This window comes from Oncorhynchus nerka, linkage group LG18 (genome assembly GCF_034236695.1).
Source record: "Oncorhynchus nerka isolate Pitt River linkage group LG18, Oner_Uvic_2.0, whole genome shotgun sequence".
NCBI lineage: Eukaryota > Metazoa > Chordata > Actinopteri > Salmoniformes > Salmonidae > Oncorhynchus > Oncorhynchus nerka.
The window spans coordinates 72,076,032-72,148,120 of record NC_088413.1 but is presented as its reverse complement, the minus strand read 5'-3'; positions in this window follow the sequence as shown (position 1 = coordinate 72,148,120).

The window sequence follows — 72,089 nt, the reverse complement described above, 5'->3', positions numbered from 1 at the left end:
TCGCTGCTACCGGAGTTTGACACGTGACGACACTTTGCATTGAATTGTTGGTCACATCAACCCCACAGGTGATCAAAGTTCTTCACTCGCTCCCTCGAGTGGAGCGAGGGCCGAGGGGGCAACTTTTGTGAATTGGACCTCCACTTAAGATGGCAATCAAACTGCTTTCGATTTCGATGGGGATTCCCCAGAGGGAAAGTGGCTAGCGTGAGTGCTGAAGGGGTAAAATTAACGTGTTTGGACTGCAGCCTATGTCATGGGAAGAGCAGGTTTCCTTAATGTTTTATACACTCAGTGTAGATTTCAAGTAAACTGTAGGCTATTACATTATTGATCATCATCACAATTGTGGAACATGCTCCAAAATCCGTTGTGGTTCGATGATAACTTTACAGAAATGTTGCCAAGGCAGAGATGAGTGGCCGAAAACGAAATGCGCACGGACAGCAGTGTACACATCAATTCAGGTTACATGACTTGTGTAGGCCCTAATAAATGACCATCACTGAATGTAATTCATAACCCTTTCTGGTGTTTTGTATGTGATGTCTATTTGCACTTATTAAATGGTACCATAAGGATGCCGGAATTATTTTAGAGTGGAGTAGCGTAATGGTTGGAATAGTAACTGAAGTCTGGACACTGACTGTAGGCCTCACATGTAACCTATTATAATACTAGCCCTATCCTGCAGTCAAATGACTAGTGGCCTCATGGGTGGAATGTTATTAACATTTTTAATAATGAATAAACACATTTTTAAAAACTGCTGAAAATCTGGTGTTTTATGTCAAACAGTTTTGTTATATTTCAGTCTTCTGTGATGTATATAATGTGTTGCAAACTCAAAATGTAATACATTTCAACTCTTTATCTGACATTGGTACAGGTATCTTCTTTTTTTTAAGCCCATAACCATGTACGTGAAGTGTATACTTTGATTTCAAAGTAGATGTGTTTAAGACTACCAAGAAACACTCTGTGTGACCCTGATTTAGCCCACTGCAGTAAAAGGTTCACTCTTGCAGAATTAAGTGTTCCTCTCATTAAAATGAGAGCACAAATGTACATTTTTTGCTCTGGGACAGGAGTAGAGAAATATAATTTATTTCTTTGAGCATCTTGAGAGAATGCAAATGTGCACTTAAGGACCTGTTGTGTATCCTACATGTGCCATTTCTTTCAATGACATAAAAGCTGACAGTATTATTATCTTCAACCAAATAAAATAAGCATTCAAGACTAAATGAAATACTATCAGAAACTTTTTGTAATTTTTTTTTATTTTTAAGTTTCCTTAAAACTGATCAAACTGATGTAATTTGGAAATCTCTCTGGTCCCTCAACTTCCTCACTCCGTGAGAGAAGTAGAAATGAAAGTGAAAACTTCACCGGAGTCAACTAAATTGTTGTGGATACATTGATAATTTCATGGATTTATGACACCATTCTGGTGAGCATGTCACGGACCCCTCTGGAACTTTCATTGCACACACCTGGCCCCTATTCCCCCTGATTGTATTTGTATATATGTGTCCTTTGTTCACCGTGGTCTTGTCGATGATTGTTCCCATGTCCGTTGGTGGTGTGAGTACCTTTGCGTTGGTGCAGCTGTTATGCTGTGTGCTATATATATTGTGTATTACGGGTATCGTCCCGTGTCGGTCAACGAGGTTTACCCTGGCACTTTTGTTTGGGCACAGCCCAGTGTTTTTGTATACATGTTTGTTTTGGGTGTATTATAAAACCCTACTGTGTATTCCTGCGCCTGTCTCCAAAATCCTTTATACCAGCATGACAGAGCAAGGCTCAGGTAGCCTACTGTATATGCAGCCAGGTTATCCGTTATACAAGTCAATATTTGATGTCCATCCATGTCTGAGGAAGTCGGGAACTGATGTTGAAATCGTCCACTAGGGGCAACAGTGAGCACTGTTACCTTCAAGTAGGTTTCGGTTTCAAGATCGAATCCGGCAATAGAAAGTTGTTTTTGAGATTTTTGTTTCAAGCCTATCCCAGATCTTAACCCTAACCTTAAATTAAGAGTTAATGCCTAAACTTAACCATTAAGCACTTCAAAATGTGATGTTTCGAAATTTGACATTTGAGGAACATGGACATCTAATTCTGACGTGAGACTGTGAGAGGTTGTGTTCATGCCACATTAAGCAAATCAGTTAACCTCCAACAACAACTGCTTCCCGGGCACTGATGACGTGGATGTGGATTAAGGCAGCCTCCCACAGCTCTCTGATTCAGAGGGGTTGGGTTATGCAGAAGACACATTTATGTTCAATGCGTTCAGTTGTGCAACTGACTAGGTATCCCCCTTTCCCCTTTTAACAGTTCAACGACAAATCCTTTACTATTAGACCCACAGTGATCCTATTAAAGTCATAGGGATTCTATATGTAAAAAAAATGTTTGAAGCCTATGCACATAATAGGAGGTACCAGGAAGAAATTACCCCCCCCCCCCCTGTCAGAGGTCAGGTGCATGTGTCAGAGGTCAGGTGCATGTGCAGAAAAAGGGGGGAAAGGAGGTCTGGAATAGCACAATTCAGGTGTGTTACACTGATGCATTCCTCCATGGTAACAGCAGGTTATTTGACCTTTATTTTAACAGGGAGTCCCTTTGAGGCCAATGTCTCTTTCGCAAGGGAGCCCTGCATGCACACAATTTACTAAATACAATAGAATACAAATATACAAAATTACAAACACACTGAACTATCGTAGGCTGCTACATCATAGACCCTTCACTCACTTTGGACATATTGTGGGTTATCCTGTTCTGACAATATAGATACTGTATTTTTATGTGTTGGTTTCCAGGGAATTCTTCTGTGCACAAAGAAGAATGTTTAACCCTTACACACCAACATTATTAAATAAAGACCAGTACATTATGTTTGACTTCGCAGAAGAGATATTGATTCTGATTCACCACACGTTGCTGGGCAATAAATATCTCATACACTTGAGGCCTGTAGATATGAATTATTGATCCGGTAGCTGTGTGTGTGCGGTATAGGCTAACAAAACTGTGAATAATATATTAGATAAGAATATAGACAGCAAAGTTTGACCTTGTATCTAAACAGTTTCATGCAACTACATGAACATTCAGAGTTTAGGGTTGTGGATCAATGGTCTATAATTGGGAGGGCTGCAAAACACAGATTTTGGGGATTAGATCAACTTTCCTAAGTCAATTAAAATTCTATTACATGACTTTGAAGGTAGAGCGTGTAAGCCTGAAAATGGTCCATAGACCGAGTCTTGAAATGTTGAGAGAGCTAGGGGGGTGGAGAATAGGATTTTGGAGATTATAAACTGTTGTTATACTCTGTGGGATAGGCCCTACATAGCATTCTAATATCTTGACATTCTGTGGGGGAGCTACCTATTCAACAGCTGGGCTGCAGCTATTGAGCCACCACTGAAAGTTTGTCCCATCAATTCTGCTGGAAGACTTGGAGGACTGAGAAAGCTTCATGTGTTGATTATGACTGCAGTAGTGGGAGGTGCAGATGGTGCAGTGACAATGCTGTAATCCCAACCTCTGGGCACAAACCACCAGACAGATCGGAGAGTTTGGGGGAAATAATCTCTGCTTCTGTGTCCGTAAGCGGATATGGGGAGACAGAACACAAGAGACAAGAAGACAATTTGTCTGTCTGTCTGGGACACTATATGTCTAGTTTTTCACTTCATCAATCTGTCTGTAGCTATCTATCTGTCTCTTCCTAGTATATGTCCACTATATTGCTATCGTCATCCCTCGGACCACTTTCCTCTGCTACACCTTCAGAACCTTGTCCTTATCCAGAACTTGGCTCAAACATTCACGTACAGAGGAACCAGTCGACTTAATCAAACCAGTCTGTCTACTCTATTGTTTGGAACCTGACACTGACCATTCAAACACATTCTCTCCCTGCTATTGTACAATATGCTGCTCACTACCTGGGGAAATTGGGATGAGTCCAGAGAAATCTAGGCCACCTGAGTTCCTTCCATAGAGAATGGAGACGATATACTGTATGCTGATGTGGGCTGTATCTCAGTCACAACTGCCCCAGGTGGAAGAGGGGGCCATGGGGTGTTCCATCTGATGCCATCTGGGCCTACAAAAGAAAGGCTCTCCAGCCCACCATGATATGTGATTATTTATGTTCTTTTTATATGAGAAATTATTCAGCGTAGTAATCTGTCTCAGTGTATCATGGAAGTTGGAATCGAATGAGTTATAACTCTGAAGTAGGTCTATTTTTACCATTGTGTAGACTAGAGGATGTGAGAGTAGGAGTGGGCTGCGATTGCCAGTGTGTTTAGATATTTTATCCTCTTCAGACTAACAGTGGAAGCTCCAATAATTCATCTGACTACAGTAACAATTAGGATAATAGGGCAGCAGATAGCTTAGTGGTTAAGAGCGTTGGGACGGTAACCAAAAGGTTGCTGGTTTAGAATCCTCGAACCAACTAGGTGAAACATCTGCCGACGTGCCCTTGAGCAAGGCACTTAACCCTAATTACTCCTGTAAATTGCTCTGGTTAAGAGCATCTGCTAAATGGCTAAAATTTAAAATCTGTCTACAGTAACACTCAGGATTAGATCTGACTACAGTAACACTCAGGATTAGATCTGTTTACAGTAACACTCAGGATTAGATCTGACTACAGTAACACTCAGGATTAGATCTGACTACAGTAACACTCAGGATTAGATCTGACTACAGTAACACTCAGGATTAGATCTGACTACAGTGACACTCAGGATAATATCTGACTACAGTAACACTCAGGATTAGATCTGATAACAGTAACACTCAGGATTAGATCTGACTACAGTAACACTCAGGATTAGATCTGACTACAGTAACACTCAGGATACGGTCTGACTACAGTAACACTCAGGATTAGATCTGACTACAGTAACACTCAGGATTAGATCTGACTACAGTAACACTCAGGATGAGGTCTGACTACAGTAACACTCAGGATTAGATCTGACTACAGTAACACTCAGGATGAGGTCTGACTACAGTAACACTCAGGATTAGATCTGACTACAGTAACACTCAGGATAAGGTTTGACTACAGTAACACTCACAATGAGCTCTGACTACAGTAACACTCAGGATTAGATCTGACTACAGTAACACTCAGGATAAGGTTTGACTACAGTAACACTCAGGATTAGATCTGACTACAGTAACACTCAGGATTAGATCTGACTACAGTAACACTCAGGATAAGGTTTGACTACAGTAACACTCACAATGAGCTCTGACTATAGTAACACTCAGGATAATATCTGACTACAGTAACAATCAGGATAACTGAGAGTCTGTTTCTCCTGTGTTTATCACCCCAGCTCTGGTTATCACGCACTAATATAACTGTACATTTTATTAACACTGGGAGAACAGGAGACAGACAGACTGAGACCCAGTCTTCCCTTGTCTGTCACTGCGAGACGTTCAGACAGCAGCAGAGGGAGCCTCACAGAATGTATTTTGAAGTAGGTTTGTGTTTGTTCGATATATGGCGTTGAAACTATTGGAACTCACGTTGAGTGCCTTTAGCTACCTATCCGATATTGCAAGATGCCTGATGCCTCCGCAGTGACAGGCAGTGATTGTCGAATCACGAGTTGGAGGAGTTTTCATAAAAGTGACGGGATGTCTCCCAGGAAGTGACTTTAAGAAATGCATGAATCTATCAATGCACAGCAGGCATTCTAGAGTCACCATTAACCACTATTGGTTTTGTAGAATTGCTGCAACATATGGCAACTATGGCTGCTTATGTTTTCCTTGTCATTTCCCCCCTGTGATTGATAAATTGTCCTGAGCCATAGATTACTGAGAGATATGGATACGGAGATAGGAAGAATTGGAAGGGATGGCAGGGGATTCAAAAGGATGAGGGGATTCAAAAGGATGAGGGGATTCAAAAAAAGGAGAGATGGAAACAGAGAAAGCGAGACTAAAACCAGAAAAGAGATGAAGGGAGAAAGCATTAAATCTGTGACTGAGAAATTGTGTGTTTGTCATGGCAATGAAATCCTGGATTAAGACCCAATGGGATTAGCAATTTTGTCTCCATTTTCAGGGGTTGTTTGATTCAGGCGTGTTTAAAGATTACAATTATTTTAGCCCCATGGTCATAATAATTTTTATGATGTTTTTTTTACCATCACTGTATTGAGACAGAGAGCTTGGCTAATTTATCCTCACATCAGGTATATTAAGCAAAGATTCTACATAGGCCCACTTCTGGGGTGATGAGTGGCTTATTTATCTCCATATCTGCTTCTCATTTCATCACTTTCAGCTAGTTCCAATGGAATTACTTCCAGGTCTTGCATCTGACCAAGTCATACCCAAATTCTTCCATGCATCACAGACTCAAGTAAATATGAATTATATTCAACATACATTCACATGCAAAGTGTAGGCCTATTATTCATATGTATGCCTGTACTGTGAAATGAAGATGACATTTGGTGAATTTGTTCTCCACAGCAGAGTGCTTGTCTAAGACAGGTTATCTATTCTACAGCCACTATAGAGAGGAGCCTTGGGTCAGAGTAACAGACCACGGTGAAAAGGTTTCTGCTGTTACTGAGCAGTAACATTTCACATCTCATGAGACAATGTGAAGACACCCATGGTGTGCAAGTACATGTGGGCACATGTGTGTATGGGTGGAAGAGAGCAGGGGGGTGATGATCTGCCTCTCCTCCCCTCAAATTCACAATCCCCCTCATCTCATGCACTTGACAATATCTCTTTAATCTGACAATATCAAACAATTTATGTCACTTTGCTACTGCCTGGTGGCGCAGCTGTCCTGTCCTACAAACAGGAAGGAAGCACATCTCAGCTGGACAGTGTCTTTCTGTCACACTGAAAACAGCTCTCCAGCAGACCTTAACATGCCATGATAGCTCCAGAGAAATATGGAAGAAAGGTTTTGTCATTCAAGTCTCCAAATGAGGGTCTGGGGAACTATCTCTATTTCTCTCCACATGTTCTGTTAGTAGGAAGAGGCAGGCGTCTTGGCCCGATATGTGCCCTGTAAATCATTGACACTCTGTTCCCACACTAATTATCAAAGAAAGATTGGATACTTTTCCCAATGATGGGGCTCATCCTAAGATGTTCCCTCATGCATGAGGAATATATCCAACGCTTTCAATATAGACGTCTCCTAATTTCACCACTATATAAAAACATATGTTTTATTGTCACATACATCAGATAGGTGCAGTGAAATCTGCTGTTCTACAGGGTCAGCCATAGTAGTACGACACCCCTGGAGCAAATTAGGGTTAAGTGCCTTGCTCAAGTACACATCAACAGATTGTTTCACCGTGTCGGCTCAGGTATTCAAACCAGCAACCTTTTGGTTACTGGCCCAACACCCCTACTGCTTGGCTACCTGCTGCCCTATACTATCAAGGGGTAATTATATTGGTTATTTTATCACAATGGTCCAATGGTATGAACTCAAGATGGTAAATCGCTTTGGATAAAGGCATCTGCTAAAATGGCACATTGCTATTATTAGTTGTATTATAGTTATGAATGCACTGAGATGCCATTAATGCTTTCACACACTTCAGTCACCAAAGAACATGGAACGGAGGATGGTGTGGGAGAGAGATATATATGAGATTAAAGAAGACCAGACAAGAAAGAGAGGTGGGGGGGGAACATGCCACGCTCCCTGGAAAATATTTAATGAGAGTAATTGGATGTCTGCTCTTCACTCTCGATGATTTGAGGGGGCAATTCCATGTTAACAGAGTGATGCTGAGACTCAAGATGTTTTACTTTAAAATGTATGTCAAACAAAAAACAATAATTGCAAAGTTAAACAAACAATACAACTATATGATCAAGGAATATTTTTTGTAATTTCCAAAGAAAAAAAAAAGAAAAAACTTTTACTTGAAGAACAAAGGAGATGCAAAGTTTGGTAAAAGAAGAATGGTAAGAACAGCACATAACTTTATTCTGTTACCAAACTTTGCATTTCCACTGTTCTTCAAGTAAATGTGTTTTTGTAAAATTTTCTGTGGAATTTGTTAAAAGTAGTCCTTGTGCTGTAGATAAAGTTGTATGCTTTGTTTAACTTTGCAATCATTGGTTTTGTTTGACATACATTTGACCTGTTGCCATGGAATTGCCCTTGACTAGCTCTCTACATCAGCGATGTAACTCGGTTACAAAATGCTCCTCCACCACACTAAGACCTGGTATGAAACACTAATGAAGTCCAAACAAATGGACTAATGGAGTCCGAACAAATCACCATTCACTATCAATCCCCTTATGACATGAAGGCACTAAAGCAATCCCCTCCTTACAGACTGTGGCCATTGTCCTTTTCCTGGCCCCTGGAGGTCACAGTCAACATTGCTCATGGACCCAGCCCATGGCAGCAGTTTGTGTACAAAGACCTCTTGACGCCAGCCAGACCAACATTAGATCAGATCTGAAGTTGTGAACCGTAATTGGTGTTGAACTGCCAACCCCTAACCTTATAAACCTAATTCTGCTTATATCTTGTCGGATTTGCTATTGTATATCCCCAAGACACATTTAACGAAACTGTCCAGTTTAGATAATACTTCGTCCTTGGGTGAGCCGAGTAAATACAACAGCCCTTGGCCAAGTTCCACCACACGCGCAACCTGCGCAACCGACCACATACTCTCGCGCAAACGGCTACACCATGCCCACCGGACCTACACGACCCACATTTGGTTGAGAAATGTTTCTATGGTAAATTCACTGCACCTCCACATGACTGAATTGAACGCACCTATTTAACTTAATGTGTTTTGCGTTGTTTGCTCTTTGAGACAGAATTGGAACACTGCATCTGCATGGCCCTGACTACTAACTGATGTGGTTTTACAAAACTGTCACAACTTCATGCAAATTCATGCTTAGTATTTAATTTCTTGAAAAGCTCTATCGTGTAAATTCAAGTAGCTGACCAAATCTTATTTTAGGTATTCAGAACCAGTGTATATTGAATGACCAGCGCGCAATGGCAACGGGGACCGCAACGGAGACCGCACGGCTGCACAATATAGCCTAAAAGGGAAAATGCATTCACAACTGTATATAGTCTACTTACCATGGTTTTCAATTTTGCCACAAGGATAATTTCCTATTTTCGCCCTCATATGAGCAGTGAATGGTAATCTAACAAATAAGTCTCCAGATCCCTACAAAATTACACGCGAAATGTCCATTGCGCACGTCCAATTCGAAAATTGAAAGATGTTGTTGTGCTGAAAGATAACAGCAGGCATCTAAATGTTGTGGTGTTTCCAAAGGTGTCCATACTGCGTTTCACAAGACTTTAGAGTGGTCCCAATGTTTTGTAGTTCATGTATAGTTACAAGACTTTAGAGTGGTCCCAATGTTTGTAGTTCATGTATAGCGAAGCATCCTCTTTTTCGAACTGAAAACCATTGACAGATATTTCGATATCTTTCCCCTTCAAACCTCAGAAAAAGTAGTATACGAATACTTTCCAATAAAAACACTTCTCGGCTTGAATAACTCCCCAAACAAACCGACTGAAGCTACACTTTCCAAATTGAGAAATATAGCACCAGTCTCTTCGTCCCGTACTGTTTATTTACCAATACGAGCTACAGTACATGCCACAGAGTCTACAGCATGAGTTGTCGATGCTCCCATTCGGAAGAGGGATTACCAACCCCTGTGCTGATGCGCTGTGGATTGATGTATTGCTCTCGCGTAAATGAGTAAAACCTCAACGAGTTTCATGATAAAGCGTATCCATGCAGCCTTGAAGAAAATGATGCATCAAAGATGAAATGCGTCCATAACCTACTCTGCATAATCTGTGCGTGTGCGTTCACTCACAGGTTTGTTCATACTTCTACTTTTGAGTGGCCGAACTCTACACAAACTCGCGCGGCTGTCTTTTGCGCCACTGCTGATGATTATATTTAGTTGTATATCGATGCTGATGTCGGTAGGTCTTTCGGTACTATACCATTACTGGAGGGTATGCTGATAGGGTTGTCAAACTGGATTACCATGGTTATAATACATTATTAACCTATGTTACCAATAAATATGTTAAATCTCTCAATTGTATCACGTACTATTTGACATTGTAGGCTACTGCAGCCTAAACAGTAACCATGTGGGTGTCAAACCTGACAGGGATGATTGATGACCTGAAACAGCGAATAGGGCATACTTCACCTCTGGTTGCTGTTGACTTTCATCTTCAGATTATGTATTTGTTTTATTCCTTGTTGAGCTGCACTAAGCTTCTTCCATAGCATCCTATGTTCTCACTAGGGTAGGTCCCTAACTCAGTGCACAGTTCAGGTGTCAGTGATGTTGTCCTGTGATAGAACAGTTTCCATGCAGACTTCAGCATAACAAATATAAATATAGCTTTTTATGTCCCAAGTGGTTGAGCTTTAAAACAGCTTTTTCAAACTTGTCTAAATGATCTGTTCTAAGAAAGGAGAGGTGAGATAGTTCATTATTTATACCCTGATGAAGACAGCTTGGCTGTCGAAACGTTGGTATTACATTTTTGCATCTGAGCTCCTAGAGTGTGAGGCTCTCTTTTATTTTCAAGTTTCTACTCCGCTAGCCAGCACCTCATCTTAATAGGTGTGCGTTTCTTTTTCTTCGAGGTAGTTCATTAAACACTTGGATCAGAATTGTGTTTTTCCCACCCGGCTTTACTTTATCTCTAATTGAACCAGTATGAGGTCTGAATGAAAAGCTAATTAATCACCTCTTAATGTCATATAAATGTTAACAAGGGGATCAATTGCATCATTTTGCACCCCTCATCCACAAACTGGGATTCTGTTTAAAGTGGAAATAAAAAATTGAGAGTCTTCGCTTTCAGTCAGTCCACTTCCTTCGCTCCCGAGGGAGACTGGGAGCGGGAGGGAACTAATACTCGCTTTCAGTCAGTCCACCTCCTTCGCTCCCGAGGGAGACGGGGAGCGGGAGGGAACTAATACTCGCTTTCAGTCAGTCCACTTCCTTCGCTCCCGAGGGAGACGGGGAACGGGAGGGAACTAATACTCGCTTTCAGTCAGTCCACCTCCTTCTCTCCCGAGGGAGACGGGGAGCGGGAGGGAACTAATACTCGCTTTCAGTCAGTCCACTTCCTTCGCTCCCGAGGGAGACGGGGAACGGGAGGGAACTAATACTCGCTTTCAGTCAGTCCACTTCCTTCGCTCCCGAGGGAGACGGGGAACGGGAGGGAACTAATACTCGCTTTCAGTCAGTCCACTTCCTTCGCTCCCGAGGGAGACGGGGAGCGGGAGGGAACTAATACTCGCTTTCAGTCAGTCCACCTCCTTCGCTCCCGAGGGAGACGGGGAGCGGGAGGGAACTAATACTCGCTTTCAGTCAGTCCACTTCCTTCGCTCCCGAGGGAGACGGGGAGCGGGAGGGAACTAATACTCGCTTTCAGTCAGTCCACTTCCTTCTCTCCCGAGGGAGACGGGGAGCGGGAGGGAACTAATACTCGCTTTCAGTCAGTCCACTTCCTTCTCTCCCGAGGGAGACGGGGAGCGGGAGGGAACTAATACTCGCTTTCAGTCAGTCCACTTCCTTCGCTCCCGAGGGAGACTGGGAACGGGAGGGAACTAATACTCGCTTTCAGTCAGTCCACTTCCTTCGCTCCCGAGGGAGACGGGGAACGGGAGGGAACTAATACTCGCTTTCAGTCAGTCCACTTCCTTCGCTCCCGAGGGAGACGGGGAGCGGGAGGGAACTAATACTCGCTTTCAGTCAGTCCACTTCCTTCGCTCCCGAGGGAGACGGGGAACGGGAGGGAACTAATACTCGCTTTCAGTCAGTCCACTTCCTTCGCTCCCGAGGGAGACGGGGAGCGGGAGGGAACTAATACTCGCTTTCAGTCAGTCCACTTCCTTCGCTCCCGAGGGAGACGGGGAGCGGGAGGGAACTAATACTCGCTTTCAGTCAGTCCACTTCCTTCGCTCCCGAGGGAGACGGGGAGCGGGAGGGAACTAATACTCGCTTTCAGTCAGTCCACTTCCTTCGCTCCCGAGGGAGACGGGGAGCGGGAGGGAACTAATACTCGCTTTCAGTCAGTCCACCTCCTTCGCTCCCGAGGGAGACGGGGAACGGGAGGGAACTAATACTCGCTTTCAGTCAGTCCACCTCCTTCTCTCCCGAGGGAGACGGGGAGCGGGAGGGAACTAATACTCGCTTTCAGTCAGTCCACTTCCTTCGCTCCCGAGGGAGACGGGGAACGGGAGGGAACTAATACTCGCTTTCAGTCAGTCCACCTCCTTCGCTCCCGAGGGAGACGGGGAGCGGGAGGGAACTAATACTCGCTTTCAGTCAGTCCACCTCCTTCGCTCCCGAGGGAGACGGGGAACGGGAGGGAACTAATACTCGCTTTCAGTCAGTCCACCTCCTTCTCTCCCGAGGGAGACGGGGAGCGGGAGGGAACTAATACTCGCTTTCAGTCAGTCCACTTCCTTCGCTCCCGAGGGAGACGGGGAACGGGAGGGAACTAATACTCGCTTTCAGTCAGTCCACCTCCTTCGCTCCCGAGGGAGACGGGGAACGGGAGGGAACTAATACTCGCTTTCAGTCAGTCCACCTCCTTCTCTCCCGAGGGAGACGGAGAGCGGGAGGGAACTAATACTCGCTTTCAGTCATTCCACCTCCTTCGCTCCCGAGGGAGACGGGGAACGGGAGGGAACTAATACTCGCTTTCAGTCAGTCCACTTCCTTCGCTCCCGAGGGAGACGGGGAACGGGAGGGAACTAATACTCGCTTTCAGTCATTCCACTTCCTTCGCTTCCGAGGGAGACAGGGAACATGAGGGAACTAATACTCGCTTTCAGTCAGTCCACTTCCTTCGCTCCCGAGGGAGACGGGGAGCGGGAGGGAACTAATACTCGCTTTCAGTCAGTCCACTTCCTTCGCTCCCGAGGGAGACGGGGAGCGGGAGGGAACTAATACTCGCTTTCAGTCAGTCCACCTCCTTCTCTCCCGAGGGAGACGGGGAACGGGAGGGAACTAATACTCGCTTTCAGTCATTCCACTTCCTTCGCTCCCGAGGGAGACGGGGAGCGGGAGGGAACTAATACTCGCTTTCAGTCATTCCACTTCCTTCGCTCCCGAGGGAGACAGGGAACATGAGGGAACTAACACCTCAGAACTTAGCAGACTGGCTTTAGGGAACAATCCAGTCTTTAGAAAGGAGGCAGGAGAAATCAGAGCGTGCTGTGTATTGTCTTGTGTTTATGGGCCATGCTGTGTATTGTGTTGTGTTTATGGGCCATGCTGTGTATTGTGTTGTGTTTATGGGCTATGCTGTGTATTGTGTTGTGTTTATGGGCCATGCTGTGTATTGTGTTGTGTATATGGGCCATGCTGTGTATTGTCTTGTGTTTATGGGCTATCCTGTGTATTGAGTTGTGTTTATGGGCCATGCTGTGTATTGTCTTGTGTTTATGGGCTATCCTGTGTATTGTGTTGTGTTTATGGGCCATGCTGTGTATTGTCTTGTGTTTATGGGCTATCCTGTGTATTGTGTTGTGTTTATGGGGCATGCTGTGTATTGTCTTGTGTTTATGGGCCATGCTGTGTATTGTCTTGTGTTTATGGGCTATCCTGTGTATTGTGTTGTGTTTATGGGGCATGCTGTGTATTGTCTTGTGTTTATGGGGCATGCTGTGTATTGTGTTGTGTTTATGGGCCATGCTGTGTATTGTCTTGTGTTTATGGGCCATGCTGTGTATTGTCTTGTGTTTATGGGCTATCCTGTGTATTGTGTTGTGTTTATGGGGCATGCTGTGTATTGTCTTGTGTTAATGGTCTGTGCTCCCCTAATGACCTTTACTAGGTGTCTCTCTCTCCCTAGAACCAATGCGCTGAACGTTTCCGTCCTCAACACGACATTTCCTAAATCTTAATTAAGGTGCTAGTTATATACTTAATTACGCCTGACACATCTTTTAGACTGGAGTCTAGAAACTGTGTGTGTGTGTGTGTGTGTGCCCGTGCGGTGTGCGTGTGATGTGTGAATACTTAATGGCTTCCGAAGGGCCATTTTTATTGGAGCATGAATGTTTTGTTCCATCTGGAGGAAGAATGGAGGTGGAGTCAAGCAATCTCATGCATTTTTTCCTCTGTACTAATTGTTCTGTGCACAATGGAAAGAGGACTTGGAGTGAGACAGCAGCAGATGAACCAGCTGGATAGGAAGGGTCACAGCAGCTTGGGGCTGCCTGCAGTTCTCACTCGCTGAACAGTTGCGAGCTGTAGGCGGGCATTGAATAGAATTGGGCTAGAATTTGGATTAGAGATGAATAAATAAAAAACAGTTACACATCCTCCCTCCGGCCCAACAGTGAAGTCAATGGTGTTCTGAACAGCAATGATAAAGCAGTTATCAGCATGCCTGTGTACAGACATCCCCCGTGCTGTGTACTGCTGAGAAACAAAGACGAGACCATTGAACGGATACCTTTTTTAGTGTTGATGTTTCGTATGGACACCTTTTTTTTAAAGGTTTCCTGAAGGGGTTTTTTCTTCTCTATTTCTGTACAAATGTAAGTCTTTTCAGGTAGAGTTGTAGTATTAGTAGACCAAGTATTTCACTGCACAACTTTTCTTTGAGCATTAAAAGTTTATTTGAGTAACTTTTCTTTGAGCAATCTTTGAGCCTGCAGAATCCACTGTGATTTCGAAGCGCAACAGTCAAGGTATGTACCTTAAGTAGTTCATGCCAACAATTGGAGACATTCAAATCACATGAAGGTTTTAGGCAGGCGACAAAAGTGGAGATTCCACCAGCTAAAATCAGCTGTTAAGGGTTATCATTTTAAAACACATGGATATAATATTTGAAAGGGGAGGGAAGGCCCTACTCTGTCAGACCTAAAGATCATTGTTTGAGAAATCGCAAAAGGAAGGCACCACCCTAATAAGCTATAAATCACTGTTTGTGTCATGTAGTGTCAAAAGATTACACAGATGTCTCTCGAAGCAGACAATTTCACCTTGCAATTTTGTTGACTTTCACTCGAATGCACAACAGAAGGGTCATACACTACATGACCAAAAGTATATGGACACCTGCTCGTCGAACATCTTATTCCAAAATCATGGGTATTAATATGGAGTTGGTCCCCCATTTGCTGTAATAACAGCCTCCACTCTTCTGGGAAGGCTTTCCACTAGATGTTAGAACCTTGCTGGTGGGACTTCCATTCAGACACAAGAGCATTAGTGAAGTCGGGCACTAATACTGGGCAATTAGACCTGACTCGCAGTCGGTGTTCCAATTCATCCCAAAGGTGTTCGATGGGGTTGAGGTCAGGGCTCTGTGCAGGCCAGTCACGTTCTTCCACACCGATCTCGATAAACCATTTCTGTATGGAACTCACTTTGTGAATGGGGGCATTGTCATGCTGAAATAGGAAAGCGCCTCCCCCAAACTGTTGCCACAAAGTTGGAAGCACAGAATCATGTAGAACGTCATTGTATGCTGTAGCATTGATTTCCCTTCACTGGAACTAAGGGGCCTAGCCAGAACCATGAAAACAGCCCCAGACCATTATTCATCCTCCACCAAACTTTAAAGTTGGCACTATGCATTCAGGCAGGTAGCATTCTCCTGGCATCCGCCAAACCCAGATTCGTCCATAGGACTGCCAGATGGTGATCGTGATTCATCACTCCAGAGAATGCGTTTCCACTGCTCGAGAGTCCAATGGCGCCGAGCTTTACTCCACTCCAATCGACGCTTGGCATTGCACATGGTGATCTTAGGGTTGTGTGCGGCTGCTTGGCCATGGGAACCCATTTCATGACGTTCCCAATCAAGGGAAAATATGAGCAGGACATTATATCACAGGCAAACACAACATTACAGTTGGAACTTAAGTTGGCCAAAGAAAAACAAAATATAGTTCCACAATTGCATCCAACCTGAATAGTGAGTTGCACAGTAGCCTGCTGCATTTGGCCATTTGTGTGGTATGAAAAAATATTCTGCTAACGTCTTCTATCATGTAAATTACAAAGAATTGCATGAAATCCATTTATAAAAAGCTTTTAAAAAATCCAGATCCTGTAACCAATAAAATCCCCATGTGTGGAAATCCTAAAAACCTGTCTGCTCAACAGTATGCCACTTTGCAAATGCAATTATTGATGCAGCACCCCCAACTCCAAACATCTCCTGGTGGCTATGCTCTTGCTGCAGTGCATATAGGTTCTGAGTGCCAATGACAGGAATCTTACAGCAGGGCATACAGGTGCTGAGTGCCCACGACATCAGGGGACAGAAGCAATCTATTTATTTCTCTGTGGAGTTTCTCTACTTCAAATGTAGAGTAATGACCACTTCCTTAACTCCCCACACGGTCAGTTATGGCTGACAGCAGGAGATGGGGCCGCCCTACCGTACCACCTTGCCAGTCCAAATAAAATATTGAAATATTGATCACTTATTTGACCGAGAGAAAGACACATCAACCTCAGTTAAAGCAGCTGAGCGAGCTAAACAGCTGTTCTCTGTCTCTGTATGTTTTGACCATGTATCAGATGCTGTCTGGACCAAAAGAGTATGGCATGTCATAGTATTTCTGTCCAGACAGCTTCAAATACATGGGCTACATATAGTTAGACCGAGGGGCGCTGTTTAGCTCGCTCTGATGCTTTCTCCAGTGAAATAGTTTCAGCAGAGAGGAAGAGGCCGAAGCAAGAGGGCTCACTTTCACCAAAATCTGTCTAGAATAAGTCCAATGCGTAAGCCCAATGCGCTTGCCTTCCCGCTTTTGGGACAAAGTTCCATTGTTAGGACGGAGACATGAGCATTTCATTATTATATACAAATCTCTGGTTTCAGGATTGGAAAGGAATGTTGGCAGGTGCACAGTGCACTGTTACGATGCTGGATTGCCCTGAAGTAGAGTAATGTTTTGACAAAATTATATAATTACACCTGTCTAAATAAAATCATTCAAAATACTTCACCTGCGAGGATGACTCAGCCACAGAGGATCATTAGGCTCTTTTGAATAAATAGCTGTGTGTAGGCCTATGCCTATTTGGGAAGCCTTCAATTTGGGAAGTGCAAGTGAAGATAGGTCTAGTTGATTGAGTTGTGGCAATCAGTGAAAGTGTCTCAAAGTATGTGAAGATAATGTCTCTTGGGTATAATTTAAAATGTTGCATCAAGAAGAACGGGAGTTTTTATGTGGCAAAGATATGGTGTGTCTCTCTCCTGAATGCATTTGTAGGAAAGAGCCCATTTGGCAATGTCTGATTTCTGATTGTCTTCACTCATCACAAACACCACTAATAAGCTGAGCTTCTCAGTCAATCTTTTCTTCACCTCACACAAGTCAACAAAGCCACCACTGGATCACAGTGTATCAATGTGTCCAGAGGCTGGTGCTCTCGCCATAGATACATTTTAACTTTCAGATTTTTAGCATTTTACTTCAGATTTGTATGATTTCTATGTATGATGTCACGGATCACCCCAATACCGGAGGTTGATGTCACCGGCCTTCTAGGCTTCACTGAACTGGATTCATTATCATCATATTGATCATCCTGTGGAGGGCAGAGGGCGGTGAGTATCTACTCCAACTACGCCAAGGAGCTAGGACCACCTCGGAGTTCGCCCTGGAGTTCAAGATCATTGCAGCTTCCACCGGATGGAACGAGTTGGCTCTCAGCGGACTGCGGGAGGAGGTACAGCTGGAGTTAACCTGCCGTGATGACAACCTGTCACCCGACCAGCTCATCAGCATGGCAAACTGGTTGGACAACCTCCTGTGGTCCTGAAGTAAACCTGCGTGGAATCCGGAGCCCATGGCTACACCTACTCCATGGCCAGAGCCGATGGAGGTAGGCTTGGCACGTTTGCCTGAGGCAGAGCATAGGAGAAGGAGGAATCTGGGCCTCTGCTTCTATTGTTGGGAAAGGGGTCATTTCTACCCGACCTGCTCTCTATCCCCTAGGAGGCGAGGATGTGACAAGCCAGGGAAATCCCCTGCACCAACCCAGGTAAGAGGCAAGGTCTCCTCTCCTTGTCTGTCAAATCAAGCAGTGTGTTTTCCCGTTAAATTCCCTGTGTACCCCCGCCCTTCAATCCCGTTAGATCTGATTGATTCCGGAGCTGCCAGGAATTTCAGAGGGCCACTGCATTACGCATCCCTTTGGTTCCCCTACAGTCACCCATTTCAGTTCAAGCCTTGGATAATCGTCCAATAGGGACAGGGTTCGTACATCACATTGCTGTTCCTGTTTCTTTGCTGACCCAGGACACTCATTCAGAACAGATCACCTTCTTGATTATAGACACCCACACACACCCCGTTGTTTTAGGTCTCCCTTGGTTGAGTTTGCTGGTCCGAAAGGAGACTGCTGGGTTGGTCACAGGAGTGTCAGGGGAGGTGTATCGCAGTGTCTGTCAACACCACTACGGTGGAAAGTCGGGACTGTGGTCCTCAAGTGGATTCACCAGAGGAGCACCAGGATCTGCACCGGGTTTTCTCTAAGACCCAGGCTACACGCCTGCCTCCTCATCGCCCCTGGGACTGTGCCATTGACCTGTTGTCTGACGCAGTCCTCCCGGGAGGACACATCTATCCCCTCCCCTATGCGGAGACCGAGGCCATGGAGACCTAGGTACAGGAGAGCCTCCAGCAGGGTTTTATCCGCCCCTCGAAGTCTCCAGCCTCCTCAAGCTTCTAATTTGTTAAGAGGAAAGATGGGGGACTGCACCCCTGCATTGATTATTGAACACTGAACAATGCTGAACAAGTTCATCTATCCTTTACCCCTTATCCCAACCATCATCGAACAAATGCATGGGGTGCAGTACTTCACGAGGCGGGACTTGAGGAGCGCCTACAATCTGGTGTGCATTCGTGCAGGCGTTGAATGGAAGACAGCTTTTTCCACGACCACGGGTCATTACGAGTATCTCGTAATGTATGTATGCTAGTATGTTATATATGTGTCCTCTGTTCCCCATTGTCCTTGTCGGTTATAGTTCCCATGTCCGTTGGTCGTGTCAGTACCTATGAGGTTTTTCAGCTTCAGTGCTGCGTGTTTTTGTGCATTACGGGTCTCGTCCCGCGTTGTTCTATGAGGTTTATCCTTGCTCTTTTGTTTGGGTACCATCCCAGTGGTTTGTATAAGTGTTATGGATATATTAAAAACCCCTATTATGTATGTATTCCTGCACCTTTCTCCAAATCCTTTATACCAGCATGACACATGACAATGATTTTGAGAAGCGAAAAACCTTTTTATTGAAATTAAACTGTTCCACAAAAATAATAACTGGCATGCAGATGGGTAGAAATGGAGGATAAACTTGAAACTCCACAAACTTGTTCACGTGCGCACATAGGAGGTCCCGGGACAAACGTGCCTGCCTATGGAAATCAAACGTGCCTGCCTATGGAAATCAAACGTGCCTGCCTATGGAAATCAAACGTGCCTGCCTATGGAAATCAAACATGCCTGCCTATGGAAATCAAACATGCCTGCCTATGGAAATCAAACGTGCCTGCCTATGGAAATCAAACATGCCTGCCTATGGAAATCAACGTGCCTGCCCATGGAAATCAACGTGCCTGCCTATGGAAATCAAACGTGCCTGCCTATGGAAATCAACGTGCCTGCCTATGGAAATCAACGTGCCTGCCTATGGAAATCAAACGTGCCTGCCTATGGAAATCAACGTGCCTGCCTATGGAAATCAAACGTGCCTGCCTATGGAAATCAAACATGCCTGCCTATGGAAATCAACGTGCCTGCCTATGGAAATCAAACGTGCCTGCCTATGGAAATCAAACATGCCTGCCTATGGAAATCAAACGTGCCTGCCTATGGAAATCAACGTGCCTGCCTATGGAAATCAACGTGCCTGCCTATGGAAATCAACGTGCCTGCCTATGGAAATCAACGTGCCTGCCTATGGAAATCAACGTGCCTGCCTATGGAAATCAAACGTGCCTGCCTATGGAAATCAACGTGCCTGCCCATGGAAATCAACGTGCCTGCCTATGGAAATCAACGTGCCTGCCCATGGAAATCAACGTGCTTGCCTATGGAAATCAAACGTGCCTGCCTATGGAAATCAACGTGCCTGCCTATGGAAATCAACGTGCCTGCCTATGGAAATCAAACGTGCCTGCCTATGGAAATCAACGTGCCTGCCTATGGAAATCAACGTGCCTGCCTATGGAAATCAACGTGCCTGCCTATGGAAATCAACGTGCCTGCCTATGGAAATCAAACGTGCCTGCCTATGGAAATCAACGTGCCTGCCTATGGAAATCAACGTGCCTGCCCATGGAAATCAACGTGCAAGCCTATGGAAATCAATGTGCCTGCCTATGGAAATGTTCTGGCGCCGGCCCTGGATAGAATGTAGCTTTTGCAAAGAAAATTGCTGGTGATGTGTTTAAATGTGGCAGCCCTGTAGACAAGGAGGGAAACCAATAAGTTTAAAGTCAATAAATGTTAGATGCTTGCTAGCACAGCTTTTCACACTGAGTAAGACAGTGAGAACATGTTTGAAGTTATTACTTTGACCAACAGTAAATACTGCCTGCTGCTAGATCTTGGACTTGGATAATTAGAGAGGAATTCAGAGAGTTTAATGAGCCAATGAAGACATTTGTAGTCAAATGAACTTTCCCACAACCCTATCAAGCTCTTGATGAAAATGTAAAATGTTTTTGTCTCAATTAAATGTGATAGTGGTTCAACTGTGTCCCTCCCCTAACCCTGAGGAGCAACATGGGGTTATGAACCATTTGTTTCTGTGCAATGAAGTATTTTGTTGATGTAGGCCCAATCGAGGGCGTATTTGAATGCTTTACAACATAGGGGCTGTGATTGGGACGGGTAATGTCACATCCATAAAGTGCTTTAGGAAAAGTTTTTGTAAAACATGCACCTTACATTGGATAATTAATCTGTCTCTGCAATTTGAACTGTTAGTCTACAGCAGGCTCTAAACTGTAGCCACTAGCCACATACAGTGAGATTCATGATGGTGGCTCATGGCTAGATGGCGATGCATAAAGATGGCTGTGTAAGCACATGAAGCAGGCATGAATGGGAAAACAGATAATAAACTCCTAAAGTATTGGGACAGTGAGTGACATATTTTTTGGTTGTTTTGGATCTGTACTCCAGCACTTTGGATTTGATTTAAAGTACATACTGTCGGCTTTAGTTTGAGGGTATTTTCATCCAGATCAAGTGAACCGTTTTGAAGTTACAACACTTTTTGTACATAGTCCATCCATTTTAGGGGACCAAACGTATTGGGGCAAACTCACTGATGTGTATTAAAGTAGTCAAAAGTGTAGTATTTGGTCCCATATTCCTAGCACGCTATGATTACATCAAGCTTGTGACTCTACAAACTTGTTGGATGCATTTGCTGTTTGTTTTGGTTGTGTTTCAGATTATTTTGTGCCCAATAGAAATTAAGGGTAGATAATGCATGGTGTCATTTTGGAGACACTTTTATTGTAAATAAGAATATAATATGTTTCTAAACACTTCTACATTAATGTGGATGCTACCATGATTACGGATAGTCCTGAATGAATCATAAATAATGATGAGTGAGAAGGTTACAGAGGCATTAATATCATACTCCCTCCAAATATGCTAACCTCCCCTGTTATTGTAATGGTAAGAGGTCAACATGTCACAAAACAATATGTGGTCCAGAGGAGGCTGGTGGGGCAAACTATAGGAGGACAAGCTCATTGGAATGGCTTGAAGCCCGTCCTCCTATAGCTCCTCACACCAGCCTCCTCTGATGTGGTTCTAGTAAAGCACTTCCTGATGTCACATACATGAAGCATCAATGTGCATGTTTCTGTTCCTAGTCCCGGGCATGGCTGCACACATTTGCCTGAGAAGGGTATTCCTCCACACATCCAAGTGGTTGAGCGTGTTTGGTGTCCACTCTTATGCACTAACAATACCTGAAGAAATCTATCAAACTTTGTCACCTCGGTGATATGTTTGCGTATGTAAAGCCTTGGTAGACCATTTGAAAAGAGCTAAATGTCGAATGATTTCCCTTTAGTTTGTTCCACACTTTCACATCCCCTCAGGGAATCCACTTCTGCCTCATCTGTAATTGCTCACGGCAATTGCGTACTGTGGCTGTAAGCATAGCTGATTATACTCTCAGTTGATCCTGCTCTGGCAGGAAAAGGTCTCTCAGGCTGAGGACACTACCCACCCTAGTCTGTGGGAGCATGAAATATGATTAGCACTTTCTGAATGTGATTATGTCGCATTATATTAGCAATGGTAGCGGGACTTCTGGTAAATGGTGTCTGAGCCTGTTGCAGACAATGATGGTAACCCCAGTTAATGACAACAGTCTGTTTTAGTCAGGTGTGAAAAAGGTTGTTGTCATTTCATAATTTTGTTAATTGTTTTAGAGTCCTTTCTTTTTTTTTCAGGGGACTGGGGGAGATTTTGTGTTATTGGCAGGGCATTTATAAGAGAGGAATAAGAGTGAAATTGAGTGGTGGAAAGGGGGATGAAGCCGTTGCCTCTATGGGCATATGTGGTCCAGGGGTGGCAGCATGACCACTAGACCAGCCCCTGGTACTTAGGGTCATTTCTTATGTGGTTGCTGTGTTTCTGGATTTTGTAGGTCCATGCGATATACAGGTGAAGCTGTTCTTATATTGATGGTTTTTGCTTAGATCGATGGAGGCTTTTTTCCCGGCCTGTGCTTGATTATCGAACAGCATCTTCACACACTTTTATGCCTAATTGACCAAATCCTGTTGCATACGACTTAGTTGCACATATTGCCTGGTTTGGAGCTGCTGAGAGTTGGGCTTCCCCCAAGAAAACACTTTCCTCTCCAGCAGTTATAAAAGAACTAGCAAATTCCATTGGGAGATTTTCCATGTCACTCTGAATCTGCCCCTGGGTGATGCTTCCACTTCATACACCTGTCTGATGCTGTAGAATCACTATGTCCGTTCACTCATCTCTCTCTCTCTTTCTCTCGCCCTCCGCCCCTCTCTCTCACTCTCTCAGCAGAGCGGAGGGAAGTATCTCCTCACAGCCTTTTCTGTCTAATGCACGAAAGTGATGGCATCAGCTCACCTCAGTAATATAATGGCCAATTGTCTGCAGCAGGAGATGAGGAACTTGGCACGTCACCCGAGGGTTGTCAGTTAAAATCCTGGCGAGAAACAAACGCTCTCACACACTAGCTTTGTAAGCTAGCGTAAGCTAGTCTACTTAGGTCTCCCCATTAACGTTCTAGTTACAGAGTATTATAGGCCTGAGCTGAAAAGCGATGTAAGGGATTTTTGAGGGAACCTGTGTGGGATTTGTTAATCGTGCGAACGCTGCAGTTGTTTACGTCAAGTTGTTTTGGCGCCAATATGAAGCTCTGCCAAGGAACTCTGTTGTGGTTAAATAAACAACATCCTGAATTAAAAATCAACCAATTTGTTTTATTAGTCAGTAAAGACAGGACTTGTTTATATCTCAGCTCAGAATTCACTACATTTGAACTGCCTTGCACCTAGCAGAGAGCCATAACAACATTAGTACACTACTTAGAATGAAGCAATGTATTGGGCAGGTATTCTTATGTGGACAGTGTAACTTAGCCAGGTTAAGTCCCAAAAACCAAGATCTGGTCAACAACAAGGGGCTAGCCACCTGTACATTTGAAATCATAATCCCTTTCCTTGATGACAGGCATTATGTTGTCATGGGAACATTACCCTTTTGATCTTTGCCTTGCTTCCTCGTGTTGCTACACCAGCTGAGGCTTTGTCAGCGGCTGTTCATTATGTGAGCATCACGGCCGAGGGCTGTGTTGGTGTTAATGGATGTTTAGTTGCCGCTCCCGTCCCACCTGCCTCGTCTAACTTCACAGCTTGAGCATCACTCAGTGGAGGATCGTTTTGGAACATTCACTATCTTTCTCATTTCAGTCACTCAGCTACTCCACTGAAATATGCAGTAGGACATTTGCCTCAATGTGAAAATCAGCCTGTGCTTCTAAGATGTTTATTTGTCTGCTTGGGCGACATATTTTTCCATTACGGTCTATTGACAGCTCTTTGGTACATTTTAATCATATGGCTGGCGCTCTGTTCTCTTTAAACATAGAGCATGGTGTGTGGGGAATATTCACACTGAAACCTGTAAGCCATGATAGCTTTGACCCACAATTTCCTACCATTCTTTCCATTAGTGTATATAAGAGCGTTCTCACCTGTTCGTAGTCTGTCAAGAGCTTTTTTCATTACACACTGTTCACAGTCACATAACACTTGTGCTCAAAAACACTCTGTACTCTCTCTCTCTCTCTCTCTCTCTCTCTCTCTCTCTCTCTCTCTCTCTCTCTCTCTCTCTCAATTCAATTCAAAGGACATGGGAAACATATGTTTACATTGCCAATGCAGTTGTTTTTCTTGTGTTACTTTTTGATTATTATTTATTTATTCACTTTATTTTTGTTGTTGTAAATATTTGATTAACTCTATTTCCTGAACTGCATTGTTGGTTAAGGGCTTGTAAGTAAGCATTTCATAGTAAGGTATGTACAGTGGTTTGTGAAAGTATTTACGTCCCTTGGTATTTTTCCTATTTTGTTGCCCTACAACCTGGAATTAAAATCGATTTTGGGGAGGGGTTGTATCATTTGATTTACACAACATGCCTACCACTTTGAAGATGCAAAATATTTTTCATTGTGAAACAAACAAGCAATTCGACAAAAAAACTATTCACACTGTCACACCCTGACCATAGTTTGCTTTGTATGTTCTATGTTTTGTTTGGTCAGGGTGTGATCTGAGTGGGCATTTTATGTTGGATGTCTTGTTTGTCTGTTTCTGTGTTTGGGCCTGATATGGTTCTCAATCAGAGGCAGGTGTTAGTCATTGTCTCTGATTGGGAACCATATTTAGGTAGCCTGTTTTGTGTTGGGTTTTGTGGGTGGTTGTCTCCTGTGTCAGTATTTGTACCACACAGGACTGTTTCGGGTTTTCACATTTCTTGTTTTTGTAGTTTATTCATGTATAGTTTCTTTATTAAAGAACCATGAATTATAATCACGCTGCATTTTGGTCCGCCTCTCCTTCAACAGAAGAATCCCGTTACACACCCCCCAAGGTCAATACTTTGTAGGACCACCTTTTTAAGCAATTACAGCTGCAAGTCTCTTGGGGTATGTCTCTATAACCTTGACACATCTAGCCACTGGGATTTTTGCCCATTTTAAGGAAAAACTGCTCCAGCTCCTTCAGAAATCTTTAAATCATACCACAGATTATCAATTGGACTGATGTCTGGGCTTTGACTAAGCCATTCCAAGACATTTAAATGTTTCCCCTAAAACCACTGGAGTGTTGCTTTAGCAGTATGCTTAGGGTCATTGTCCTGCTGGAAGGTGAACCTCTGTCCCAGTCACAGATCTCTGGAAGACTGAAACAGGTTTCCCTCAAGAATTCACCCTGTATTTACGTAGCTCCATCCATCATTCCTTCTATTCTGACCAGTTTCCCAGTCCCTGCTGATGAAAAACATCCCCACATCTTGATGCTGCCAACACCATGCTTTACTGTGGGGATGGTATTCTCGCGGTGATGAGAGGTGTTGGGTTCGCGCCAGACACAGCATTTTCCTTGATGGCCAAATAGCTAAATTTCTGTCTCATCTAACCAGAGTACCTTCTTCCATGTGTTTGGGGAGTCTCCCACATGCCTTTTGGCGACCACCACACATGTTTGCTTATTTTTTTTCTAGAAGCAATGGCTTTTTTCTGGCCACACTTCCGTAAAGCCCAGCTCTGTGGAGTGTACAGCTGAATGTGATCCTATGGACAGATAATCCAATCTCCGCTGTGGAGCTTTGAAGCTCCTTCAGGGTTATCTTTGGTCTCTTTGTTGCCTCTCTGATTAATGTCCTCCTTGCCTGGTCCGTGAGTTTTTGTGGGCAGCCCTCTCTTGGCAGGTTTGTTGTGGTGCCATATTCTTAAAAAAAAAATAATAATGGATTTAATGGTGCTCCGTGGGATGTTCAAAGTTTCTGAGATTTTTCTATATCCCAACCCTGATCTGTACTTCACAACTTTGTCCTTGACCTGTTTGGAGAGCTCTTTGGTCTTCATGGTGCCGCTTGCTTGGTGGTGCCCCTTGCTTGGTGGTGTTGCAGACTCTGGGTTCTTTCAGAAGAGGTGTATATATACTGAGATCATGTGACAGATCATGTGACACTTAGATTGCACACAGGTGAACTTTATTTAACTAATTATGTGACTTCTGAAGGTAATTGGCACCAGATTTTATTTAGGGGCTTAATAGCAAAGGGGATGAATGTTTTTAAATTTTTTATATTTCACTTCACCAATTTGGACTATTTTCCATTACATGAAATCCAAATAAAAGTCTATTTAAATTACAGGTTGTAATGCAACAAAATAAGGAAAACGACAAGGGGGATGAATACTTTTGCAAGGTACTGTACCTGTTGTATTCGGCGCATGTGACAAATACAATTTGAATTGATTTGAAATAGATAATAACAAATGTGAAATAAACCATTTAAAAATGAACAGTAAACATTACACTCACAAAAGTTCCAAACAAATAAAGTAATTTGTTTATATATGTACATATACATCTCTCTCTCTCTCTCTGTCTCTGTATATATACATCTCTCTCTCTCTCTCTGTCTCTCTCTCTCTCTCTCTCTCTCTCTCTCTCTCTCTCTCTGTCTCTCTCTCTCTCTCTCTGTCTCTCTCTGTCTCTCTCTGTCTCTCTCTGTCTCTCTCTGTCTCTCTCTGTCTCTGTCTCTCTGTCTCTCTGTCTCTCTCTCTCTCTCTCTCTCTCTGTCTCTCTCTCTCTCTCTCTGTCTCTCTCTGTCTCTCTCTGTCTCTCTCTCTCTCTGTCTCTCTCTCTCTCTCTCTATCATGAGAAGAATCTACCTTTGATTTGTTGTGTTTGTCAATTAGGGTGTGCAGGGTCTGTCATATGGTAATTTGGTAAAAAGCTAATTTGACATTTTCTCAGTACATTGTTTTCACTGAAGAAATATATGAGTCTGCCCTTAATGATAATGCAGAGGAATTTCCCAAGGTTGCTGTTGACGATTATCCCATGGTAGTTATTGGGGTCAAATTTGTCTCCACTTTTGTGGATTGGGGTTATCAGTCCTTGGTTCCAAATATTGGGGAATATGCCAGAGCTGATGATGATGTTAAAGAGTTTTTTGTATAGCCAATTGGAATTTGTGATCTGTATATTTTACCATTTAATTTAAGATATCATCAATCCTACAGTCTTTTTTTGTCCTGTAGTTCAGTCAATGTAATTGGAGAATCCAGTGTCTTCTGTTAGTCTTTAATAGTTGATTCTAAGATTTGTATTTGATCATGGATATGTTTTTGCTGTTTGTTTCTTGTTATCGAGCCAAAAAGATTGGAGAAGTGGTTTATCCACACATCATTTTGGATAGATAACTCTTCGTGTTGTTGTTTGTTTAGAGTTTTCCAAATTTCCCAGAAGTGGTTAGGTTATCTCTCTCTGTCTCTCTCTGTCTCGATCTCTCAATTAAATTCAATTCAAAGGGCTTTATTGGCACGGGAAACATATGTTTACATTGCCAATGCAAGTGAAATGTATTATTTCACTTTTGTTAATTATCTATCAAAATTAACAGTAAATATTACACTCAAAGTTTCAAAGGAATAGACACTTTTCAAATGTCATATTATGACTATGTACTATGTACTGCTGTGATGGCGCACTGTGTTACATATGGGAGTTTATCAAAATGTGTGGGTCTGTGTAATCTGGGAAAATATGTGTCTCTAATATGGTCATACATTTGGCAGTAGGTTAGGAAGTGCAGCTCACTTTCCACCTACTTTTGTGGGCAGTGTGCACATAGTTTGTTTTCTCTTGAAAGCCAGGTCTGCCTACAGCGGCCTTTCTCAATAGCAAGGCCATGCTCACTGTGTCTGAACATAGTCAAAGATTTCCTTACATTTGGGTCAGTCACAATGGTCAGGTATTCTGCCACTGTGTATTCTTAGTTTAGGGCCAAATATCATTCCAGTTTGCTCAGTTTTTTTGGTAAATTATTTCCAACGTGTCAAGTAAATATCTTTTAGGTTTTTCATGATTTGGTTGGGTCTAATTGAGATGCTGTTCCTGTCCTGAGGCTCTGTGGGGTCTGTTTATGTTTGTGAACAGAGCCCCAGGACTAGCTCAGGGGACTCTTCTCTAGGTCTCTCTCTCTCTCTCTCTCTCTCTCTCACACACACACACACACACACACACACACACACACACACACACACACACACACACACACACACACACACACACACACACACACACACACACACACACACACACACACACATAAAGCTCTGAACTCTTTGGTCTTTTTAAGCAACTTGCTCACTCTAAGGGAATTCTGAGCGCTCCGAGGTGATTTCTTCCCAATCACTATTTGACTGAAACAAACAGAATCATCTCCCTAAGGATTCAAGTCCTCCAGCTGTATCTGATTTACAGGGGAAAGGGCAACTTTGGTTCACTTACTTCTGCCAGTTCTCTTGTGAAGTTATGTTTACTCTCAAGGGATTTGAGAATAACTCCTTGAGAATAACTGGTTGAATAAATTGAATAAAATAATCTAGTATGAATAATAGGCACAGTCAGGTCTCCTGAAAAATGTCCCTCTTCAGTGAACCAGGAAGAACCTGCCGGGGCTGTACTTCCAAACATTAGAAAAAGTTTTACGTTATTTTCTCTGTGTCAAAATGCGCATTGGCTAATTACAGTTTTTTTCCAACTGCTTACACACAAAATCTTTTCATGTCACACGATTTTTGAAACCTCTCACTCAAAGTGCAAAACTACACACCAAATATCCAAAACCATAAGCTATTTCTCAGCCTTTGACTCAGTTGTCAATTGCATAAAACACTTTCTTCAAAACACTACACACAATTCTCTACCTAAAACACAAAAATCTAACAGGAAGTGACTTGCTTTCCTTTTCCAAACACAACCAATCAAAATCATACACTTATTCACCAGGTCACACACACACTCCTCACATGTGCAAACACTAATAGCTTAACTGATCACTAACCAATCACTGTTTTACTGTAGTATAGGCCTATAAATAGGTCAAAGGTCAGATTACCTGTTTTTAACAATGGGTGCCAACAATGGACAGAGAGCAAGAGGAGTAGGAGGGAGAGGAAGAGGACGAGGGCAAAAAAGAGAAGGAAGGAGAGCAATCTCTAATGAGATTAGGGCAACACTTGTTGGTCATGTGATCAACCACGGTTTGACCATGAGAGAGGCTGGACTGAGAGTCCATTCCAATTTGAGTCGATTTACAGTGCCGTCCATAATTCAAACCTTCAGAAATGAGAACATGTATTCAACTATCTAATGACTATTTTAGCATTACAGTAATGTACTGTAAAATACGTATGACTGCATAGTATTGCATAAACATTTGTAACGATAATCCATCCATTTACTGCACTGCATTGAATGAATGAGGTTGGTTATCATGCTGTACTACATTTTTTTGTACATTGTTTACAGTTCCTATGCTGGCCACATACTGTGTTTGAATTCTGTACAGAGTGGAAAGGCAAAGACATCATGGAGGATGAGGACGCTTGTTTACAGATGTACAAGAGACTGCAATTATAAATATGGTTTTGGCCAACAATGCAATTAGGATTCGAGAGATAAGAGAGCATATCTTGAATAATGACATCATATTTAACAACATCAATGCTGTAAGCCTGTCGACCATACAACGCATCCTCCAACGGCACCGAGTGACGATGAAACAACTTTACAAGGTGCCATTTGAGAGAAACTCTGACAGAGTCAAGAATATGCGACATGACTTTGTAGAGGTATATATGAAACACTACTTCCAGTACTTCAGACATACCATATTTACTCATCTGTATATCGGGGTCCTCCATCTCAATGCCACACTGGGTCCATACAACACCGGCCATATGCTCACTTTTCTGGATGCAATTTACACAATGCTTGTCCCTGATCCAGATCAGGAGCCTGCTAGATTTGTGGTTTTATGGGACAATGTTAGTTTTCACCGGGCTGTTCTGGTCCAAAACTGGTTTGCCACCCATCCACAATTTGTAGTTTTGTACCTACCCCCATATTCACCTTTTCTAAATACCATAGAGGAATTCTTCTCAGCCTGGCGCTAGAAAGTGTATGATCGCCAACCCTATGCCCACATGCCGCTTCTCCAGGCAATGGAGGACGCATGTGGGGACATAGAGGTTGCCTCTGTCCAAGGTTGGATACGCTATGCTAGGAGATACTTCCCTCCATGTGGGGACATAGAGGTTGCCTCTGTCCAGGGTTGGATACTCCATGCTAGGAGATACTTCCCTCCATGTTTGGCAAAAGAAAACGTATCTTGTGATGTGGACAAAGTATTGTGTCCAGACCCAGGCCAGAGAAGAGATGAAGCATAGCTTAGCACTGGTGACTGCCCCTCCCTTACCAATTCCTGGACTGCCCCCCCCCCCCCCCCCCCCCCCCGGGACCCCACACACACAATTGTGTTCTTTACTGTATTCTAAAGAATATACTTTTGGTTTACATATGTTTATGGTTTTGTTGTATGCTGCTGTATACAACAGTAATGTTTGGCCTAATAAATATTTTCTGTTTCTACATTACATTGGTGTTTACAGTGTACTTGTTACCCCTCTCAGCAGATTACTTTCACTGTAGAACATTGTATTGAAATGTAGATATAAGCCTATGAAAGACCAAAGAGCTTTAGATTTAGAACAACAGTGTTTACATGGTATATCCAAAAATGTCCTTTTATGAAAGCAGTGTTTGTCATTTGATGCAAATGCTTCATTCTGACATGTGTTTATGGCATTTTGAATGCAGTGTTACATTTTGAAGGAGATGTGAGGCATTTTATGTGTGCAGTTTTGGGAATTGTGTGTGGAGTTATGAAAATAAGAGGACAGTTTTGAAAACGTGTGTAAGCAATTGGAAAAAAACTGTAAAATCATTTACATAGTTGTAAGTGAACAAACGCGATATATTAGCTGTTCCCATCAGATAACCTGACAGGCTTAGACCTGTGCTAACCTGCATAGCTGGCCGAGATTATATTGGGTTCAAATTCCGTATCAGCCAATTAAACTTCATGAAAGCATCCTTAAAAGAAGTCCAACAGCAAGAAGTCCAACAGCAATTAAACTTCATGAAAGCATCCTTAAAAGAAGTCCAACAGCATGCTCGGACAACCAAAGTAACTAGATCACGTGTGTATGACTATCGTTTTTTATTGGCTGATGCGCATTTTGAGACGGAGAAAAACTTTTTCTAATGTTCCCAAGTATGGTCCCAATAGGTTTCATGTTATTGAGACAGAATGCTGGCACTTCAAAAAACATAGCTAGTATGTTATTGTGATTTCCTGGAGATGCCACAAAGTGAAACAGTAACAACTGTTGACGTCTGCAAATTGTTTTGAATAGTCCAAATTAACGGGCGTCTCCACAGCCTGCTACTTCGCTAATGAAGGTCCTGCCTGTGAATGAGGTGCTTAAGCATAATTAAAAGGGGCTTCTCTCCCCCTGCTGTCTCGTGAAATGAATATTAATTAATAAGGTTAGATGGCGGTAGGAACAAGGGGGATCAGCGCATTAGACAAAACAGTGTAAATCTAAGCTACACCACAAGCTACTGAGGGTTGTAATTGCTCTGCAGTTGATTTTACTAATAGCCGCCATAGGAACGCAATCTGTACTGAACATACTGATGCAGAGAAGCATCAGATGTCATGGGGCATAACGCTCCTCTACACCAGGGCTGTGAGAGAAGGCGTGTGGGGACTGGGGAAAATCAATGGGGATGCTTCAGGCTGACTTAACTTCACAGCACCATCGCCGCTTTAAACACACAAGGCCCATGCCTCGCCGTCTTCCCAGCCTGCTACACACTACAGACTACACACAACACACTCCTGTCACGGCGAATTTAGCTTCAAGGAAATGCTAGATGATTTTATCTCCTAATTGTGATACCGAAGTGTTTCTGTGATGCTCCCCAGTTTATCCACTATCCTTAAATCCCCTCAAGTGTACAGGTGACGTCTTGTTGCTATGGCTGAGGGAATCTCTGTCTAGTCTGATGTAAACGTTGATGTAAACTCAAGTATACATTTGACAAATGAAGAGCAAAACCTATATGTGATTTGCTCAGTTGGAAATCCTGTGTTTATTTAGGCGTGCAGGGCTGCCCTTTGTGAGCGTTTCATCTGCCCAAGTGTTGCGATATCTATTCATATTCACTTGCACAGCAGCTCACCATTCGTCAAATACAAGAAATAAAAGACTATGGGAACAAACCAGAATAGGTAAAACCCCCATGCGGACCATAGTCCAGAATTGCTAATTAATCAATGGAACATTTTCTCATTGACATTCATCAAAGGAAATGTAATACCGGGAGGGAAAGCTTTGGTTTTATTCTGTGGAACACAGTTTAGAGATGAAACTAGTGGGCACGTGGTTCTATCAAATTAGAGGCGGACCTGGTCTCCATATAGTTCAGACGGAAATCAGCAGGAGACGCGTAATTGGACAAGCTGGGCGGTTCAGAGTGTAAGGAGGCCAAGGTACTGCCATTGAGCAGGCTATTACGTCAGAGGCTATTATAGCTAGTAAATGTGACAGGCTAGAGATGGTGAGAGGAGCTATTCACATGGCTCTAACACATCTGGACAAGAGGAAGACCTATGTGAGAATGTTGTCCATTGCCTACAGTTCAGCATTCAACACTATTGTTCCCTCCAAGCTCGTCCGCAAGCTCAGAGCTCTGGGTCTGGACACTACCCTCTGCAACTGGATCCTGGACTTCCTGTGGGACAGACCACAGGCTGTGAGGATTGGCAACAACACCTCCTCACACTAACTCTTAACACAGATGCCCCCCAGGGGTGTGTCCTCAGCCCTCTGCTGTACTACCTTTTCACCCATGACTGTGTGGCTTTGCACTACACCAACTCCATCAACAAGTTTGCTGACGACACCACAGTTGTAGGCTTGATTACCAACAAAGATGAGTCAGCCAGGACAACAACCTATTACTCAACGTCAGTAAAACAAAGGAGTTGACTTCAGGAAGCAGAGGAAGGAACATGCGCCGATCCACATCCACGGGACTGCTGTAGAGCGAGTCAGCAGTTTTAAGTTCCTCAGCATCCACATCACCGAGGTCTTGCCCTGAACCAACAACACCGCCACTCTTGTCAAGAGGGAGCAACAGCGCCTCTATTTTCTATGGCGACTGAAGAAATTTGTCCTCTCCAAATACTACCGCTGCATGATCGAGAGCGTCCTAACGGGTGCATCACGATCTGGTGTGAGAATTGCTCCATCCACGACCCCAAGGCCCTGGGCCCAGTACATCACTGGCCATGTTTCCACCCATCCAGGACGTCTACTGGAAACGATGCCTGAGAAAGTTCCGCAGCATCATCAAGGAAACCACACACCACAGCCACGAGCTGTTCATTCCCTTACTGTAGGGCAGATGGTATTGGAGCATGAGGTCTGATACCAACAAGCTCAGAAACAGTTTCTATCTACAAGCCATCAGACTGCTGAACACTCGCACTGGACTGACCACCTACTCTGATTCTCCACACCTTAGCACACATTCACTCACTCAAACACACACACAGACACACACAAACATTCAAGCTACATACGTCACAATTGCTGCTACTGCTACCATACTCTTATTTACTGTTGCTTATATTTCTAAATGTAAACACTTGCCCCCAATGCCCCCTTTCTCTGATACATGTGTAAATATTGTACTATACATTTTGACTTCCTGTATTGTACTTGTGCTAACATGTCTATTCTATTCTACTGAGCCATTTGCTTTATGTTCTAATTTTTATCCTCTCTAGGTTTCTTCCTAGGTTTTGGCCTTTCTAGGGAGTTTTTCCTAGCCACCGTGCTTCTACTCCTGCATTACTTGCTGTTTGGGGTTTTAGGCTGGGTTTCTGTACAGCACTTTGAGATATCAGCTGATGTACGAAGGGCTTTATAAATACATTTGATTTGATTATCTTTATTATCTCTTATTGTTGTTTCATTGTCAAGAAGGAACCTGCACGTAAGCATTTCATTGGACGATGTATACCCAGTGGTGGAAAGTACCTAATTGTCATACTTGAGTAAAAGTAAAGATACCTTAATAGAAAATGACACAAGTAAAAGTGAAAGTCACCCAGTAAAATACTACTTGAGTTAAAATCTAAAATTATTTGGTTTTAAATATACTTAAGTATCAAAAGTAAATGTAATTGCTAAAATATACTTAAGTATCAAAAGTAAAAGTATAAATAATTTCAAATTCCTTATATTAAGCAAACCAGACAGCAACATTTTCTTGTTTCATTTTATTTACGGATAGCTAGGGGCACACTCCAACACTCAGACGTCATTTACAAATGAAGCATTTGTGTTTAGTGAGTCCGCCAGATAAGAGGCAGTGGTGATGACCAGGGATGTTCTCTTGATAAGTGTGTCCTGCTAAGCATTCAAAATGTAACGAGTACTTTTGGGTGTCAGGGAAAAAGTATGGAGTAAAAAGTACATCATTTTATTCAGGAATGTAGTGAAGTAAAAGTAAAACTTGTCAAAAATATAAATAGTAAAGTAAACTACAGATACCCAAAAAAACAACTTAAGTTGTACTTTCTACTATTTTTACTGAAGTACTTTACAGCACCGTGCATACCATGTGTATCCTGTACATACGACTAATAAAACGTGAAACTTGAGAGTGGGAGAGGGGGAGAGACAAGCAGTATGGAAGCAAACAAAAGTGACCAGACTGGGAAGACAGTTTAAATATGAGTTTGTGAGGAAAGGAGGATATGCTACTGGAAAATTGTAAATTTTCATGAAAATGTTGCTGCTAAGAATTTGAGACCAGAATGAATACCTTATCGTTTGGTATTTTCTCTCTTTTATTTTGTAATGGATTGAAAGACGTGGATGTTCTACTGGTAAAGGGATTACTGCTGTAGCTTGTGGCTAAATGATACTATGAGAGTGAACCCATGAATCATTCATTCCTGCTCTATCCTTGATAAAATACAAAGATTTCTAAAATATCTGTTTTTCCCAGATGTGTAGGCTATACATAATTCATGATTTATTTTCCCAGGAGAATTGTCAGATTTCTCTCATTCTCATCTCTTCACAATGAGCGAAAGGATTTCTTCCCAATGATCTTTCTATTTCAATGGAAGCTGACATTGAGGACCCACAAATTATTACTTACAGTATTATCAGAGTGAGTGTTGTAATGGTCACTTGATGGCCTGAGTTAGCTGGTATTAGCTCAAGGAGAGACATTGCAGTCATTTCCTTGAAAAAGGTGGATATGGGGTGCTATGTCAGCAGATCAATAGCAATGTTAGACTGATGTAGACAGCTGTAATATATACATTTTAAGCAGTTGAGTTTGATGATAAATGTGCTAAACAGTTAAATGTGCTAGACAGACAGTCCATTAGAAAGCCCCCCCGCAGAAGATACTGAGGGCTTAGGCTCAATGTTTAAAAGGTGAATACTGTGATTGAGTTAGGTTAAAGGTTTAGGGGAAGGGTTAGCTAACATGATAAATAGTTGCAAAGTAGCTAAAAAGTATTAAGTAGTTGAGTTAATAATTAGCTAAAATGCTCAAGTTGTCTGTGATAAATCGAACATGCAACTGTTAGGATGCTAGCTGTACGAGTCATATGCCCATCCATCCAACCATCCTACTTTTACTTTTGTCTTAAGTAACCTTCTCTCTTAAGAAACCATACAAAACGTAACAAATCATACTAATTTGAGTATCGCAGATTTACATTTACTATGTTACGTGTAGTCTATGAGACCAGGCTGAGGAGGTAGTATGTCAGTAGTACCATACAGTGCACCCTACCATTGAATACGTTCAGTCAAGTCCTTAATGAAGGGTGTCATTTTTTGTGTACTTGTCTCTTTTACAAGTCCTTCTCTTGTCACTTTATCAACTTGAGTGAACCGGCTCAGCGACACTAAAAAGGTCAGAGCTCCGTTTCATCTGCGGACTGTCTCTTTCTCTCATTTTCTTTTGCTCACTTGCTTCCTCCCTCTCCACAATTGCACCATTGAGGCTTGTTGGTCTGGATAGCGGGCAGAGAGCATCAAACCCTATCAGTGACTCGCCTCAGTGACTCCTCTCCAAAGTCTGTGCAGGGATATGAAGGGCTGTTGTGTAATTACTGGTGTCCCCTGACTTTTTTCAAGGTCAGATATGCTGTAGTGTAGTGAGTCGGGTCCTTTACCAACACATTAATGGCGGGTTTATGTGCTAGTCAGAAGTAGGACACTTGGAAATGTGTGACTTTGTAACTGGTTGTAGTTAAACACGTGTCATGTTCAACCAGTTAGCAAGTGGGAAATTTCAGAGTTTCCTAGATCAGGCTTGCACTTGAATGAGGAACAATGACTAATTTAGCTCCCAATCTTCAGCCCAAGATTAAAGTCCAGGCAGACCAGTGGATGGTGGTGGTTTAAGGTAACTTTTATGCAAAGCATTTTGTCTCTTTATTTTTTATTCCTATAACTTGGCCATTGTTTTACCACAGCCCTTTTCTTATAGGGGTCACGAGTAGTTTTTAAAATATTTATATACGATTCTTTGATTAGTTTTGAAAGATATTAGCATGCATGCTTACATAATCATGGATTTATTCATCTTACTTTGTGGAAAATGGCTGATCGTTTCATGTTGTAAATCACACACAGGACAACCACTCTCTTGGATGGATTGATTAAATATTGCAATATGTAAGGGGGGAGGAGGAGGGACCCCCTCCTTGTTTGAACTCGCCTGGCATTTTTGCAGAACATGATTGGTCAATAGCCTAAGCAACAGGTTCTGTTTAAGCAACAGGTTCTGTTTTCTGTGTCTTCTGCACATTTTCAAAAAAACTATTCTGAGGAGCTTGGTGGTGTCATAATGGATAAAACAAGAAGAGTGGTGTGGAGAAATTAAGAGGGAAACGGCAACGGTCTCTCGAGGCAGATGCTGCCAACTGCAACAACATAACAGACATGGTCTGTAGGCCGAGGCTGGCTGCTTCCAAATCAGTCAGTCCGGAGATTATGTTCCTGTGCCAAGGAGGACAGGTATAGCAGCATACATGGAACAATAAATACAGTTGAAGTTGGAAGTTTACATACACTTAGGTTGAAGTAATTAAAACTCGTTTTATTTCACTTATAATTCACTGTATTACAATTCCAGTGGGTCAGAAGTTTACATACACTAAATTGACTGTGGCTTTCAACAGATTGGAAAATTCCAGATGATGTCATGGCTTTAGAAGCTTCTGATGGGCAAATTGACATCATTTGAGTCAATTGGAGGTGTACCTGTGGATGTATTTCAAGGCCTACCTTCAAACTCAGTGCCTCTTTGCTTGACATCATGGGAAAATCGAGAGAAATCAGCCAAGACGTCAGAAAAAACATTGTAGACCTCCACGAGTCTGGTTCATCCTTGGGAGCAATTTCCAAACTCCTGAAGGTACCACGTTCATCTGTACAAACAATAGTACGCAAGTATAAACTCCATGGGACCACGCAGCCGTCATACCGCTCAGGAAGGAAACACGTTCTGTCTCCTAGAGATGAACGTACTTTGGTGCGAAAAGTGCAAATCAATCCCAGAACAACATCAAAGGACCTTTTTAAGATGCTGGAGGAAACCGGTACAAAAGTATCTATATCCACAGTAAAACGAGTCCTATATCGACATAACCTGAAAGGCCGCTCAGCAAGGAAGAAGCCACTGCTCCAAAACCGCCATAAAAAAGCCAGACTACGGTTTGCAACTGAACATGGGGACATAGATCGTACTTTTTGGAGAATTGTCCTCTGGTCTGAATGAACAAAAATAGATATGTTTGGCCCTAATGACCATCATTATGTTTGGAGGAAAAAGGGGGTGGCTTGCAAGCCGAAGAACACCATCCCAACCGTGAAGCACGGTGGTGGCAACATCATGTTGTGGGGGTGCTTTGCTGCAGGAGGGAATGGTGCACTTCACAAAATAGATGGCATCATGAGGGCGGAAAATTAGGTGGATATATTGAAGCAACATCTCAAGACATCAGTCAGGAAGTTAAAGCTTGATCGCAAATGGGTCTTCCAAATGGACAATGACCCCAAGCATACTTCCAAAGTTGTGGCAAATGGCTTCAGGACAACAAAGTCAAAGTATTGGAGTGGCCATCACAAAGCTCTGACCTCAATCCTATAGAAGATTTTTGGGCAGAACTGAAAGCGTGTGCGAGCAAGGAGGCCTACAAACCTGACTCAGTTACACCAGCTCTGTCAGGAGGAATGGGACAAAATTCACCCAACTTATTGTGGGAAGCTTGTGGAAGGCTACTTGAAATGTTTGACCCAAGTTAAACAATTTAAAGGCAATGCTACCAAATACTAATTGAGTGTATGTAAACTTCTGACCCACTGGGAATGTGATAAAAGAAATAAAAGCTGAAATAAATCATTCTCTCTACTATTATTATGACATTTCACATTCTTAAAATAAAGTGGGAATCCTAACTGACCTAAGACAGGGAGTTTTTACCAGGATTGAATGTCAGGAATGGTGAAAAACTGAATTCAAATGTATTTGGCTAAGGTGTATGTAAACTTCCGACTTCAACTGTATCACACTTAAATATTCCTCCTCACTCTGTCTATCAAGTGACATGTGAAAGGAGTTTCTCTACTCTGAAGTTTGTAAAGAACAGACTAAGAAGCACTATGTCCCAAGACCACTTGGAGGAGTTCATGTTGATTGCAACAGAGAAAGAGATACTCCTGGCCATTGACATTGGAGGGATTATTGACAGGGTTGATGGGATTATTGACATGGTTGATGGGATTATTGACAGGGTTGATGGGGTTATTGACAGGGTTGATGGGATTATTGACAAGGTTGATGGGATTATTGACAGGGTTGATGGGGTTATTGACAGGGTTGATGGGGTTATTGACAGGGTTGATGGGATTATTGACAGGGTTGATGGGGTTATTGACAGGGTTGATGGGGTTATTGACAGGGTTGATGGGATTATTGACAGGGTTGGTGGGGTTATTGACAGGGTTGATGGGATTATTGACAGGGTTAATGGGGTTATTGACAGGGTTGATGGTGTTATTGACAGGGTTGATGGGGTTATTGACAGGGTTGATTGGGTTATTCTCTCTCTCTCTCTCTCTCTGTCTCTCTCTCTCTCTCTCTCTCTCTCTCTCTCTCACACACACACACACGGTCTACAGAGGTTATCGCCACAGTGTGAGCAGCTAGCGGTGCTCTGTGAGAGAGTCTGACTGACAGGTCTTTGATGCAGCCAGACACATGCTCATGCTCCTGCCATAATTGCTAATTCTGTGCATACAAAGGTTATCCCCTCAGCGTCTATTAATCATCATGACACCCTCCACTTGTCTCCCTGGATATGCCTGGGAGACTAGGGGATGACTAGGAGATGGGGAGGAGAGTGGTTACCTGCCAAACCTACTCTCCTGTCTGGGAAGACTGGGAAAGGTTTTCACATGTTTTGCCCATTTTCTTGAGAACATTCAATGTTTTTCTCTATCCAGGGTAGGGAACTGTAGATCGGACATACAGTATACATATACAGGATGACACATTTATTGGTACAACCATGCAATGTATGCAAAAACTAATTGCTAAGCGAATTTATGTTTCTAAGGCAATTCAGTCCTCTGTTTGATCTGAAGATCTTTCTAGATATTTTGCAGTGACGCCATGACAACCATGTGTTATGCTGGACATATTAAAAGTTCCCTTCCCACACTGAGACATCATATCATTTCATGGTATTGATTGAGGCCACAGTTGATCCTTTAGCTATGTTCATTACAAACTCATGATATATTTCAGCGAAAATCTATTCACATATTCTTTCCTCTATTCCTTTGCTTCTTCTATGAAAGGCCCTGTTCCCACAATGAGATATTGTTGTGAAACCACATATACCCCTTTTTATGTCCTGCCTACTGTGTGGAGTGATTGGCAATAGTGTTGGCCAATCACCAGTCGCGCCACATTCATGTTCTGTGTAACTGTCATTTTGGGGCAGTTGACTTTTACGTATGGCCCCGGCATAGAACACAGCTTGTTCTGTGCTGGATCTAGTGAATCCTTAACAGTATGTGTTGTTTGTGTACAATAAACATTACAGAAAGAAGGTTTGTTGTCCTTCCACCCACATAAGCTGTACAGTGAGTTATTAGTTAGCTAGATTCACAGTGCTAGCCAGGTTAATGTTAGCTGCTGAGGTGATTGAGCATTAGCTAACATTAGCTCACACACAGTGAAGATCTGAAACCACAACAATATGAAAGAGAGTCTGAGAAGTGTGGTGACGAAAGAGAATTCTATTTTTCAATTCACATGACATCTTTGTCTTACCTGTCGTTGTCGTCGGCAACGCAACATTCTTGGTCTTCAGCTCAAAGTGACCATAAATATCACAGTAGCCACTATAGCCAGTAAGCACAAACTATTCAACAATGACATACATTTATCTTCTAAAACATATTACTCTATTGAATAATGCATCAAACCATATTACACATTTGAATAATACAACAATTCATAAGCATACAGGTGCAGACAATTAAAGGGTTTATTTTCTCGTCTGTAGGCTACACTCGTTACATTTTAGCTTCAAGACAAAAGCACTGAGTTGCTAACAGCGTGTCTTCATTAAGTAACGTTAGCCAATCAAAACTAAACGATTAACCCTCTCATATCAATATGAAAGTACAGTAGGCTTACCAGGGTTTCCATGTTGGCGGTTTTCCTGCCAAATTGGGCTACTTTGAAAGCGATGTTGTGGGTGAAAATGTATTGGTTCCGGGTTGTTTTTTTGGTTTACTTCCTAATTGTACCGCGGCCGCCATGGTACTTTGCTCCGTTAATATTTCCCTCAATCATGACTAGTCTCCCAGTCCCTGCCGCTGAAAAACATCCTCACCGGCATGATGCTGCCTATACCATGCTTCACCGTAGGGATGGTGCCAGGTGTCCTCCATACGTGACTCTTGGCATTCAAGCCAAAGAGTTAAATCTTGGTCATCTCCCTGACCAAGGCCCTTCTTCCCCAATTGCTCAGTTTGGCCAGGCGGCCAGCTCTAGGAAGTGTCTTGGTGGTTCCAAATGTCTTCTATTTAAATATGATGGAGGCCACTTTGTTCTTGCGGACCTTCAATGCTGCAGACATGTTTTGGCGCCCTTCCCCAGATCTGTGCCTCGACACAATCCTGTCTCAGAGCTCTACAGACAATACTTATGTAAATAAGTTATTTCTGTTTTACATTTTTTATAAAGTTACAACAAAAAAAAATGTAACCAGTTTTTATCTTTGTCATTATGGGGTATTGTGTATAGAGTGATGAGGAATAATAATAATTTAATACATTTTAGAATAAGGCTGTAAGATAAATTTGGAAATGGGAAGGATCATGAATACTTTACGAATGGTTCTCCAATACATGGTTCTCCAATGCCACCCAGCAAATCTCAAAATATGAGGACATATACTGTATATATACCACCATCAATGTTGGTGAAGCCCCTCTGAAGATTTTGCAACCCCTCTGACACCAGATGGCTTGCAATCAGTGAGTGTGTCAATCGGGTACTGTCACAGTATGATGAGCTGAAGCTTCATTTTCAGATAGTTAAAGACGGTGAGAGAAACCATGCTGCAGATGTACACTAAACTAGGCAACCTAGTGTACCTGAAGTTTCTGGAGCCAATAGTGGGAGATCAACAAACTTTTCAGCAAGCTAATCCAGGAAAACTTTTATCTGATCTAAAGACCTTCTACTACTCTCTTGTGGATTGTGGTGCCACAATAATTCCACACCTGGAGAGAACTCATGGAATTCGAGTTGACAGATGAGTATCGCCTGCCACTCGAGGCTGTGGACTGTGGGGTTCAGTTCTGCCTTGCCCTCTCTGAAGCCAGAGGAATAGACCCACAAATAGTACAGGACATGAAAACCCAGTGCAGATTACATGGTAGTTCTGACAAGGGAGATCAAGAAGAGACTCCTGGATAATATCAAACAACTGGAGGCACTCAAGTTTCTCTCCCTGAGCATTGTGCTCTGTAGCGTCTAGATGCTCTCTCCTTCTTCCCTCTCTTCAAAGGAGATCCTGGAAAGGCTGCCCAACAGTGGAGAGTGATCCACACTCAAGGATGGACCAACAAAGAAGACAGTAAAATAGAATGGTTCTGGTTAGAGGAGTCTAGACATGCTGCGGAGGAGAAAGATTATTAGGAACTCGAAAATGTTGCTCTCTCCATGCTTTCTTTGCCATTCAGCCATGCTGCTGGTGAATGTGCCTTCTCCCAGATGGCATTAATAAAAAAAAACAAGCTGAGAAACAGAATGCAGGAAAGATCTCTTGGGAACATCATGAGAGTCCGAGTCCACATGCAAAGGAACAAGATATGCTGCCACAAATGCAAGGCCGTCAGCAAGGATGCTGTCATTGTTCACCGCTGACATCACAACAGGCTGAGGTAGATGAGGACAACCCTCCTATCTAAAAGTAGAAGAAACAGACTGGAAATACTTACATTTCATGTGTGGAACAAAAAAGAACCGACAGGGTGTTAGTTCACAGCAGGAAAATAGTGCTCTGGATATGGGCAGAGCCCACAATATAAAAGCAGGGTGAGTAACTTTTACAAGCGTTATTTTTGAGTCTACACACACAGACACTTCCGTCAGTCTGTAAAGTCTCACTCTCCCTGTTTCTCTAACTCATCCCTCATAAATGTATATCCGTCTGTTTCTCTACTCTCTTTCTCTGTTTTGTGGTGATGGGGACAGGAGCACCAACTTGTATTGGGATAGTGAGCATTTTCCACCCTTTGAACCCTCACTGACTGCAGCACTGTTGCTGAGTGTACCCTAAAGTCCAAGAAATTACTTCAACCTGGTAATGGGGCTCTTGGTTGGCCTCACCCAGCACTTCGACCTGGTAGTGGGTTGGAGCGAGCAGGGTTGGGTTGGAGCGAGCAGTCGCATCCGCACTTCGGTCTGCAGGTAGTATAACTTTTCATTACATTTCATTATAGTACAACGGTTTGATTTGTCTAATCTTAGCAATTTCTTCTTAGCTAGCAACATAGCCGTCTTTGTATCAAAGATAATTGCGTAATTATCGTATTTCGTCGTCCTAACGTATCTGCCCAGCAGCTAGCCAGCTAGCTAACGCCCACCGTCTACATAGCTAGCTACATAGCCGTCTCTGTATCAAAGATAATTGTGTAGATAATTGTGTAGTCTAGAGCGATTTTCTAGGTTACCTAGCCAGCTATTGTCGTTCTTTTAACGCAACGTAACGTAATCAACACTGCTAGCTAGCTAGCCAGCTAGCCCCTGAATCAACAACGCAGCCAGCTATTTGTCGTCCTTAACGTAGGAGACACTGCTAGCTAGCCAACAGCTAGCCAACGTCTACCGATTAGAACTCAACAACCCGGTCGCATTCCGCCTCGCTCCACAGGTAGTATCACATTTTCATTTCATTTCATTACAGTACAACGGTTTGATTTGTTTGATCGTAGCTAGCTACATAGCTAGCTACATAGCCGTCTCTGTATCAAAGATAATTGTGTAGTCTAGAGCGATTTTCTAGGTTACCTAGCCAGCTATTGTCGTTCTTTTAACGCAACGTAACGTAATCAACACTACTAGCTAGCCAGCTAGCCCCCGAATCAACAACGCAGCCACTGCCAGCTAGCCTACAAAGTCAACAACGCAGCCACTGCCAGCCAGCCTACTTCAGCAGTACTGTATCATTTTTAATCATTTTAGTCAATAAGATTCTTGCTACGTAAGCTCAACTTTCTGAACATTCGAGACGTGTAGTCCACTTGTCATTCCAATCTCCTTTGCATTAGCGTAGCCTCTTCTGTAGCCTGTCAACTATGTGTCTGTCTATCCCTGTTCTCTCCTCTCTGCACAGACCATACAAACGCTCCACACCGCGTGGCCGCGGCCACCTAATCTGGTGGTCCCAGCGCGCACGACCCACGTGGAGTTCCAGGTCTCCGGTAGCCTCTGGAACTGCCGATCTGCGGCCAACAAGGCAGAGTTCATCTCAGCCTATGCCTCCCTCCAGTCCCTCGACTTCTTGGCACTGACGGAAACATGGATCACCACAGACAACACTGCTACTCCTACTGCTCTCTCTTCGTCCGCCCACGTGTTCTCGCACACCCCGAGAGCTTCTGGTCAGCGGGGTGGTGGCACCGGGATCCTCATCTCTCCCAAGTGGTCATTCTCTCTTTCTCCCCTTACCCATCTGTCTATCGCCTCCTTTGAATTCCATGCTGTCACAGTTACCAGCCCTTTCAAGCTTAACATCCTTATCATTTATCGCCCTACAGGTTCCCTCGGAGAGTTCATCAATGAGCTTGATGCCTTGATAAGCTCCTTTCCTGAGGACGGCTCACCTCTCCCAGTTCTGGGCGACTTTAACCTCCCCACGTCTACCTTTGACTCTTTCCTCTCTGCCTCCTTCTTTCCACTCCTCTCCTCTTTTGACCTCTCCCTCTCACCTTCCCCCCCTACTCACAAGGCAGGAAATACGCTCGACCTCATCTTTACTAGATGCTGTTCTTCCACTAACCTCATTGCAACTCCCCTCCAAGTCTCCGACCACTACCTTGTATCCTTTTCCCTCTCGCTCTCATCCAACACTTCCCACACTGCCCCTACTCGGATGGTATCGCGCCGTCCCAACCTTCGCTCTCTCTCCCCCGCTACTCTCTCCTCTTCCATCCTATCATCTCTTCCCTCTGCTCAAACCTTCTCCAACCTATCTCCTGATTTCTGCCTCCTCAACCCTCCTCTCCTCCCTTTCTGCATCCTTTGACTCTCTATGTCCCCTATCCTCCAGGCCGGCTCGGTCCTCCCCTCCCGCTCCGTGGCTCGACGACTCATTGCGAGCTCACAGAACAGGGCTCCGGGCAGCCGAGCGGAAATGGAGGAAAACTCGCCTCCCTGCGGACCTGGCATCCTTTCACTCCCTCCTCTCTACATTTTCCTCTTCTGTCGCTGCTGCTAAAGCCACTTTCTACCACTCTAAATTCCAAGCATCTGCCTCTAACCCTAGGAAGCTCTTTGCCACCTTCTCCTCCCTCCTGAATCCTCCTCCCCCCTCCTCCCTCTCTGCAGATGACTTCGTCAACCATTTTGAAAAGAAGGTCGACGACATCCGATCCTCGTTTGCTAAGTCAAACGACACCGCTGGTTCTGCTCACACTGCCCTACCCTGTGCTCTGACCTCTTTCTCCCCTCTCTCTCCAGATGAAATCTCGCGTCTTGTGACGGCCGGCCGCCCAACAACCTGCCCGCTTGACCCTATCCCCTCCTCTCTTCTCCAGACCATTTCCGGAGACCTTCTCCCTTACCTCACCTCGCTCATCAACTCATCCCTGACCGCTGGCTACGTCCCTTCCGTCTTCAAGAGAGCGAGAGTTGCACCCTTCTGAAAAAACCTACACTCGATCCCTCCGATGTCAACAACTACAGACCAGTATCCCTTCTTTCTTTTCTCTCCAAAACCCTTGAACGTGCCGTCCTTGGCCAGCTCTCCCGCTATCGCTCTCAGAATGACCTTCTTGATCCAAATCAGTCAGGTTTCAAGACTAGTCATTCAACTGAGACTGCTCTTCTCTGTATCACGGAGGCGCTCCGCACTGCTAAAGCTAACTCTCTCTCCTCTGCTCTCATCCTTCTAGACCTATCGGCTGCCTTCGATACTGTGAACCATCAGATCCTCCTCTCCACCCTCTCCGAGTTGGGCATCTCCGGCGCGGCCCACGCTTGGATTGCGTCCTACCTGACAGGTCGCTCCTACCAGGTGGCGTGGCGAGAATCCGTCTCCTCACCACGTGCTCTCACCACTGGTGTCCCCCAGGGCTCTGTTCTAGTCACTTGGCTCTGTCATAACCTCACATGGTCTCTCCTATCATTGCTATGCAGACGACACACAATTAATCTTCTCCTTTCCCCCTTCTGATGACCAGGTGGCGAATCGCATCTCTGCATGTCTGGCAGACATATCAGTGTGGATGATGGATCACCACCTCAAGCTGAACCTCGGCAAGACGGAGCTGCTCTTCCTCCCGGGGAAGGACTGCCCGTTCCATGATCTCGCCATCACGGTTGACAACTCCACTGTGTCCTCCTCCCAGAGCGCTAAGAACCTTGGCGTGATCCTGGACAACACCCTGTCGTTCTCAACTAACATCAAGGCGGTGGCCCGTTCCTGTAGGTTCATGCTCTACAACATCCGCAGAGTACGACCCTGCCTCACACAGGAAGCGGCGCAGGTCCTAATCCAGGCACTTGTCATCTCCCGTCTGGATTACTGCAACTCGCTGTTGGCTGGGCTCCCTGCCTGTGCCATTAAACCCCTACAACTCATCCAGAACGCCGCAGCCCGTCTGGTGTTCAACCTTCCCAAGTTCTCTCACGTCACCCCGCTCCTCCGCTCTCTCCACTGGCTTCCAGTTGAAGCTCGCATCCGCTACAAGACCATGGTGCTTGCCTACGGAGCTGTGAGGGGAACGGCACCTCAGTACCTCCAGGCTCTGATCAGGCCCTACACCCAAACAAGGGCACTGCGTTCATCCACCTCTGGCCTGCTCGCCGCCCTACCACTGAGGAAGTACAGTTCCCGCTCAGCCCAGTCAAAATTGTTCGCTGCTCTGGCCCCCCAATGGTGGAACAAACTCCCTCACGACGCCAGGACAGCGGAGTCAATCACCACCTTCCGGAGACACCTGAAACCCCACCTCTTTAAGGAATACCTAGGATAGGATAAAGTAATCCTTCTCACCCCCCTTAAAAGATTTAGATGCACTATTGTAAAGTGGCTGCTCCACTGGATGTCATAAGGTGAATGCACCAATTTGTAAGTCGCTCTGGATAAGAGCATCTGCTAAATGACTTAAATGTAAATGTAAATGTAGTGGGGCTCTTGGTTGGTCTAACCCAGCACGTTGTGGGTGAGCAGAACACACACATCTGTCTGTAAAGTCTCATTCCCCCTGTTTATCTAACTCACCCCTCATTATATCTCTGTCTGCTCCTCTGCTCCCTGTGGAGTAACATATGGGGAATGGCAGCAGCAGCAGCAACTTGTATGGGGATCACCTCGTCATCTTTGGAGGGCTACTACCAAACCAGCACTACTGTTTTGGTGAGTACTTATCTCTACACATTAATTTATGTTTATTATTAAATAAAAGAAGCCGAAAAGCAAACTGTTGGGGCTTAGAGATTTTTATACTCCAGTTTAAAGGAATACAGTAATTTTAGAGCAATGTGACTTGTATTAACACTATTTCACAATGATTAACATTGTGTTAAAACTTCTTAGGGATAGGGGGCAGTATTTTCACGTCCGGATGAAAAGCGTGCCAAAAGTAAACTTCCTGTTACTCAGGCCCAGAAGCTAGGATATGCATATAATTGGTAGATTTGGATAGAAAATAGAGGTTGACCGATTAATCGGAATGGCCGATTAATTGGGGGATATTTCAAGTTTTCATAACAGTCAAAAATCTGTATTTTTGGACACCGATTTGGCCGATTTAAAACATGTATTTTTTTTAAATATTCTTTTTACACCTTTTTTTAACTAGGCAAATCAGTTAAGAACACATTCTTATTTTCAATGACAGCCTAGGAATGGTGGGTTAACTGCCTCGTTCAGGGGCAGAATGACAGATTTATACCTTGTCAGCGCCGGGATTCAAACTTGCAACCTTACGGTTAACTAGTCCAACACTCTAACCACCTGCCTCACGAGGAGCCCGCCTGTTACGCGAATGCAGTAAGAAGCCAAGGTAAGTTGCTAGCTAGCATTAAACTTAATCAATCATAATCACTAGTTATAACTACACATGGTTGATGATATTACTAGTTTATCTAGCGTGTCCTGCGTTGCATATAATCGATGTAGTGCGCATTTGCGAAAAAGGACTGTCGTTGCTCCAACGTGTACCTAACCATAAACACCAATGCCTTTCAATACACAGAAGTATATATTTTTAAACCTGCATATTTAGCTAAAAGAAATCCAGGTTAGCAGGCAATATTAACCAGGTGAAATTGTGTCACTTCTCTTGCGTTCATTGCAAGCAGAGTCAGGGTATGTGCAACAGTTTGGGCAGCCTGGCTCGTTGCGAACTAATTTGCCAGAATTTTACGTAATTATGACATAACATTGAAGGTTGTACAATGTAACAGGAATATTTAAGCTTACGGATGCCACCCGTTAGATAAAATACAGAACGGTTCCGTATTTCACTGAAATAATAAAGGTTTTGTTTTCGAAATGATAATTCGACCATATTAATGACCAAAGGCTCGTATTTCTGTGTGTTATTATGTTATAATTAAGTCTATGGTTTGATATTTGATAGAGCAGTCTGACTGAGCGATGGTAGGCAGCAGCAGGCTCATAAGCATTCATTCAAATAGCACTTTCGTCTGTTTTGCCAGCAGCTCTTCGCAAGCACAGCTGTTTATGACTTCAAGCCTATCAACTCCTGAGATTTAGCTGGTGTAACAGATGTGAAATGGCTAGCTAGTTAGCGAGGTGCGCGCTAATAGCGTTTCAAACGTCACTCGCTCTGAGACTTGGAGTGGTTGTTCACCTTGCTCTGCAAGGGCCGCGGCTTTTGATGGTGTGATGGGTAACGCTGATTCGAGGGTGGCTGTTGTCGATGTGTTCCTGGTTCGAGCCCAGGTAGGGGTGAGGAGAGGGACGGAAGCTATACTGTTACACTGGCAATACTAAAGTGCCTATAAGAACATCCAATAGTCAAAGGTATATGAAATACAAATGGTATAGAGAGAAATAGTCCTATAAATACTATATTAACCACAACCTAAAACCTCTTACCTTGGAATATTGAAGTCTCATGTTAAAAGGAACCACCAACTTTCATATATTCTCATGTTCTGAGCAAGGAACTTAAACGTTAGCTTTTTTACATGGCACATATTGCACTTTTACTTTCTTCTCCAACACTTTGTTTTTGCATTATTTAAACCAAATTAAATATGTTTCATAATTTATTTGAGGCTAAATAGATTTTTAATGATATATTATATTAAGTTCAAATAAGTGTTTATTCAGTATTGTTGTAATTGTCAATATTACAAATACATTTTAAAAAGTCGGCCGATTAATTGGTATCGGCTTATTTTGGTCCTCCAATAATCAGTATCGTATCGGCGTTGAAAAATCACAATCCGTCAACCTCTTATAGAAAACACTCTAAAGTTTCTAAAACTGTTAAAATTATGTCTGTGAGTATAACAGAACTGATTTCGCAGGCGAAACCCAGAGGACAAACCATCCAGGAAAAAACCAAATTGAGGTCACTGTGTTTTCAATTGGGTTTCTATGGGAAGCCCTATTTAACAGGAACCTGTTTGCAGTTCCTATGGCTTCCACTAGATGTCAACAGTCTTTAGAAATTGGTTGATGTTTTTCTTTTGAGATATGAAGAAGTAGGGCTGTTGAAGAAGAAGTGTCAAGCCACTTCACGTTGTTTTTTACGGTATTGAACACAGTATATTCCGTCTTAAATTGTATCGATTATTTACGTTTTAGGATACCTTAGGTTGGATTAGGAACATTTTTTGAAATGTTTGGACCAAGTTTACAGGTAACTTATTAGATACTTTGTAGTCATGTTGGGCGAGTTGGAACCGGTGTATTTCTGAATCAAACGCTCCAAATAAATTGACATTTTGGGGATATAAAAGAAGAACATTATCGAAAAAAATGACCATTTGTGATGTTTTTGGGACATTTGGAGTGCCAACAGGAGAAGATCTTCAAAGGTAAGGCATGATTTATATCGTTATTTCTGACTTTTGTGTCACCACCTGCCTGGTTGAAAATTATTTTCATGTGTTTGTATGCGGGGCGCTGTCCTCAGATAATCGCATGGTCTGCTTTCACCGTAAAGCCTTTTTGAAATCTGACACTACGGCTGGATTAACAAGAAGTTAAGCTTTATTTTGATGTATTACACAAATCTTGAATATTGATATTTCTGTAGTTTGAATTTAGCGCGCTGCCATTTCACTGGATGTTGTGAAATTAACACCATTTCACAAGAATGTTTTATTGAAAGAAACATACCTCTTAACCATCAATCACTTCTATAGTTCAGATTAAATCATTTGGTGTGATCAAACCAATAACAAAGGGAGAAATGCAGAGAAGCAATTTGACCATAACTATTTAGAATGTCCTCTCCTGCTGCTGAAAAAAACAATTGGGATAGTTTTCAGGCCTTGTGGGCAGGTGTTGAGGGGTCATTGGGCTAGAAATTGTAGCTTGAGCTGGCACTACTGGGCTGACCTTACAACATTAAAACAAACCAGGCTTAGTTTTTATGAATATAATGCAAATCATTACATGTGGTAAAAGCAAATTGCAACTGAAAACGTGGGTATAGGTGAATTCACCACAAAGAGCTGTTTTATATGGAAGCCCATACCTGACACCAAAACAAAAAAACAGCTGCAGGTAGCCTAGAAAAGCGATGAACTATGATCCCATCTGGGCCAGGGGAAACATAACATCATGGTGTTTTTTAGCCTGAGCTACGGTATCTGCAGGGACATTGGTTTTTGTCAATTGCAGTTGCTAGCATCTCTAGTGTGAGTAGTATTCTTGTGTCTTCTATTGTTACCAGGTTTATATGTGAGGATTATAATTTTCCATGTTAACCATGGTCCCTGTAGTTTGACCCCAAGGGAGCAGGAGACATCAAGCATTCTGTTTCAACTTGGAGGAAATTTGGACCAGGGTTGGGTGGAGAGGGTCCAAAGAAATGGAAGGAAATATTTTCAAGCTTATATAGCCATGTGATGATAGTGATGGTATTGACTGTGGACTTTATATAAGCGTGAATGTTGGCACCCAGAAGCAAAACGGTCACAAGAGACTAGAAGATATCATTTTAATGGAAACATACATACGCTACGAAATGAGCAAATATCAAAAATGTTCATCTTATCTCAAGGGGGCTCTAAAATCCAGCTTTTACTACCCTCTCCTAGAGAAGCGTCTCCTGAATGGTGTAAGAGATTTTTTGTAATTTTTCTAAGTGAATAGAGAATCTCACCATTCTAGATTTTTTGTTCATCAGGAATTGAGGTGAAGCTTTGCGAGTTTATATACGTCCTTGAGAGAGTTGACAGCCATTTTCTTTTAATGTTATTTTTACTCATATATTTTACTACTTTTGAGTGCAATTCTATAGCATTTATTTGATCTATGCTAAATAACCAGGAAATTCCAGTAAATGTTTCCAATGCTGCTCTTTACAGTAAACAACACAAATCCATATTTGAGCTTATGTTTAAACATAATATTGACTTGCCTCTAAAACCTCATAAACTGTTATGGGCTGAAACCGCAAAATCATTACAAACCTAGAAATATGACTTGACAGTATGTTTTTGCAGGTCTTTGTGGGTGTTTGTGAGAGAGAGGTAAGGCAGCTAGCTGGTCAATGTGCTTTAATTAAACGCCAGAGATTTATTTAAATCAATGATGACTGGCCTTTTTTTCAAGTATTTATTTCAAAACATCAACCCGAACGAACACATACCCGTTTTTTTAAGACAACGTTGTAATTACCTCAATGACAATTACTCACCTCAGTTCATCTGCACCAATCAAAACAAAATACTAATTTCAACAACAAACAGAATTAACTGCAAAGGTTGACATAGACAAATTACACTGACCAATTAAAAAAGTGGGTTGTGAGTAAAAACCTTACTGTTTGAAATACATTGAGTGAATTGATTTGAATCCAGAGTCCCTAGTGAAGATGACTCATTCAGTGAATTGATTTGAATCCAGAGTCCCTAGTGAAGATGACTCATTCAGTGAATTGATTTGAATCCAGAGTCCCTAGTGAAGATGACTCATTCAGTGAATTGATTTGAATCCAGAGTCCATAGTGAAGATGACTCATTCAGTGTGCTTTGCAGGCAACTTAGATTTAAAACAGCAATGACATCTCGTGTTATGAAGCCGTGATTAATTGTAAATCAATTGTAAGTTAATCACAGCTTCACTGTTGCATTTCTTATTGAACATCCCCCAAAGAATAATGGTGTGAATAGCCTGAAAATATCAATTCATCTAACTGACAAAGCAAGCCATACAGTCTATTAACAGTGCAATGGAGAGTGAAATCTAGATTGGGTAAAAGATTTTCTGAAGATATCCTGTACTGCTGTAGTCCCAGTCCCTTTCATGGTACTGATCCAGGGGGAGGGAGGGGGGTGATGTTACAAGACAAGAAACCAGGCCAGTGATAGTGCACTTTTCAGTTGAAGTGAACCAACAATAAGAGACGTTCAGAGGGAAACTGTGTTCAAAAGACCAACAATCACTTAATCATCTCGGTCTTGTCCCCTGAATTTGTTTCTGCTAATTTGCTAATTAGCTAGCTGAAAGTTAGGGGGGAGGGGGTTGCAAATCAATATTAGGAAGGGGTTCTTAATATTTTGTACACACGGTGTATTTTGTCCTTTATAGTTACATTTGTAGGGGGGGGGGTGTACAATTATTACTATGAAATTATTAACGGGGCAGAAGATCGTACTTATGAGTCACAGTATTTATGAGACAAATTAGAATAATAGTAATACATGTATTAATCTGAAGGTATGAATTATTTATGAAAATCAATTGGAGTTCTTTACCAGAAGAACAAGACAACCACAATTTCTTCATACAATCAGCATTTAATACCACTAAATCAAAATACAAACATAACGAGAATGATCATGAAAAGGTAGGAAATATAATGAAAGACAAGAAGTGAAGTGAAGACCATCCACTCCTACTCCACAGTCAGGAACCTTGGTGTTACATTTGACCCCACTCTGTCATTTGACCCCACTCTGTCATTTGAACCCCACATCCTGAACATCACCAAGTCAGCCTTCTTCCACCTCGAAAACATCTCACGACTCACACCCTCTCTCACTGACCCCAGTGCTGAAACCCTCATTCACGTCTTGGTTTCATCACACCTGGACTACTTCAACGGCCTTCTCTACGGACTCCCCACCAAAACACTGGACAGACTTCAACATATTAAAAATTCAGCTGCGGGAGTCCTCACACACACCAGACCTTGGGCCCACATCACCCCCACTCTCATCAAACTCCACTGGCTCCCACTTCAATACAGGATCATCTTCAAATAGCTCATGCTCACCTACAAGGCAGTCAAAGTACTGGCGCCCTCATACCGTACTGACCTCCTACACTCCCACCTGTTCACTGCGCTCCTCTGACACTGGCCTCCTCACCCTCCCTCTCACCAGCCTCCACTCCATGGGAGACAGGGCTTTTAGCAGTGCAGCTCCCCAACTCTGGAACTCCCTCCCTCTCCATGTCAGAACCTCACAATCCATACAGATATTCTAGTCCACACTAAAGACACACCTCTTCACACAGGCTTACACAGATTCTCTGTTGTCTTAGCTTTAACCTCTGTCTAGTTCACTTCCCTGGTTAGTCTGTGATAGAGGAATTCTAAATTCCTATATGTTTTGTAGCCAAAACCAAATTCACACTCTTATCTATTTCATGATAAGTTGTAAGTTTATCATTTTGCATGAATTAGCAAGAGACTAGTCTTAAAAACAAGTTCAGCATTTATTCTTGATGAGTACTGACCCAAAATACAAAGAACATTACATTTTAAAGAGAGAACATAAAATGACGTCATCAGTTTCACACACTCTCTCCGATCAACACAATAGCGCAGTGTCTTCAGGTCTGGAGATCTTCTTCTACTCCCCTCATAAAACAACATTCCAATCTGTCTAAAATATATACTTTTCTCCACTAATGGAACACAAAACAAACATTCTTATCTGTCTGAAAATATATATCATCCCTCTCCCTTAAACCCGCAAGGTACAGACAATTAATTCATTTTTACTTACATTTTCAGTAACAGCTTAACCAAGAACCCATACATTTCATACCATAACATAATAGTATTAGAATAAATGGTTCTTAACCTGTTACTCCTACCCCCTACTTTTTCGAACATTCTGTTAAAAATCGCGCAACATTTCAGCGCCCTGCTACTCATGCCAGGAATATAGTATATGCATATGATTAGTATGTGTGGATAGAAAACACTCAGACGTTTATAAAACTGGTTAAATCACGGCTGTGACTATAACAGAACGTGCGTTTCATCGAAAAGAGCAGGAAAATCTGATCACTGAAAATGGGAAAATATATCCATGCGCCACTAGAACCCATTGTTGAACGTGAACCACAATAAATGGGGCCGAGGTTGCAATACCTACAGCTTCCACACGATGTCAACAGTCTTGTCATTTGCCTACGATTTGTTTCTTGGTCAAACGGACACGAGGCAGTGCATTTCTTCTGGTCTCCGACCGGATATTTTGGTTGAGATTTACCCGGACATTATTTCCAGACGTACAGCTATAGAATATACATCGCCTCGTGATCAATTTGATCGCTTATTAACGTTTACTAATACCTAAAGTTGCATTACAAAAGTATTTCGAAGTGTTTTGTGAAAGTTTATCGTCAACTTTTTTAATTAAAAAAAAATGACGTTACGTTATAAAACGCTATTTTTTTCCTTGATCACACAGTCTTCATAGATCGATATCTAGGCTATATATGGACCGATTTAATCGGAAAAAAATACCCAATAGTGATGTTTATGGGACATCTAGGAGTGCCAACAGAGAAGATGGTCAAAGGTAATGAATGTTTTATATTTTATTTGTGCGTTTTGTGTAGCGCCGACTATGCTAATTATTTTGTTTACGTCCCCTGTGGGTCTTTTGGGGTGTTACATGCTATCAGATAATAGCTTCTCATGCTTTCGCCGAAAAGCATTTTAAAAATCTGACTTGTTGCCTGGATTCACAACGAGTGTAGCTTTAATTCAGTACCCTGCATGTGTATTTTAATGAACGTTTGAGTTTTAACGAGTGCTATTAGCATTTAGCGTAGCGCATTTGCATTTCCAGAGGTCTAGATGGGACGCCTGCGTGTCGGGTAGGAGCAAGATTAAATAAATGTATACATAATTAATCATTTCAACTATAATTTCCTCCAACAGTCTGTCATCATGTTTAGTATTCTCTATGGTCAGTCTGTCATCATGTTTAGTGTTCTCCATGGTCAGTCTGTCATCATGTTTACTGTTCTCCATGGTCAGTCTGTCATCATGTTTAGTGTTCTCTATGGTCAGTCTGTCATCATGTTTACTGTTCTCCATGGTTAGTCTGTCATCATATTTACTGTTCTCCATGGTTAGTCTGTCATCATGTTTAGTGTTCTCTATGGTTAGTCTGTCATCATGTTTACTGTTCTCTATGGTTAGTCTGTCATCATGTTTAGTGTTCTCCATGGTCAGTCTGTCATCATGTTTAGTGTTCCCCATGGTCAGTCTGTCATCATGTTTAGTGTTCTCCATGGTCAGTCTGTCATCATGTTTAGTGTTCTCCATGGTCAGTCTGTCATCATGTTTAGTGTTCTCCATGGTCAGTCTGTCATCATGTTTAGTATTCTCCATGGTTAGTCTGTCATCGTATTTACTGTTCTCCATGGTTAGTCTGTCATCGTATTTACTGTTCTCCATGGTCAGTCTGTCATCATGTTTAGTGTTCTCCATGGTCAGTCTGTCATCGTATTTACTGTTCTCCATGGTCAGTCTGTCATCATGTTTAGTGTTCTCCATGGTCAGTCTGTCATCATGTTTAGTGTTCTCCATGGTCAGTCTGTCATCATGTTTAGTGTTCTCCATGGTCAGTCTGTCATCATGTTTAGTGTTCTCCATGGTCAGTCTGTCATCATGTTTAGTGTTCTCCATGGTCAGTCTGTCATCATGTTTAGTGTTCTCCATGGTCAGTCTGTCATCATGTTTAGTGTTCTCCATGGTCAGTCTGTCATCATGTTTAGTGTTCTCTATGGTCAGTCTGTCATCATGTTTAGTGTTATTTTCTAAACTTATTTAATATGAGATGTTATTGTGTTTTATCCTGCTGATTTTGTGTATGTAAAGTGACTCTGGATGTCGTGAAAAGCACTTTTAAACAATGTATAAGACCTGGAGCTACCGAATATTAAATGTTAATACCCAGTCTGTGATCCAAACTCTGTTCTCCTCTATGCAGCCTGACCAATCAAAGGAGAAGGCTGTGTCTCTTTTATATCTTGAGTTGTGTTCCTGGTGCTGGTTGCTCTTTTCCTCTGGACTGCGCTCCTAGTGGTGCTCCTTCTTGAGTTGTGTTCCTGTGACTGGTTGCTCTTTTCCTCTGGACTGTGCTCCTAGTGGTGCTCCTTCTTGAGTTGTGTTCCTGGTGTTGGTTGCTCTTTTCCTCTGGACTGTGCTCCTAGTGGTGCTCCTTCTTGAGTTGTGTTCCTGGTGCTGGTTGCTCTTTTCCTCTGGAGTGTGCTCCTAGTGGTGCTCCTTCTTGAGTTGTGTTCCTGGTGTAGTTTCACAGCGTGTGCTGTGAACAGGATTTCTATCTGTGGGTGCACCTGGTGACTCTACCTGCCAAGGCACAGCAGTTTCTCACTAATCCCCCTGAGGAGGTCCAGGGAGGGGAGTTCCTCCCTGCGTACAGGAGCTCCCACAAACCAAACTTAGCAGCTCTTCTTCTAGTTGTTGTCACGTGTGGTGTAATGAGCCGTGAACCTCTAATTAACATGGTCTCCAGCTGTTTGGGGGGATTTGCAGGATTAGTATGTGTATGATATTAGCATAATGTGGCGGTTTCAGCGCCATGATCTTAGTAAGGCAGAGTTTACACATACAAACACACACCACCAGTCCACGTGAAGGGTTAACACGGTTCTTTTTTAAAATCAGGTACAGGCAGTGTTCCTTATATATCCACACACAACTCAAAGAAAGGACATTCTTTGTCACCAGTGGAAGGTCTTCCAATCTTGGTCTTTGAGGGTTCACTCCGTGTTGAAATCATCAGTTCCTTTATTCCGGGTAAACTGGAGACAGGTGTGGCTGTTCTGCTGCAGTCTGGAAGTTTTCCCTGAGCTGTCCGTGGTCCTGCCTCTGGGGAATACTTCCCATTGTTGTCCGTGGTCCTGCCTCTAGGGAATAGTTCCCATTGTTGTCCGTGGTCCTGCCTCTGGGGAATAGTTCCCATTGTTGTCCGTGGTCCTGCCTCTGGGGAATAGTTCCCATTGTTGTCCGTGGTCCTGCCTCTGGGGAATACTTCCCATTGTTGTCCGTGGTCCTGCCTCTGGGGAATAGTTCCCATTGTTGTCCGTGGTCCTGCCTCTGGGGAATAGTTCCCATTGTTGTCCGTGGTCCTGCCTCTGGGGAATAGTTCCCATTGTTGTCCGTGGCCCTGCCTCTGGGGAATAGTTCCCATTGCTGTCCATGGTCCTGCATCTGGGGAATACTTCCCATTGCTGTCCGTGGCCCTGCCTCTGGGGAATTAGTTCCCATTGCTGTCCGTGGTCCTGGCAGCCAGAAAACACAGAAAGCTCGCAGGCACATACCATCCATCCACCACACAACCCCTGAAACTGCTACAATGCACACACACACATACACACAAAAGCACAGGCATAGAGAATTGTATATTTCCTCCCTTTAAAGAAATCCAGAGATAACGATGATATAAATCCACACTCCAAGACAGTCATAGAAAGACACAGAGAGCAGCCATGTTAATATAATATCTGAGTGAGAATGACTAACAAAATCAATCGGGCACCTCAGGAGGTCAGGGTCCCTGGGAAAGTTCCCTGCGTGCCCAGTCGGTATTCGACTACGTTTACTAGAAGTTTGATAGCTGGCTATACTAACTAAGATTGGTTAGCCGACATGGCTAGCTGGCTATACTAACTAAGATTGGTTAGCCGACATGGCTAGCTGAGTGACTGTCAGTGACGGACATAACAAGCCGGGACTGTTTATGTCACTTACGCCTGGAACCGGCCCTGGTCCCAATTAGAAGTGTACTTAATTGCAGCTACTCTTTCCCTGAAAGGTACTTTTCCTGTCTTATCGGTTACTAGTTCTTTCCATGAAAAGCGAAGGCCCCTTGGTAGGCCTGAGGACACTTCTCTCCTTCAGGAGAGACGACCTGCAACACAAGGTCCAGGAGTTAAAAGAGGTCAGGAAGTAAGAGAATGAGGGAGAGAGAGAGAGCTCTTTTCTAGTCACATGGTATCGCCCGTGCCACTTTTGTAAACTTTTATCTTATGCAAACCAAGATGTTTTTCCCGCCAACTTTTTGCAGACTTTTATTTATTTATGAAAGTTATTGCCAGCGATAAAGCCACTACTTGTATTTCCGCCAACCAAACTAGTCATGATTGACATAAAGTTCTGCTTACGGCTTAGTATGAAATGTAGCCATAATGTTGAGGCGGCATTGGCACGCACTACGCTCTTAATGTCTTGCTTTTTGCTAGGCAGTGCCTGTTACTACTATCCTCCTTGCAGTTCTAACCTTTGCCAGACATGTCACTTCACCCATCTCTTCACATAGCCCACCATATGCACTGTGTTCTTAACCACTACTGGATGGATTCATAAAGACTTACTGTGGGAATAAATATCACTGGGTGACAAAAATATGGGAATAAAAGGCTAATGCAATTAAAGGCATCAAATTGTTTCTTGCTGAAACTCCCAAAGTCATCCAATTGATATAATACATTTGAAGCAATAGCCTACCCGCGTGTGTTCAACTATTTCAGCACCATTTCACGCTGCTTTTGAGACAAGCATAGGGACTTGTCTTGATAAGTCAATCAATTGTCAGATTTTTATTTTGACTGAATCTCCACTTGGATATTGATTAAAGCTAGAATTTGGTTGTGGAAATGTTAGCTAAGTTGAGGTGAGTGCTGCTCAGGATCATCTTGTTTAGTTGGCTCATTCGTTAGCACTGATCAGAACATTTTTCCAGCATGTAGTTTAACAGCTGGATTGTTTTGCTCTTCACTCACAGTCTTTTAGTACTCTAGGTCTACTCCCTACCTAAAGCCTGTGACTTGTCTTAATCAATCAATGTGATTTTGTTTCACTGAATCTCCATCTGTATATTTGGTTAATTCTCCGGCAGGGCAAATACATGGAGGTGGTATCTCTATATTCGTTTGCCTATCTATCACTGATCAGAAACATTTAGCATGCAATAATGTAGCCTAAATCAAGTGTATGCCTATTATTTTTGCTCAATTGCGTAAAGGCAACTCCAAAATGTTCTTTTGGTATCGTGATGATATTATACCTGCTCCGAAGCAAAGTGAGGGTCGGAAAGAGATGAAACGTGGATTTAAAAAAGCATGGGCTTGCCTTGTGCACTGTTGACAAAATATCCCTTTTTTTATGACAGCGGTTCCATACATTGCAATGAAACAAGTTGTATGGGAAAAATATTGTTTGTATTTTATTATGTTATATTTCATTATATTCCTAGACTGTTGTTGAATGTGATTAGGGTAGCCTAAGTGTGTCTTGTCTGCAGCCATGTAGCATATACACTGAGTATACTAAACTTTAGGGAAACCTTCTTAATATTGAGTTGCACCCTCGCTTTTGCCCTGAGAACATCCTCAATTCGTCGGGGCAAGGACTCTACAAGGTGTCAAGCCTGCTCCCACTCCCCCTCTCTGACGCTCGAGGGCCAGGTGGCCCATCATTACGCACACTTGTCACCATCGTTACGCACATCAGCTCTTCATGGGACTCACCTGGACTCGATTAACTTATTGATTGCCTGCCCTATATCTGTCACTTCCTCAGTTTCTTCCCGTGTCTGCATTAATGTCGTTTTGTTCCCCTCGTCCAGACGCTGTCCTTGTTTTGTTTCATGTCCGTTATTTATGAATATATTCACTCCCTGTACTTGCTTCTCGTCTCCCAGCGTCTGTCCTCACATCGAAAGCAGTCCACAGGGATTCCACTGACCCATGTTGACTCCAATGCTTCCCACAGTTGTGTCAAGTAGGCTGGATGTCCTTTGGGTGGTGGACCATTCTTGATACACACAGGAAACTGTTGAGTGAGAAAATCCCAGAAGCATTGCAGTTTTTGACACAAACTGGTGCGCCTGGCAGTCTTGCCCATTCACCCTTTTAATGGCACAAACACAATCCGTGTGTGAAATGTCTCAAGGCTTAAAAATCCTTCTTTAACCTGTCTCATCCCCTTCTTCTACACTGATAGAAGTGGATTTAAGAAGTGATATCAATAACGGATCATAGTTTTCATCTGGATCCACCTGGTCAGTCTATGACATGAAAAGAGAAGATGTTCTTAGTTATTTGTATACTCAGTGAAGGCTGCACAGACCAGTAACATAATTCAACTCAAAATATGGCATTCTATCATTTTGAAAATACATTTTATTAGTCTTATAATGTTTCTGTGTAAAACAAATGAATAATGGATTTCGGTGTGACGGTGTGTATTCAATGGATTTATTCAAATAGACATCCGTCCACATCGGCCCACGCCTACTCCCAGAACTAAACTTTCCGGTATGTGCAATGGGAGACGCCTGGCATAAATTAGTCTCAGATTTAAGTGAAAGCTGTTGATTCTCATTTGCAGGCTTTGAAAAAGACTGTAATTGACAAAGATTTTCCATCTGGTCGAAAAGTTTACTATTTTTTATCTATCCTATTTTGGGCTGCAATCCGAAGAGGGGGATGAATCCATGGATCAATGCAGGTAGGCTATTGCTTCAAACAACATTTGCTGTGAAAAAGTATGGCATAACAACTATTCCAGCCTTATCATTGATGTGCTCTAGAGTTCTGAGTATGGTGTGTGTATTGGGGGGTGGTAACCTTGAACGGAAGGCGGGAAAAGCATTTGTATTATAAAAATAAAAATACATGGTTTAAGTGAGAAGTAGGCATTGGTCTGAAAGTGAAAAAGAAAGGAATTTTACATGAGCACCACAATGCCTATTCCACCCATGCTCTACCAAGGTCTTCCAGCACCACAATGCCTATTCCACCCATGCTCTACCAAGGTCTTCCAGCACACAGCTATGATCTAGTGTAATTTGTATTTTTGAGTTTCCTGATCCTGGTGCAGAATACAACAGTTTTCTCCCTCCCCATATTAACTGATACCAATCAACTCAATAATTTAAAAAATACAATACAAGTCAAATGTCAATGCCAGGGTTCTCCCCATTCACGGACATCAGTACCAAGCCCGTCTGTCGGTCTAAGCTTCATCACATCATTTTGCAAGTCTCCTTGTGCTTGCTCCATACACAGTTACTGTTGAATTACCAATGGCAGTTAGGATAGCTAATATCTCATACACAAACAGGTACTGTGTTGACGCTCATACTGTAGCTTGGACTATGGAATACCTAGTTGTAGCAAAAGAGTTGCAAAAGCACATTGCATGCATAGTAAGGTAACTGTGTGACAATTTAACCAAAGTTTGGTGTTGGTTTTGAACTGATGTACGTTAGCTAGGTAGCTATGTTTTGTGGAAAATGTTGGACTGGCATTTGGACGCGCACTAGCTATAGTTAGCTACCTTCTGTGTCGACGTCAGCTATTGTTGTCTGGCTCTCGCTAGCTAGTTAATGGCTGAAGTCATTTGTGTAACTAACCTTCCATAAGCAAATATAGCTTTCTTTGCCTGTTCGTTAGCTAGCTAGCTTTCAGCTCACTGGTGTTAGTTAGCTAGCTACAAAGGCTGGCTGCTGGACTTGGACAAGCAAAGCTAATATTAGCTTACAGAAGCTGTGTTGTTGCTGACCCGGTTAAATAGAACTCTGTGATTCGGCTGAAAATATGTTAGCATTGACAGAAATGCTACAAAAAGCTAGCCAATTGATGTTTGTGCACGTGAGAGTGATAAATTACATATTTAATCTAAACTGTTGCCCTACAAATGAATTCAGTCCGAAAGGTGGAAAGTCTAATGGTCACTTTATGGACACTGTACTGTAGTCTTGTTTTTATCCGACACCTAGATGTTGAGCTAGTTTTGGGCAAGAAATTGTATTTTTTTCCTAATGCTAACGACCCTGTTAAAAATCCGTAATGTGGTTCTTGGTAACAGACGGACGGCTCATGATGAGAGACGGGGAGTGTGTTGTGTACCTCAAAGTTGATTTTCATTGAGACTGGTCTCATATTAAGAATAAGAATTTGTTCTTAATTAACTGACTTGCCTAGTTAAATAAAGGTTAAATAAAAAAATATTGGCTTAGATATGATGGTAAGGAGATTTGAATTTAAAATTGAACAATTAACCCCTGATTGCCTATATATTGTGGGGGCTATTGTTGAGAGTTGAGGCACAACGACTAATACTGCATGTAACTTCAGTTGTGGTCAAGCTGCGCTGTCATGTTCTGTTTTGTTATACCATGTTCATTATTTATCTCATCTCACAATATAAATTGCATGTAATTTTCTATCCAATAAACTCTAAATTGCATTATTTATTGTAAACAACTATGATTCTGAATCCCCTGAAATTATGAGATCTGTCTTTATCCCCAGGTTTGAATAAGTTGTTGTTCCATGTTTCTGCATGCTGAATTAGCTATATTTCTGTGCTTTTGTTTTGCTGTTGTGTGCTAATCATACACCGGGCAGCTGTATAAGGCTACAGTGTGCTGTATGATGATCCTGTCACAACTTGTCACTGTCACAAGACAGTGTGAAGTGTTGAACTTCATAGTGCAGCCCACAACACTCAATACAGTCTGTTCTCTGGGCTTGGCTTAGTGCTTTTGCCCCTTGGAGGCAGCAAGTCAGGATGCTGCAGACATTCCATTAAGCAAGGTTCAAAAAGAGTGTAAAAAACACAACAAGAATAGGCATAGAAACTAGGCATTGAAGATGTGGAAATACTTTGTAGGTACAATGTAACATATACTTGGTTACACGTTCATTTAGTCCGACCTATCTCCATGTGTCATTCAAACATGCATTAACAATTCATATTTTCATCCTCCTTTAATAGCAAACCTCAGGACTGATCCATAGACTCATAAAGACCCATAATGATTGTGGAAGTGCGGGAGGTAAATGTGGAGCTGAGCTGTCATCTGCTGAAGGGAACACCAATAGTATCTAATGGTGGCACTGGTACTAAAACCTATAAATCCCAGCAATCCTCTAAATCTACAGCAGCTGGAGGACACATTTAGACTCACTCTCTATCCACACATCCCCTGCTGCTCCATGTTAAACTAAACTGACCCAAAACTCATGATAAGCATAGGTATGAACCAAGGTGTGTGGGACTCCATTGGTAGAAGATTCTGGGAGACTGTAATGATAAGCATAGGTATGAACCAAGGTGGGTGGGACTCCATTGGTAGAAGATTCTGGGAGACTGTGATGATAAGCATAGGTATGAACCAAGGTGGGTGGGACTCCATTGGTAGAAGATTCTGGGAGACTGTGATGATAAGCATAGGTATGAACCAAGGTGGGTGGGACTCCATTGGTAGAAGATTCTGGGAGACTGTGATGATAAGCATAGGTATGAACCAAGGTGGGTGGGACTCCATTGGTAGAAGATTCTGGGAGACTGTGATGATAAGCATAGGTATGAACCAAGGTGGGTGGGACTCCATTGGTAGAAGATTCTGGGAGACTGTGATGATAAGCATAGGTATGAACCAAGGTGGGTGGGACTCCATTGGTAGAAGATTCTGGGAGACTGTGATGATAAGCATAGGTATGAACCAAGGTGGGTGGGACTCCATTGGTAGAAGATTCTGGGAGACTGTGATGATAAACAAAGGTAGGAACGAAGGTGGGTTGGCCTCCATTGATAGAAGCTCCTAGGAGACTGTGATAATAATTTACGGTCGGAACGAAGGTGGGTTGGCCTCCATTGATAGAAGCTATTTGGAGAACATTAACAAATTATGAACTCCATGATAACAGTTATTTTCATTGGTGGTCACGTAGAATGTTAAGGGGATTACTCTACCAGTATAAAGGGAAAACAGCTGAAATAATTTTTGGGGACGAGGGTGGCTTCATTGGAGGGCTGTGGATAATATGACTGAAAGGGAAGTCTACAGTGCCTTCAGAAAGTATTCACACCCCTTGACCTTTTCCACATTTTGCTGTGTTACAGCCTGAATTTAAAATTAATTAAATTGAGATGTTGTGTAACTGGCCTACGTGCAATAATAGTGTTTAACATGGTTTTGAATGACTACCTAATCTCTGTACCCCACACATACAGTGGGACAAAAAAGTATTTAGTCAGCCACCAATTGTGCAAGTTCTTCCACTTAAAAAGATGAGAGGCCTGTAATTTTCATCATAGGTACACTTCAACTATGACAGACAAAATGAGAAGAAAAAAAATCCAGAAAATCACATTGTAGGATTTTTAATGAATTTATTTGCAAATTATGGTGGAAATTACAGGCCTCTCTCGTCTTTTTAAGTGGGAGAACTTGCACAATTGGTGGCTGACTAAATACTTTTTTGCCCCACTGTACAATCATATGTAAGGTCCCTCAGCCGAGCAGTGAATTTCAAACACAGATTCAACCACAAAGACCAGGGAGGTTTTTCCTATGTCTCACAAAGAAGGATGGATTGGTAGATGTTATTGTTATTGGTAGATGTGTAAAAAAAAAATGGGAAGTTATTAATTACACTTTGGATGGTGTATAAAAAAAAACAGTCACTACAGAGACACAGGCGTCCTTTCTAACTCAGTTGCCAGAGAGGAAGGAAACCACTCAGGGATTTCACCATGAGGCCAATTGTGACTTTTAAACAGTTACAGGGTTTAATGGCTGTGATAGGAGAAAATTGAGGATGGATCAACAACATTGTAGTTACTCCACAATACTAACCTAAATGACAGAGTGAAAAGAAGGAAGCCTGTACAGAACACAAATATTCCAAAACATGCATTCTGTTTGCTAAAAGGCACAAAAGTAAAACTGCAAAAAATGTGGCAAAGAAATTAACTTCATATCCTGAATACAGAACGTGATACAAAGCATTATGTTTGGGGCAAATCCAACACAACACATCACTGACTACCACTCTTCATATTTTCAAGCACAGTTGTGGCTGCATCATGTTATGTGTATGCTCGTCATCGTCAAAGATTAGTGAGTTTAGGCTTAAAATTAACTGAGAGCTAAGCACACACAAAATCCTAGAGGAAAACCTGGTTCAGTCTGCTTTCCAACAGACACTGGGAGACAAATTTACCTTTTAGCAGGAAAATAACAGGAAACGTAAAACCTAAGGCCAAATATACACTGGAGTTGCATACTAAGAGAGCTGTTTTGGCTTAAATCTGCTTGAAAATCTATGGCAAGACTTGAAAATGGTAGTCTAGAAATTATTAACAATCTTAGAGATTTACCCGGAAACAGCTGTAATCGTTTCCAGTGGTGATTATAACAAATATTGATTCAGGGGTGTGAATATTTATCTCATTTACATATTTCTGTATTTCATTATCAATACATTTGCAAACATTTCTAAAAACATGTTTTCACTTTGTCAGTTTGTGGTATTGTGCGAGAAAAATATCTATTTAATTCATTTTGAATTCAGGCTGTAACTGTCACAAACGTCGTCAGGGAAATGACCAGACCAAGGTGCAGCGTGGTGGGCGTACATTTCTTTTTTATTTAGAATGTTGCCAACAAAACAAAGAAACAACAAAAATGAGCGTGAAGCTTACTAGGGCTATACAGGCCACTAACAAAGTCAACTACCCACAACTAAGGTGGAAAAACAGGCTGCCTAAGTATGATTCCCAATCAGAGACAACGATAGACAGCTGTCCCTGATTGAGAACCATACCCGGCCAAAACATAGAAACAGAAAACATAGAAATAAAGAAACTAGAATGCCTACCCTAGTCACACCCTGGCCTAACCAAAAGAGAGAATAAAAGCCTCTCTATGGCCAGGGCGTGACAGTAACCTAACAAAACATGGAATAAGTCGAGGGGTATGAATACTTTCTGAAGGCACTGTTTCTCTGGGTGCACTTGGTGGCTCTGCCTTGTGGTGCTCCTTCTTGAGTTGTGTTCCTGGTGTAGTTTCACAGCGTGTGCTGTGAACAGGATTTCTATCTGTGGGTGCACCTGGTGACTCTACCTGCCAAGGCACAGCAGTTTCTCTCTAATCCCCCTGAGGAGGTCCAGGGAGGAGAGTTCCTCCCTGCGTACAGGAGCTCCCACAAACCAAACTTAGCAGCTCTTCTTCTAGTTGTTGTCACGTGTGGCGTAATGAGCCGTTCTAATAAACATGGTCTCCAGCTGTATGGGGGGGATTTGCAGGATTAGTATGTGTATGATTTAATTAGGATATTAGCACACACAAAGATAATAGAGAATTGTATATTTCCCCTCTATAAATAACTTCAGAGGTAACAATAATATAAATCCACTCTCCCAGGCAACCATGTTAATATGATAGAAAGACACAGGGAGCGTGATTCAGAGCCACTGGGGCAGATGAGTAAAAGAGCAGTGCATCTAGATACTGAAGTGTGAGAGAGAGAGAGAAACGCCTGACAGCCACTAATGATTCTCAATCATGTAAGTCGCATCTCAGTGCTGAGGACTCAATATCCCTCTGTCAGTTTTGATAGAGGTGCTTCCCTGGTTGTCAGATCAGTGGGGATGGACTGATGCATAGCACATTCACTGTGTAAGAAGAAGACGGGACATTTCAGACATTGCCCTGCCTGAATTGCACTCACAGTCAATTATCTCTGTCTGTCTCTCACTCTCTCCGTTTCATTGTAACATGTTCATCCCCTTCCGTACCTCTGGGGGAAGGCCTTATATTTCCCACAATCCTCTTCTGTGATAAGATGGGAAATGTGGCACTGATTTCTTTTTTTTTATTGCCTTCTGCCTCCTCCGCCCACACATAGAATACTAGGGGAACTCTATCATCCCCACAATCCCCTCAATACCTCTCACACCCTTCTGCCTCCTCCGCCCACACATAGAATACTAGGGGAACTCTATCATCCCCACAATCCCCTCAATACCTCTCACACCCTTCTGCATCCCACCATCCCAAGTGTCTGCTCTTTTCACATCTCTCCAGGTTCTCCATCTTCTCTCCAGACGACAGATGAGTATAGAGCTCCAGGTAACTGTGACAGACACAACAGAGGTGCTGTTGCTAGAGGCACTGCCACTACTCAATGACTGAGATTGCTATCTTTGCACCAGTAGACGAAAGGCTCACTGCTTCAGATATCTCTGTGTTCGAGCCTTCAAGACAGGGGTTGTCTGAAAAAAAGGATGTCCAAGTTAATTAAATATTCTGAAAATGTACTAAGTGAAAGAGACGATTGTAGGTTGGGAAAAGGTATTAACATAACATTTACATATATTTTTTTTACCCCTTTTTCTCCCCAATTGGTAGTTACAGTCCTGTCCCATCGCTGAAACTCCCGTACGGACTCGGAGAGGAGAAGGTCGAAAGCTTTGCGTCCTCCAAAACACAGCCTGCTTAACCCGGAAGCCAGCCGCACCAATGTGTCAGAGGAAACACTGTACACCTGGCGAACGTGTCAGCATGTATTGTGCCCGGCCCGCACAGGAGTCGCTAGAGCGCGACGGGAACATCCCTGCCGGCCAAACCCTCCCCTAACCCGGATGACACTGGGCCAATTGTGCAACACCCCATGGGTCTCCTGGTCGCGGCCGGCTGCGACAGACCCTGGACTCGAACCAGGTTCTCTAGTGGCACATCTAGCACCGCGATGCAGTGCCAGTCTCCCATGTCGACAAAGCTGTGGGAAGTAGTTTGTGGGTTTGCCGACGTGTGGAGCTGACAAAAAAAATATTACCGGGTGGGGGAGGGCTGAATGTTTTATTTAGCCTCCGCTACAGATGGCTGTAATACCTTTTATGAATATTTTTTTTTAAATAAATTAATTAATATATATATATATACATACACACACACAGTGGGGCAAAAAAGTATTTAGTCAGCCACCAATTGTGCAAGTTCTCCCACTTAAAAAGATGAGAGAGGCCTGTAATTTTCATCATAGGTACACTTCAACTATGACAGACAAAATTAGTGAAAAAAATCCAGAAAATCACATTGTAGGATTTTTTATGAATTTATTTGCAAATTATGGTGGAAAATAAGTATTTGGTCAATAACAAAAGTTTATCTCAATACTTTGTTATATACCCTTTGTTGGCAATGACAGAGGTGAAACGTTTTCTGTAAGTCTTCACAAGGTTTTCACACACTGATGCTGGTATTTTGGCCCATTCCTCCATGCAGATCTCCTCTAGAGCAGTGATGTTTTGGGGCTGTTGCTGGGCAACATGGACTTTCAACTCCCTCCAAAGATTTTCTATGGGGTTGAGATCTGGAGACTGGCTAGGCCACTCCAGGACCTTGAAATGCTTCTTACGAAGCCACTCCTTTGTTGCCCGGGCGGTGTGTTTGGGATCATTGTCATGCTGAAAGACCCAGCCACGTTTCATCTTCAATGCCCTTGCTGATGGTAGGTTTTGTTACTTTGGTCCCAGCTCTCTGCAGGTCATTCACTAGGTCCCCCCATGTGGTTCTGGGATTTTTGCTCACCGTTCTTGTGATCATTTTGACCCCACGGGGTGAGATCTTGCGTGGAGCCCCAGATCAAGGGAGATTATCAGTGGTATGTCTTCCATTTCCTAATAATTGCTCCCACAGTTGATTTCTTCAAACCAAGCTGCTTACCTATTGCAGATTCAGTCTTCCCAGCCTGGTGCAGGTCTACAATTTTGTTTCTGGTGTCCTTTGACAGCTCTTTGGTCTTGGCCATAGTGGAGTTTGGAGTGTGACTGCTTGAGGTTGTGGACAGGTGTCTTTTATACTGTTAACAAGTTCAAACAGGTGCCATTAATACAGGTAACGAGCGGAGGACAGAGGAGCCTCTTAAAGAAGAAGTTACAGGTCTGTGAGAGCCAGAAATCTTGCTTGTTTGTAGGTGACCAAATACTTATTTTCCACCATAATTTGCAAATAAATTCATTAAAAATCCTACAATGTGATTTTCTGGATTTTTTTTCTCATTTTGTCTGTCATAGTTGAAGTGTACCTATGATGAAAATTACAGGCCTCTCATCTTTTTAAGTGGGAGAACTTGCACAATTGGTGGCTGACTAAATACTTTTTTGCCCCACTGTATATATATATACACATTTTCAGGGGGTGCTGCAGCACCCTTAGCACCCCTGCTTCCCATAGCTATGCATGTGGAAATACATTAATTATAATTACATTATAATCTAGCAATACCTATTAGTAGATTAGTATCCCCCTGCTTGCAACAAAGAGCCCTTATAATAAATGTATAAGATTTGTATGGAAAATGATGATGACACGGTCCATGTTATTATCTAAATAATATAGTCATCCTACAATAACATACTGTATTCAGCCCATGACAACAACATTACCAGAATATATATCTCATGAGAGGTCCTTCAAAGTCATTTGCATTGTTTTCTTGGGTATCTACACTGAGCAAAAATATAAATGCAACATGTAAAGTGTTGGTCCCATATTTCATGATCTGAAATAAAATATCCCAGAAATGTTCCATACTCACAAAAAGCGTATTTCTCTCAAATGTTGTGCACAAATTTGTTTACATCCCTGTTAGTGAGCATTTCTTGTCACGTATGCTCTCGCTCCCCTTCTCTGGCGCTTGAGATTGACAGGCTGCTTATCATTACGCACACCTGTCACCATCGTTACGCTCATCAATGCTTCATCGGTCTCACCTGGACTCCATCATGTTATTAATTACCTCCCCTATATCTGTCACTTCCTCAGTTTCTTTCCCGAGTCAGCATTAATGTCGTTATGTGTCTGTTGTCCAGACGCTGTTCGTGTTTTGTTTCCTGTCTGTTTATTCATTAAATATTCACTCCCTGTACTTGCTCCTCGTCTCCCAGTGTCTGTCCTTACAAATTCAAATTTTCCAAGATAATCCATCCACCTGACAGGTGTGGCATATCAAGAAGCTGATTAAACAGCATGAACTTTACACAGGTGCACCTTGTGCTGGGGACAATAGAAGGCCACTCTCAAATGTGCAGTTTTGTCACACAACACCATGCCACAGACATTTTAAGTTTTGAGGGAGAGTGCAATTAGCATGGTGACAGTGTCCACTGACCGCGTCAACCAGAGCTGCTGCCAGAGATTTTAATGTTAATTTCTCTACCATAAGCCGCCTCCAACCTTCTTTTAGAGAATTTGGCAGTACGTTCAACAGGCCTCACAACAGACCACGTGTAAACACGCCAGCCCAGGATCTCCACGAACTGGAAGAAGCTTTATCCTTTAACGACCCCGACGAGAAAGATATACTGCTTTCCCGAGGAAAAGAGGACGCAGATCTGCCTGCCTTTTGAGAATTCGTAGGCAAGCGAGTAAACTCCCACTGCCATCAATTCTACTTGCTAACATGCAATCACTGTAAATTAAATTGATAACATACGATTATGATTATCCTACCAACGGAACAGAGAAGCTACGACTGGTAAGAGTAGGGGTGAGGGTGTGTGTCTTTAATGTCAATAACAGCTGGTGCGCAATGTCTAAAATTAAAAAAGTCTCGCAGTATTGCTCGCCTGAGGTAGAGTACCTTATGATAAGCTGTAGACCACACTGTCTACCAAGAGAGTTCTCATCTGTATTATTCTTAGCCATCTATTTACCACCACATACCGAGGCAGGCACTAAGACCACACTCAACCAATTCTAGGCCATAAGCAAACAAGAAAATGCTCACCCAGAAGTGGCGCTCTTAGTGGCCGGGGACTTTAATAGCAGGCAAACTCAAATCAGTTTTACCATTTTCACTTAGGGGTGTACTCCCTTTTGTTGCCAGCGGTTTAGACATTAATGGCTGTGTGTTGAGTAATTTTGAGGGGACAGCAAATGTACACTGTTATACAATCTGTACACTCACTACTTTACATTGTAGCAAAGTGTCATTTCTTCAGTGTTGTCACATGAAAAGATATATTCAAATATTTACAAAATGTGAGGGGTGTACTCACTTTTGTGATATACTGTATATCAGGGCATTATGTTCAAGTCTGATAGTCTGTTAATTCTATGGTTTATTAGGTCTAGGTCTGTGTGAGTTGCATGTTAAATGCAAGAGTCATGGATTTCGGTAGGCCCACAATACTATTTAGTCTGTAATGTGAAATCACGTTAGATGGTTTGTTGTGCGCAATTGATTACATTAAGGTATATGTAGTCTAAACCTTTATGATAATTTAATGATGATTTTCGAGTGCCTGCCTACTTTTTGGCTGGCCCTGCCATCCACGAATGTCTGCCTACACAACTTGTAGAAATGCCACAGAATAATAGCCTTCCCTACAGATTATGTCACATCGATCCCTCGTGTGAATTATGAAATTACCCCCATTCCGCCTTTTTCCTCTGTCAGAGCGCTGGTTCAGTGGCGCATCACAGAGATGGATTCACACCCCCGGAAGGATGTGCACACATCTGTAGCCTGCCAGACTTTAGCGCCTTAGTGCTCTGTGATTTTTTGGGGTGGATTATTTCATTTTGTGTGACTTGCAAAACCAATATCGTCAAAAAATAAAGTATTCTGCTTAGCACCTTGTACGGTCAGTACAAGATAAGCAGATCAGAACAACAGAGTAAACATTCACAAACAATGCC